This window comes from Onychomys torridus, chromosome 2, assembly GCF_903995425.1.
Source record: "Onychomys torridus chromosome 2, mOncTor1.1, whole genome shotgun sequence".
Classification (NCBI taxonomy): domain Eukaryota; kingdom Metazoa; phylum Chordata; class Mammalia; order Rodentia; family Cricetidae; genus Onychomys; species Onychomys torridus.
Window position 1 is genome coordinate 147,284,024 of NC_050444.1, and position 71,591 is coordinate 147,355,614.

The 71,591-nt window shown below is 45.6% G+C and overlaps 1 protein-coding gene across 1 annotated transcript; it reads left to right on the forward strand.

Annotated features, from left to right (window-relative positions):
• Positions 1-17,723: 17,723 nt before the first annotated feature.
• Positions 17,724-57,810, forward strand: LOC118578001 (60S ribosomal protein L35a-like). The gene is made up of 3 exons (XM_036178614.1): positions 17,724-17,774; positions 47,458-47,776; positions 57,626-57,810. The coding sequence occupies exons 1-3, from the start codon at positions 17,724-17,726 to the stop codon at positions 57,808-57,810; spliced, it is 555 nt and encodes a 184-aa protein (XP_036034507.1).
• The last annotated feature ends 13,781 nt before the right edge of the window (positions 57,811-71,591 follow it).

Genomic DNA, 71,591 nt, shown 5'->3' on the forward strand with positions numbered 1-71,591 from the left:
ATCTTATTGATTGTTATTATTGTTAGTGGTGGAGGTGGTAGTGGTGTGTGTGTGATATACGGGATGGGGCATGTATGGAGGTCAGAGACAACTTTGTGGAGTTGTATGAGTGAATGTGTGTGAGTGTGTATGAAGGTGTGTGTATGAGTGTGAGTGTGTAAGTATGTGTTTGTGTATGAGTATGGAGTCCTTCCACCATATGAGTTCCAGGGATTGAACTCAGGACTGACAGGCTTGGTAGCTTTGCCGGCTCACTGAGTTATGCTGTAGACCATGTAGACCATGTGGAGAATGTTCAAGGCAGGGCCTGCTGTCTCTGCCCTGACTGTCATCTTCCCTGAGGAAGCCGCTTCACCCCGGCACCTGCTCATCTTTAGCTCTAGAGCTGTGTTAGTTCTGCCAACCCAGTTCCGCCAACACCAGTCTACTTGGGTCAGAAACCTCGTGTGGCATCCTCTCACCCCGTCTACACACTGTACACTTGCTGACATTAAGGACATCCCAAGGCAGTATTTACAAACTTCATTAAGTGCCTCGTCCCTCACTTGGCTTTAACTATCTCTTAGACTCCTGATAAATGCTACAGAAATCTCGTTTATTGCTACTTCTTGGCTGTAGAAATTTCCAAAGTTCTACAGTGAAAGTCACCAGAGAGGGGCTAGAGAGACGAATCAGCAGTTAAGAGTAGACTAACCAAGCTTAGATCCCAGCACATTGATGGGGGAGGAAGGGATGACTCAAAACCGCCTGGAACTCCAGCTCCAGGGGATGCTATGCCTTCTGGCCTCTTCAAGCATTCACACGCATGTGCACATGCACACAAATAAAGATAATAAAAAGAAATCTTGCAAAAGCAAAGAAAGAAATCCCCCTGAAAGCCCTGGAATACAGTGGAACCGGGAGTAAATGCAGTAGCAGACACAGGCAGGCTGAGCCACAAGGATTCCTGGCTATCACCTTCCCACTGCCTGTGGGCGCTTCACATCTCAGTGACCTGCTAAATGAAGAACAATTAATTCAGGGATGTCTTCACCATTCCGCTCAGTAGTCTATCTGGCTGAGTCTCTCTGCTGATCAACTCTACCACACACGTGCACACACGCAAACTTCTGATGTTATAGTTTGATGTGTGTCGGCAAAAGACAGACACTTAAGAGGAACAGCAGGAGAAATGTTTCCCAACAGCCCCTGGATAGTAAGAGACCCTGGTGCTCTGCTTAATTTAATGTAGATACTTCTATATAATTTGTTGTTGCTTTTTCGAGACAGGGTTTCTCTGTAGCTTTGGAGCCTGTCTTGGACCTCGCTCTGTAGATCAGGCTAGCCTCGAACTTTCAGAGATCCACCTGCCTCTGCCTCCTGAATGCTGGGATTAAAGGCGTGAACCACAGCCCAGCTTACTTCTATATTTTTTTAACTCCATACCCAGGTTTGTACCCGTGTATTGGGGATCCAAACACATGTCCTCTTGCTTACACAGCAAACACTCTACCCCTAGACTCCAGAAAAAAAATTATATTTATTCTATGCATATGAGTATTTTGCCTGCACGTGTGTAAAGGCGTTGCCTGCGTGTCTGGTACCCTCAGAGGCCAGAGGATTCTGAGTCCCCCTAGAACTACCAACAGCTATAAACTGCCATGTGGGTGCTGGGAACTGAACCCAGGTCCTATGCAAGAGCAATAAATGTTCTGAACCACTGAGCCAAGTCTACCACCCAGCCCCAGACTTTCATTCAAAGGTTCCCAAATGGTTATGCCCATTTATAAGCAGCAATATCCAGGATTTCAAATAGACTCACAAGCTAATCACAAGGACTATGTACACCCAGAAACATCAGATCAGAAGTTCCCTGGGAGTCTAATGAATGTTTACTTTCTTTTTAAGATTCCTTGGTTTCAGTGTACAGTGGTGGCCTATGCCTTTAATCCCAGAATTTAGGAGACAGGGGAAGGTGAATCTATGTGAGTTCAAGGCCAGTCTTTGCTACAGAGAGAGTTCCAGGACAGCCAGAGCTACACAGGAAAACCTGTCCCTGAAAACCCCCCAAAAATAAAAAGATTCATTGCTTTTAAGGGTTTTGTTGCTCTTGCTTTTTGGTTTGTTTTTGTTTTGAGACAGAGTTTCTCTGTGTAGTCCTGGTTGTCCTAAAACTTGCTCTGTAGACCTGGCTGGCCTCAAACTCACAGAGATCCACCCTCCTGCCCCTGCCTCCAGAGTACATGTGGTGGAATATGCCTTTAATCCCAGCATTCAGGAGACAGATGCAGATAGATCTCTCTGAGTTCCAGGCCAGCCTGGTCTGTAGAGCTAGTTCCAGGACAGCCAGGGCTACACACACACACACACACACACACACACACACACACACAAAGATACATTTTTTGTGTGTGTTTTTTTGCTGTGTTGCCATCTTTTTTTTTCCCAGCTGAATCACACTCGCTTCCCAGTCTTACCAGGTCTGGCCCCTCCCCAGTCCTTATACCTTCCCCCTCCCCCGCAAAAAAAGAAGAAAGAAATAAAAAAAAAAACAAACAATAACATGCTGGGCATTGGTAGTACTTAGCACTTGGGAGGCAGACACAAGCAGATCTTTGTGAGTTTGAGACCAGCCTGGTCTAGGTCTACATAGTGAGTTCTGAGATAGCAGAAAAACCTTGTCTCAAAAAACAAAAAACAAAAAAAAAAAAAAAGAAAGAAAACAAACAAAAAACAAAAAACAAGTCCTATTTTGTTGCCCATATACTCACTGGACCATGGTCAAACTCCCAGTAGCTTCCCTGGAGTTGGAGTTAGAGGCAGTAGTGAGCCCTCGGATTTGAAACTGGGAACAGAACTCTCCTCCTCAAAAGCAGCAAGTTCTCATCACTGAGCTGTCCCCACCTCTTCTTTTTGAGGTCAGAAGCTCATGGAACTCAGTCTGGTATTGAACTTGGTAGGTAGCCAATGATGGCTTTGAACTCCTGATCTTCCTGACTCTATCTCCCAAGTGCTGGGAATTCAGACATATGCCACCACCTCTAGTTGAATGTTTTTTTTCTTCACTGAAACCAGTCAGGGACTTTTTTCTACTTTTTGATTTTGGATGCCAATCCTCTCATTCAATTCACTGTAAATTGATGTCTATTTAAAAAGAAGCAACATATCTCCAAATTAGAATAGGCTTTTTTCTTTTTTTCTTCTTTTTTTTTTTTTTTTGCCGGAGCTGAGGACCGAACCCAGGGCCTACCACTGAGCTAAATCCCCAACCATGATGTTTTTGTTTTTGTTTTCTTTTCTTTTTCTTGGTTTTTTCAAGACAGGGTTCTCTGTGTAGTTTTTGGTGACTGTCCTGGAACTCACTCTGTAGACCAAGCTGGTCTCGAACTCACAGAGATCCGCCTGGCTCTGCCTCCTGAGTGCTGGGATTAAAGGTGTGCGCCACCACCAATGCCCAGCAGAATAGGCTTTTTTCATTCAAAATATATTTATAGATTGGTGACATAGATCAGTGGGAGAACACTGAGGTCCTGAGTTCAATCCCCAGTATGGATGGAGAGAGAGAGAGAAAGAAAGAGGATGTTATTTAGAACTTGGGGGTATAGCTCAGTTGGTCCAGTGCTCCCCATCATGCACAAAAGCCTGGGTTCTAGGTTCAATCTCCAGCCCCACTAAACCAGGGGTAGTACTGCATGCCAGCATTCCCAACACTTGGGAGGTGGACACAGGAGGATCAGAAGTTCAAAGTCATCCTTAACTACATAGCCAGCCTGAGGAACATTTGACCTTGTCTCAAAAACAAACAAGCCACATTATAAGTTCCCAGTGGGCCGGGCAATGGTGGTGCACACCTTTAGTCCCAGCACTTGGGAGGCAGAGCCAGGCAGATCTCTGTGAGTTGGAGGCCAGCCTGGGCTACAGAGGGAGTTCCAGGATAGGCACCAAAACTACACAGAGAACCCCTGTGTGTGTGTTTGGGGGGGGGGGGGTTCTCAGTGTTCTGTCTTATTTTCTAGAAAACTTACGAACAAATAGAAAAGAAAAACAAGTAGCAGTTAAAGCTACAGGGTTTGTTGTTGTTGTTGTTGTTGTTGTTGTTGTTTTGGTTTTTGGAGACAGGGTTTCTCTGTGTAGCTTTGCACCTTTCCTGGAACTCACTCTGTAGACCAGGCTGGCCTCGAACTCACAGAGATCCACCTGCCTCTGCCTCTCTAGTGCTGGGACTAAAGGCGAGCACCACCACCACCACCGCCCGGTGCTACAGTATTTCTTAGGTAGGGCAGTGGTTGTGCTGCATGCCTTTAGTTGCAGAGCTCGGGAGGCAGAGGCAAGAGGATCTCTGTGAGTTCGAGACCAGCCTCCGCTACAAAGAGTTCCAGGACAGCCCAGGCTACACAGAGAACCCCTGTCTCACAGGGAACAAACAAAACAAAAGTGACAGAGGTTCTCATAGTCCGAGACCTTCAGGACGGTTTGGTGAGTAGATTTGTACTGTGAGGTCACGGGCATAATTAGGAAAGGTGTTATTGTTGCCTTCAGGGTTTATAGTTTAGTCTTTACTTCCCCTTAGAGGAGAAGAGAATCACGGGAACCCCTCCCAGGCCTCACATTCACATCCCAAAAGCCATTTTTCCTGTTCTTCGTCTCTTTTTGTCTCAGGGTCTCTAATGCCTGAGTGGCTGTTCAAGGACCTAATGGCATCAAAATGTTCCCCTTGTGCTGCTGTTCATGCCAAACGGTCTGCTCCTAGGCTCAGGCTTCTGCACGGAGCAGTGCCCTGGCATGCTAGGGATTCCTGCTCAGCCTGAAAGCTCACACTCCCAGGGCAGCTGTGTGGGAATTATGGGATATTTGCTCTACTTTTTTGGCTGACTGGGTTTTGAATGGTCTTTGGTCTTTGTAACAAGAGAAACAACTGTCCACCGAAATGAATGGCTAGGATGCACCAAATGAAATAATGCCCTTAATTGGACAGAGGCGGACAGAAAGAGCAAGCCTGCCTTGGAGTCCACTCGACCGCCAGAGAAAGAGCCTGGTGCTAGAGAGAGAAATAGAATATAGTCTCCCAACCTTTTAAGCCCTTCTATTGAGAGATGAAAATTTAGGGGTGGGTTTCAAAATTAGTGACCTGGGAAGTCCCAGACCAACGCTCCGCACTTCCTCACTCTGTGTCTCTGTGGCTGCCCCCCTCCAGCATCTGGTTCCTCAGGTCAGCCTTTTGGACACCTTCCTTAGCATCCACACAAAACAGAAGAGTTAATCAAAGAAATCCCATTTAAGGGTCTGATAAATAGATTATAAAGAGACGAATGTGCACAACCTTTTTTTTCCTTCTTCAATTTGCAAATACCTGTTTAACCAAATTCTCTACTCAAAATTTTTCCCTTAAAAACCATGTCAGTAAAGCCAATTGTCCATTACAGTATTTATAAAGATTGGAATGATGTTTACCTTAAACGCTAACCATTTGCCAGTTGGTAGCATCACACTCATCTATAGCTTAAGAAAACAAATACAGTGCTGGGCATGATAGCACACATCTGTTATCCCAGCACTCAGAAGGTAGATAATCCTGAAAGCTCCAGGCCAGCCTGGTCTCTGTAGTAAATTCCAGGCCCCCTGGGGTGGCATATCTACACTCCTGTCTTGAAACCAAACAAAGCCATGTCTGGGAAGATGACTCCATCAGTAAATTGAGGAACTGGGTTCAGGTCCCCAGCCCCTGCACAAAAAGCTGTGTTGTTGTAATCCAGCCAGGGAGGTCAAGGCACGAGGGGACTGGTGGCCAGCCAGTCTAGCTGAGTCAGTGAGCTCCAAGTGTAGTGGGAGACCCTGTCTCAAAGAGAAAGATGGAGCCAGAAAGATGGCGCAGTGGTCCAGAGCACGTGTTGCTTTTGCACAGGACCCAGGTTTGGTTCTTAGCACCCACCTGGTGACTCACAGCCATGTATATAGAGCTCCAGTTCCAGGGGATCTGATCTCTGCTCTAACCTCCATGGCACCAGGCATGTGGTGCACATACATATATGTAGGCAAAACATATGTAACATACATAAAAAAAAAAATATTTTTTTTAAGCCAGGCGGTGGTGGCACATGCATGCCTTTAATCCCAGCACTCAGGAGGCAGAAGCCAGCTTAGTCTACAGAGTGAGGTCCAGGATAGCCAAGGCCAGACAGAGAAATCCTTTCTTTAAAAACAAACAAAAAAAGAACTTTAAGAAAAACTATGTCTTACAAAAGGATAAAGAGTAGAGGAAGGAGGGCTGGAGAGATGGCTCAGCGGTTAAGAGCACTGGCTGCTCTTCCAGAGGTCCTGGGTTCAATTTCCAGTACCCACATGACAGACAGCTCACACAACTGTCTGTAACTCCAGTTCCAGGGGATCTGACACCCTCACACAGACATAACGCAGGCAAAAACACCAATGCACATTAAATAATAAATATTTTTTAAAAAGAGAAGTAGAGAAAGTAATCTGACCCAGACCACCTTTGGCCTACACACGCCACCCCACCCCCCCAACACACACAATACACACATAGAAGAAAACTAACCCTTCAGTCTCCATACCTGCATATAGGGAATGCTGAGCTCATGGTGATAGGCGTGGGGAAGAGGCTAAATTTGCAAAAGTAAGTTTTTTTGTTTTGGGGTTTCTTTTAGATTCATTTTATTAGATTATTATATTTATAGTGTTTTGTCTGCATGTCTGCCTATGTACTAGAAGAGGCCATCAGATCTCATTATAGAGGCTGTGAGCCACCATGTGGATGCTGGGAATTGAACTCATGACCTCTAAAGAAGAACAGCCAGTGTTCTTAACCTCTGAGCCATCTCTCCAGCCCGTTTTGGGTTTTCTGGTTTTTTTAGAGATTCAGAACAGGGTAGAAAGACGTCCCTGTTGCTCCTCCCCACCTCGTGCTAGTGACAATTAGCATTTGCTGCATTTTCTTCCAGAGACTAGAGAAGACAGCCAAAAGTGGAAAGGGAAAAAAGAATATAAAACCCAAAAGAAAAGGAACAAGTTGAGTGGCCTCTCCCATCTGTCGCTATCACTGTGGAGACTAGGCCAGGCAGTTGAGAGAGGACAGGACGCACGTAGGCACATGCCTCTCAGTGCTGCGGTTGGGGTGCCTGGGGTGGGAAGCAGCAGTGCCAGTGTCCCCTGGCCAGCCATGTGCTTGTGATGCCATTTCGGGTGTCAACAATGCCTCTGCTGCAGGAAAGGGACCCAGCCAGGGAGGGCCTCCTGAGTTCAGTCTAAAGCTGGCTTTTCCAAACTGCTTCGCCCCCTTATCATGGAGGAGAAGCAAAGCAAAGAGACCCTAAACACAATGAGGAATGCTGTGAAAAAAATATTTCACCCCTGAACTTAAGAGGCAGAGGTAGGGGGAGTCTCTGTGAGTTCAAGGCCAGCCTGGTCTACATCATGAGTTTCAGGACAGCCAGGACTACATAAAGAGACCCTGCCTCAAGTGAATAAATAGATAATAGCTTTTAGGCAGGGCCTGGTGGCACACACCCACAATTCTAGCACCTGGAAAGCAGAGGACAGAGGTCAGCAGGGCCATACAAAAAGACCCTTCCTGAAACCCAACCTTCTGTCAGCAGTCACTAGGTTGAGGCGGGAGGATTGCCATGAGTTTGACACCAGCCTGGGCTACCTAGTGAGTTTTAAGTCATCCTGAGCTGTAATGTAAGACCTGGTTTCAAATAAAACAAAACAGAAACCAGAAAAGGACTGGGGAGATGGTGCAATGGGCAAAAGGCTTGCCAAGCAACTGTGAGGACCTGAGTTTGGATCCCTGGAACACATTGAAGCTGGACATGGTGGCACACATCTACAATGCCTGCAGGCCTGTGAAGAAGTGAGAGGCAGAGGCAGGACAGTCTCCAGAAGCTCAAGAGACCCCTTTGAGCTATCTCAAAAGAGGGGATAGGGCAGGATCTACCCCAACGCTTCTTCTGTTTTGATCTCTATACATGCACCATGGTATACACAAAATATATACACATGAACACACATACAAACACTAGGATTCAAAAACAAACAAATAAAACCAGGAAAATAGCCTTTCTTTTTTTTTAATGTTTTTTTTTTTTTCAAGACAGGGTTTCTCTGTTTACCTAGCTCTGGCTGTTCGGGAACTGGATTTGTAGACCAGGCTGGCCTCAAACTCAGAGATCTGTCTGCAGAGTGCTAGGACTAAAAGCATATGTCACTATGCCCAGAAGGAAAAATATTTATGGGTTTCTCTAGAGCTCTAGACAGCAAAGCCTTCTTCAAATGGATTAAAAAAAAAAAAAATGAGTGTTTTGCTGGGGATCAAACCCAGGGCCTCCTGCATACTAGGTGAACACTCTACTATGAAATTACATGCTCATCCCTCCGTACAAAGGAAGCATCCATACCACAAAAACATCAAGATGGAGAAGATAGAAAAGAAAATATGCTCAGCTCGAGTCGTGGCGCACACCTTTGATCCCAGCACTCGGGAGGCAGAGGCAGGCGGATCTCTGAGTTCCAGGCCAGTCTGGTCTATGGAGCAAATTCCAGGATAGCCAAGGCTACACAGAGAAACTCTGTCTTGAAAAACTAAAAAAAAAAAAAAAAAAAAAAAAGAAGAAGAAGAAGGAGGAGAGGAGGAGGAGGAGGAGGAGGAAGGGAAGAAGAAGAGGAGGAGAGAGAAGAAGAGAGAGAGAGAGAGAGAGAGAGAGAGAGAGAGAAAGAAAGAAAGAAAGAAAGAAAGAAAGAAAGAAAGAAAGAAAGAAAGAAAGAAAGAAACTCTCTAAAAAATAACAATAGTCCTACCCTGTGTTACGGAACATCTCATCACCCTGCGAAGAAATGCCATATTTTCATCAGGTTTAGCCTTCGTTCTGCACAGCTCAAGGCCCTAGGCAACAGTTGATCTACTTCCTGTCTATAGCGTTGCTTAGTGCAGACATGTCATACAAACAGGAACACACATGTGTGTTGGACAGTCTCCCCTTCCACTTCTATCCCGGCTGGTGAGACTTCGTGGAGTTTCCTTTTCCCTCTCCTCTCCCAGCAGCCACAGCTCAAGTGCAGCTGGCCCTGGGCCAAGCTTCCCTCAGACACCTTGCAGGCTCTGCCGGTGCTGCCACCTCATGCCCGTTTCTTGAAGTAGTGGACAGTGGGTCAAGCTCCCTCTTCATCCAAGACCCCTGCTCTTGGCTGGGTCTCTGACAGTCAAGGCTGTTGCTCATGACAGTGTCACCAGGAGAGGTCAAGGGTGTACTGTGCTGGGACTACACCCCGTACCTTCGGAGGGCCGTGTAAAGGCACTGGGGCCTGGGGGAACTCCGCCCTCCACTCTCTTCCTGATTCTCTTGGGTCCATTTCTCTCCTCGCCTCACTTTCAGTTCCCCATCCTCGCTCTTCACAGACCAGGGAACCCAACCACCTCTCAAAGCTCCTTTCTGCTGGGCCGACTCCTTTCTTCGCTTCCAGGGATCACAGTAATCGTGTATTTGGACGTCAGGAATGCTTAACTTACCTGGGTTTAAAAAGAAGGAAAAAGGCAGTCTAAATCATCCACCCACAATTCGGAGCAGAATTAACAAGACTTTCTGTTCCCCCCAATCAAGGTGATCCTTCCTCATAGAGGAAGCTCCGCAAGGCCAAGCTGTTGTCATGAAGCGTGTTTGAACGGAATGTCATTCCCAAAGAGCATAGTGACATGACACTTTCCCTGGGTGCCAGAGCTGCTTCTGAGACCTGCTGGTAGTGACTGGGGGCTTCTAATTACTTTACCATCCACTGCAGTGCACTTCCCGAGTCACCTGTGTCTCCCTCTCCTTCACATCCTCCCTCCTGGGAAGGGCAGTTCAAACCCAAGCTCTCCTCGCTGTCCTTTCACATTCGTTAGAGAAACACCAGTGTGAGGTGGCTCAGCAGCCTGAGGGCCTGAGTTCCAAACCGAGGACCCACAGAGTGGAGAGAGAGCTGACTCCTTCAAGTTGTCCTTTGACCTCCACACACACACTACGTAAGTTTTTTGTTTCTTGGTTTCTTGGTTTTTTTGTGTTTTTTTTTGTTTGTTTTTTGTTTTTGAGTCAGGGTCTCCACATAGCTCTGACTGTCCTGAAACTCACCATGTAGACCAGGCTGGCCTCAGACTCACAGAGATCTGCCTGCCTCTGCCTCCCAAGTGCTGGGATTAAAGGTGTGTGCCGCCACACCCAACTTAGTTTGAAATTTAGTTTGGAAAGGAATGTTTGGATTCTAATTCATGACAGTTGTCTGCAGGCTCTGACTTCCCTGGAGCTCCGCCCATTACAGATGACAGTCCTTGTAGGCCCGCCACATGCTTGGTGTGATCTCTCACATCTCTCCTTTTAACACTGTGAAGCATACTCTTCTTTGGAGAACATCAATAGTTTTGTAAGAACTAACAGACTTCAAAACAAACAAAAAGAATTAGCAGGTTTCCCAAGTACACCGACCAGCTCCTTGACATTCAAGTAAGGGCTAAAAAGTGCCCAAATCTTTGCCATATGTAAAAGTTGAACATTACTGTCCCCCAGCTAAGGTCATGTCTGGGCTTTTTTTTTTTTTTTTTCTTTTAATGATTTATTTATTTGCATTGGTGCATTTGTGTAAGGGTGTTGGATCCCCTGGAATTGGAATTACAAACAGTTGTGAGCCACCTTGTGGGTGCTGGAAATTGAACCCAGGTCCTCTGGAAGAACAGCCAGTGAGTGCTCTTAACCACTGAGCCATCTCTCTAGTCCCATGTCTGGGTTTTTAATCATCCCTAATTTTCATCCTTATGATCCTATTAACAGTCTCAGTTTTCATAGTTGTGAAATTGATTCAACTAATCTGAAATTCAAGAATCATCCAGTTCCCGTTTCCAAAGACCAAAGAGAATGCACAGCGACCAACACCCCCTCCCGCCCCCCCCCCCAATTTATTTTCTTGAGACTGGGACTCACTGTGTAGCCATGCCTGGCCTGGAACTCATTCTGTGGACCAGGCTGGTCTTGACCTCACAGAGATCTGCCTCCTCTGCCCAGCTAAATTCTTCTGTTTTTTTGAGGCAGAGCCTCTCTATACATATAATACACATAATAAAAAATTTAAAAATTTTAATAGAAATTTGTTTTATATATCATTCTTATTTATTTTATTTTATTTTAATTTTTTTTCCCGAGACAGGGTTTCTCCGTGTAATAGCCCTACTTGTCCTGGAACTTGCTTTGTAGACCAGGCTGGCTTAGATCTCACAGAGATCTGCCTGCTTCTGCCTCCCAAATGCTGGGATCAAAGGTGTGCGCCACCACTGACGGCTTTCTTTCTTTTATTTTCTTCTTTTTGGTTTTTGAGGACAGCGTTTCTCTGTGTAGTTTTGGTACCTGTCCTAGATCTCGCTCTGTAGACCAGATTGGCCTCGAACTCACAGATTTCCGCCTGGCTCTGCCTCCTCCCAAGTGCTGGGATTAAAAGTGTGCATCACTGCCTGTTGGTTTAGGGGTAACTTTTAGAGTAATTTTTCTCCTTCCAGGGGTTCCGGGAATCAGTCTCTGGCAATTATCTTGTACCACAAACTCCTTCATATGCTAAGCCATCTTGCTGATCCATGAAAGCTATTTCTAAAAACATTTACTGTATATAGAAACTTTAGTTTAAGGACTCACCTGGAATCCTCAGCACTCAGGAGGCAGAGGCAAGTGGATCTTGGTGATTTCAACAACAGCCCGGTCTGCAAGTGAGTTCCAGGACAGCCAGAGCTCTAACACAGAGAAAACCTGTCTCATAAAACCAAACCAACCAAACAAACAAACAAACAAAAAAAAAAAACATCAAAGCAAAAAACCAAAAACACTCCTCTGGTGTGATGGCACACACCTTTAATTTCAGTATTTTGGAGGCAGAGGCAGGGAGATCTAAGTGAGTTTGAGGCCAGGCTGCTCTACATAGTGAATACCAACACAGCCAGAGCAGTGTAGGGAGAGCCTGTCTCAAACAAACAATAAAATGGGAATGGAAGCTATGGAACATCACATTAAATTTTACACTTTTGGTGTCAAATATATTTTATGCACTTATCTCTCCCCCCAAAAGGATCCATTACAGAATTGGAACTAAAAAAAAAAAAATTTAAATTTAAATTAAATTAAAATAATGTTTTGGGTTTTTCTTTTTGTTTCTTCTTCTTCTTCTTCTTCTTCTTCTTCTTCTTCTTCTTCTTCTCCTTCTTCTTCTTCTCCTTCTTCTTCTTATTTGGTTTTTCGAGACAGGGTTTCTCTGTGTAGCTTTAGCGCCTGTCCTGGGTCTGCCTCCGAGTGCTGGGATTAAAGGTTTGTGTCACCACCTCCGGGCCTTGTTCGTTTTTCAAGACAGCTTTGACTGTGTAGCTTTGACTGTCCTGGAACTCACTGTGTAGCCCAGGCTGGCCTCGAACTCACAGAGATCCGCCTGCCTCTGCCTCCCGGGTGCTGAGATTAAAGACACCACAACACGCTGGGTGGTGGTGTTGCATACCTTTAATCCCAGCACTCGGGAAGCAGAGGCAGGCAGATCTCTGTGAGTTCAAGGCCAGCCTGGTCTACAGAGTGAGTTCCAAGACAGCCAAAGCTACACAGAGAAACCCTGTCTGGAGAAACCAAAAAAAAATAAATTTTTTTTAATGATTAAATCTAGGCACTAACATATGTATGTCTGTAAACAAAGTGCACATGGGTATGGTGTAACTAAAGGAGAACATAAAGGCTAACTATAAGGGAGTGAGGAAGGACTGAACACCTGGGATCCACAGGGTTTTCGTTTGTCCTGGAACCTGGAGTTATGGGAGAGAATGTAAAGATGGAGGCCTTTTTACTATCGTTGTTTGGTTTTCAAGACAGAGTCTCTCTGTGTGGCCCTGGCTGTCCTTGAAGTCGCTCTGTAGACCAGGCTGGCCTCGAACTCAGAGAGTCATCTGCCTCTGCCTTCTGAGTGCTGGAACTAACCACCACCACTGGCCTAGCTTGCTCCTGTGCTGTCCAGGAAAGCTGATGCCGACACCATAGAGTGCTGGAGAGCTCACTGAGCCTGAGGGGAAAGTGTGGTCACCATCATGCAGAACCTATGGCAATCAGAACCTAGACTGCTTCCCAAATGGGCAGACAGATTGAAAAGATGGAAAACAGAGTGGTCTGGACAACACACACTGTGAGAACCTGGGGTGACAGCATTACAGCTCACAGAGGCTATACCACCTCTGGGACATTCTCTTTGAAGGCCAGAACACCAAGACCACAGGCTTGCATGGCTGTCCTAGGGGTGTGTCTCAGAAGAAATGAATCTGGAGGCCTTTTCTGTAACAAATATTATATATACATTTAAAAGAATTTTTTTTTTCAAGCTGAAAAAAAACCTCAAATCTTTATTGTATAGAAATACATATGCCGCACAGTGGTGGTACACGCCTGTAATCCCAGCACTCAGGAGGCAGAGCCAGGAGGATCTCTGTGAGTTCGAGGCTATCCTGGTCTACAGAGCGTGATCCGTGACAGGCTACAAAGCTACACAGAGAAACCCTGTCTCAAAAAAAAAAAAAAGAAAGAAAGAAAGAAAAGAAAAGGGGGTTGGGAATTTAGCTCAGTGGCAGAGCGCTTGCCTAGCAAGCGCAAGGCCCTGGATTCGGTCCTCAGCTCTGGCAAAAAAGAAAAAGAAAAAAAGAAAAGAAAAGAAAAATGAGGTGTGTGTTCGTGTGTGTGTGTGTGTGTGTGTGTGTGTGTGTGTGTGTGTATAAAACCCCTCAGAGATGCTATTCTCAGATTTCGACATCTTCCTCCTCTTCTACAATGCCTGTAATATAAAGGGCATTATTATGCCTTATTAGAACTTCACCCAGACGTCCAGACAACATACCAGCTATGTATTTGCAAGCTGCATATTTCTGAACGCTGCACCCACCAGCTGCTGACCCCTTGCCAGCCCCTCATGACTGGAGCAGTTGTTGCTGCCGACCAACATTAAGAGAAAAAATCCACTTAAAAGGATTTTAGCCGGGCGGTGGTAGTGCACGCCTTTAATCCCAGCACTCAGGAGGCAGAGGCAGGCTGATCTCTGTGAGTTTGAGGCCAGCCTGGGCTACAGACTGAGTTCCAGGATAGGCACCAAAACTACACAGAGAAACCCTGTCTCGAAAAACTAAAAAATATAATAATAATAATAATAATAATAATAATAATAATAATAATTTTAAAGTTAGATATAATTTTGTTAACAAGGGATGATAATACTTATCTGTAATTCCAGCACTTGTGAGATGGAGGCAGGAGGATGAAGATTTAAAGATCCCTCTTACTTAGAGGCCAACCTGGGCTCCTGTCTGAAAACAAAACAAAATGACAAGATTCTAAAGGAAACAATACAAATATATAAACCTGACCATTGGAGAAGCCGCAATAGGCTGACCAACAGCTTAAGGTCATCCTCAGAAACATGGCAGGTTTGAGGCCAGTGTGGGAGAGATGACGCCTTGTCTCAAAAGAAGAAAACAGAATTTAGTATTTGGATGTAGAGTAGGATGGTAGATGCAATCCCCAGAATAATAAATAGATGGGTAGATGGAGGATGGTTACAGAGATGGATGGATGGATGGATGGATAGATGGATGGATGGATGGATGGATGGATGGACGGACCAACACATTATCCATTATGCCAGATATACACAGTTCCTTGACAATAAGTGAGTACTACAAAGTATATAATGGCCCCACTTTAGATTTGTAAAAATTCAGACAAATAGACATTAAATAACATAACCAAACTCAGCAGAATAGGTAAAACTCAATCAAATGTTGACTCCAAAATCCCTATTCTATTAATTTCATTTATTTATTTATTTATTTGGGGGGGGGTGTTTTTGAGACAGGGTTTCTCTGTGTAGTTTTGGTGCCTGTCCTGGATCTCACTCTGTAGCCCAGGCTGGCCTCGAACTCACAGAGATCCACCTCCCTCTGCCTCCTAAATGCTGGACCATGACCTGGCCCTACCTCCCCCTTTCTAGTTCTCAGACCTAGACAGCTAGTCTCAAAATCTGTATTCTTGTTAAACTGGGCTGCTTCTTTATACTATTGCTGATAGATCTCAGACTACTTTTCGTATGTGTTATTGTAATGGTGACCAACTTGACCATTACCCAGTGGTAATAAATGTCAACTAGCTATATCAATAATCAGCAATTCATGTTGGAAGAAAAAATAGAAGTGGTTCCTCCCAGGGGCTAGAATTTCCCTAAAGAAAGGTCGGAGTGTCTCAAGCTAGCCCAGCAGGGACCAAAGGCTGAATGGTAAAGACTACTATTTGCCAGACCTAGCAACTGTGAGTGCAGCTACTAGAGAGACTGAGGACGTAGGATCACAGGGATTCAAGGTCAGGTTGAGATTTAAAGCTAGACCTTGTCCCCAAACCCAAGGCTGGAGAGATGGCTCAATAGGGTCAGAACATTTGTTGCACAAGCGTGAGAACCCAGGGGCGGTCCAATAACAAGCATGCCTGCAACGGCAGTGCCTTGGGGTGCAGAGGCGGGAGGATTGCTGAGCTTGATGGCTAGCCAGAAAAACACAAGCTCCAGGTTCAAAGAGAGACCGAGCCTCAAAGGATGCTTTCCTCGGGCTTTTGTGTATGTTCTCAGGAGTGCATACCCACACAAACGTGCACATACAGCACAGGCACACATCCCCAAACCCAATTAAAGTAGAAAAGAACCACGAAAGGCCAGGGCCAGGGATGGTAACAGATGCCAGTAATCCAGTACTCAGGAGGCTGAAAGGTTATGATCCTGAGTTAAGGGCCAACCTGGGTTACACACTGTCAGAGACAGACAGACAAGAATTGAGGACTGTAAGATCATCTCTGGGGTTGGAGAGATGGCTCAGAGGTTAAGAGCACTGACTGCTCTTCCAGAGGACCTGGGTTCAATTCCCAGCACACACACAAGGCAGCTCAAAACTGTCTGTAACTCCAATTCCAGGAGCTCTGATGCCAATGCACATAAAATAAAATAAATTTTAAAAAGATCATCTCTATTGGTTGCTTTAATAAAAAGCAAATGGCCAAATATTAGGCCATAAAGTACATGGAAAAACATACCTAGGATACAGACAACAGTGCCAAGTTGATAAACTCAGAGTTAAGACTTCAGTGAGAACAAACGTGGTCCTTCAATCAGACATCTTAGGCTGGATGGGCGGTAGTGGCACACGCCTGTAATCCCAGCACTCAGGAGGCAGAGGCAGGCAGATCTCTGTGAGTTCGAGGCCAGCCTTGTCTACAGAGCTAGTTCCAGAACAGCTAGGGCTGTTACACAGAGAAATCCTGCCTCAAAAAAACAAAAACAACAACAAACAAAAAATAAAAGAAAGAAAGAAAGAAAAAAGAAATTTATGGATCAGGGAGAGGGCCTCATGGGTAAAAGGAACCTGTTGCCAAGTCTGGTGACTTGTTCTAAGTTGGATCACTTGGACCCAACAAGTTGTCCTCTGAACTCCAAATTTTGTTCTGGGTGCCCACAAAAGTGCACACACACACACACACACACACACACACACACACAATCAATCATCTTCGATTTAATTTAAAAATTGTTATTGTGTATGCTGTGTGTGTTGGGGTGTATGTGAAATTGTGGAGGGAGGGGGTCAGAGGACAGCTTTTTGGAATTAGTTCTAGGTACTGAATTCAGGTCCTCAGGCTTGTGTGGCAGGAACGACACTCAGGCCCTCCTCCGTACCTCCAATGCTCCTCTCTCTACCACAAAAGACCTTATAGCGCTCCTCATCCCATCTCCAGACTTTCTTGGCTTTTTAAAAATTGTTTGTTATTGCTTTGTTTGGAGTCAGGGTCTTACTATGCAGTCTGGACTGGCCTTCAGAAGTCCAGCCCCTTCAGCTTCAGTCTCCTGTGTGTTCAGGATTACAGAACACTTGCCATTTCGTGTCGGAAGCAAAGCTTAGATTAGCTGGCATTTTCTAAAGAGGAATCAGAAGGTAAATGCTGCAGACTGAAATGAAATTGTCACATGAGGTCTCTACTGCTCATTTCCACTGTCACACATCAGATAACCGGAGCTGGGGAACAGCAGAACGTATTCACAAAAGCAGATCAGTGGTAGGCTAAATCCAATCTTCACACCTCCATTGCCATATTTGTTCTTGAAGTTTGCTCCCACCAGGATATGAGCATCTGGAGGGCAGGTGTGCTCTCTGAACCAAGCAAAGCTGAATTTTGTTTGTTTGTTTGTTTTGTTTTGTTTTTCGAGACAGGGTTTCTCTGTGTAGCTTTGTGCCTTTCCTGGAACTCGCTTTGGAGACCAGGCTGGCCTCGAACTCACAGAGATCAGACTGCCTCTGCCTCCCGAGTGCTGGGATTAAAGGCATGTGCCACTACCACCCGGTAGCAAAGCTGAATTGATGAATACTTTGTGAACATTTCTGGAAGAACGTCAGAACTGGGATGCTAATGAAGCAGGAGATGCTAACACACATGGAATCTGATTCTCCTCAATCATGTGACATATATAAAATGACTCCACTCGGCTCTTCTGAAAGTCTGAAGTCAGTCAGCATGCAAAAGATTCAAATATCTGGGCTGGGTGTGGTGGCACATGACTTGAATCCCATTATTCAGGAGAATCTCTAGGAGTTTGGAGCCAGCCTGGTCTCTATAGAGTGTGCAGGCCAGCCTCAAAACAAACAGATTCATTGGGTACCTGACTCCAATATGGAGGCCCCCAGTGATCCTTACTCCTATGCATACTGCCCCCGACACCAGGTAGGATACTGTGGAGACAAAAGTGGGTAACAGCTGAGGCAAGTCACAAAAGATACTGCGGTCTCCCCTTGCTCTTTCTTGGATCACAATTTGTTCCCTTTTACCAAAAACTAGCTTGCCTTTGTCAGGCCAAGCTATGTAGAGGCTCATGGGTAAACTAGTGAGGCCTCCCACTGTGCCCTTGGGATGGGTTTTTTGGGCACTGAATCTTCTTGCTTCAACTAGTCCCTTAGATGGTTGACGCTGCCTATCAAGATTTTGCCTGTAACCTTATGGATTGAATACAAAATGCACCACAAACATAGTAAAGGCTTGGTCCTCAAAGCCAGCAGCATTCAGAAGTGGAGCTTTTAGAAGTGATAGACTAGACTCATGAAAGCGCTAACTTCATTATTGCTGAAGATGACTTTGAACTCCTGATCCAGGGTTTCCTGGATATGAGGCAGTTTACCAACTGAGTTACATCTCAGTGTCAAAGTGTCCCCTGAAGGGCCAATGGTGTTCCCAGTCTTTTGATTTTTCTCTTTCTCTCCCTCTTGGCTGCCATGAGGTAAGCAGCTTTGTTCTTCACCATGACACCCTGCCCCACACACTAGAAACAAAGGAGCCAATGGCCATGGGCTGACACCCCTGATACCGTGAGCCAAAATAAACTCTTCCTCCTTGCCAACTGTTTTCTTTGGTATTTGTCACATGACAAAGAGCTCACAAACCTCACGAAGAAGTCTGAGCTACATCACCATCAACCCCTGACTCATAGAAAATATGGGAGATAATGTATTAAGTTGCTAAATGTGGGAAACTTGTTTTTTGTGGGTTTTGTTTCCCCAAGAGAGGGTTTTTCTGTATAGCCCTGGCTGACCTCAGATTCGCCTGCCTCTGCCTTTCAAGTGCTGGCATTAAAAGTGTGTGCTATCACTGCCCTACAGGAAAAAAAAATTTTTTTAAACCAGACCTTAGGTAGCTGAACATGCTCTTGAACTTCCTGATGCTCTTGTCTCTACCACCTGAGTGCTGGGATTAAAGGCATTGACCACTCCACCAGGTTCCCTGTGACTCTGGGGGTGACACACACCTTTAATCCCAGCACTCAGGAGGCAGAGGCAGGAGGATCTCTGGTAGTCCAAGGCCAGCCTGGTCTACAGAGTGAGTTCCAGGACAGCCAGGGCTACACAGATCAACCCTGTCTGGAAACAAAACCAACCAGACAAAATAACCTAAAACTTCTCAGGAATAACTAGACACAAAGCAGCATGTGAGATAATGTGTGGACTCCGGTGGAAAGGATTTTTGTTCCTTTTTTGAGACAAAGTCTTGTTACATAGACTAGCCTGGCCTCAAACTCATAACTTTTCTCTGCCTCTCAAGCACCGAGATGACAGGCACATGCTACCATCCTGGGCCTAATTCTATATCATTTCACATGTCTCTGTGCTGGTTAGATTTTTGTCAACTCGATACAAGCTAGAGTCATCTAGAAAGTGGGAACTTCAGCTGGGAAAATGCTTCCATTAGGTTAACCCATAGGCAAGTCTATGGGAGGTTTTCTTGACTAATATTGCTCTGGGTTGGCCAGGCCCATTGTGAGAGGTAGCACTCCCAGGCAGGTGGTCCCGAGTTGTGTGAGATAGCTGAGGGGTTGGGGATTTAGCTCAGTGGTAAAGTGCTTGCCTAGCAAGCGCAAGGCCCTGGGTGTGGTCTTCAGCTCCACAAAAAAAAAAAAAAAAAAAAAAAAGATAGCTGGACGAGCCAGGAGGAGCCAGCCAGCAAGCATCGGTTCTCCAGGCCTCCACTTCAGTTCCTGCATGAAATTCCTGCCCTAACTTCCTTCTTGATGTACTGTAAACGATAAAATGAAATAAACCCTTTCTTCCCCAAGTTTCTATTAGTCAATGGGTTTTTGTTGTTGTTGTTTTGTTTGTTTTGGTTTGTCGAGGCAGGGTTTCTCTGTGAAACAGTCCTGGCTGTCCTGGATCTCACTCTGTATAGACCAGGCTGGCCTCGAACTCGCAGAGATCTGCCTGGCTCTGTCTCCCAAGTGCTGGGATTAAAGGCATGCGCCACAACCACCTGGTTCTCTTCGAGATTTAAACGCATGCCCCACTCCCAAAATATGTAAGGGCAGGTGTAGTGGTGCAAGTCTTTAATTCTAGTACTCAGGAGGCAGAGGCAGATAGATCTCTGTTAGTTCCAGGCTAGCCTGGGCTACTTAGTGCAGTTAAGACCCTGTCTTTAAAAAAAAAAAATCAGGGTTGGGGGGCTGGAGAGATGGCTCAGAGGTTAAGAACACTGACTGCTCTTCCAGAGGTCCTGAGTTAAATTCCCAGCAACCACATGGTGGCTCACAACCATCTGTAATGAGATCTGGTGCCTTCTTCAGAATAAAAATAAATAGATAGATAGATTAATTAATTAATTAATTAATTAATTAATTAATTAAAAAACCAGGGTTGAAGCCTCGCAGTGGTTGTACACAGCTTTATTCCCAGCACTCATGAGGCAGAGGCAGGTTGATTTCTGTGAGTTCCAGGCCAGCCTGTTCTACAGAACAAGATCCAGGACAGCCACAGCAACACAGAGAAACCCTTTCTAGAACAACAAAACAAGTCAGTGGTGGTGCATGCCTTTAATCCCAGCACTCGGGAGGCAGAGCCAAGCAGATCTCTCTGAGTTCGAGGCCAACCTGGTCTACAGAAGGAGATCCAGGACAGGCACCAAAACAACACAGAGAAACCCTGTCTCAAAAAACAAAAAAAAAACAAAAAAAAAACAAAAAAAAAAAAAAAAAGAGAGAGAGAGAGAAATAAAAAAAAAGAAAGAAAGAAAAAAGAAAAAGAAAAGAAAGCCAGGCATGAACCAGGCAGCAGTGGTGCACGCCTTTGATCCTAGCACTCAGCCAGAGGCATGAGGATCTCTGAGTTCGAGGCCAGCCTGGTCTACAGTGGGAGTTTCAGGATGTCCAGGGCCACCAGGGCTACACAGAGACACCCTGTCTCGAAAATAACAACAAAAAAAAGCCAAGCTTGGTAGCATGAGTTTGTAATCCACTGCTGGGGAGGTGACCACAGGTATGAAGGGATTAAATTAATGCATGTTGTTAACGTGGGCACAGCCTGTCAAGGATGACATTGCCTCAGACTCCCCAGAGGGACATAGTTTTCTAAGGGTGAAGCTCCCAGGGATGGGGAAGCCTTCCTCTGGCCTGGGTGCATATGCTGACATCGTGTGCTTTCCCTCCAGATGTTTACAGACTGAAGACTGCTCCCCGGCAGGGTGCTCCTACCAGGACTAACTTAGTCTGCCTCCTAGCTCAGGTATATGCACTAATCCTCCTTTCCACTGCACATAGAAACTTGCTGAGTTCCCAGGGTGCTGCAGCTTCTGTCCAAGAGCCCGGTCGGCCTGGGTCCAGTTGTTTTGGACATTATGTCTGTGTGTCTGTCCATTTTTCATTCCCTTGACACCCCAGTTAAGTCAGCCCCTGGAACTGTGCCAGGACATGGCATAGGTACATCACTAAGGTTTGCTGACCCTTTTGTAAAAACAACAATGAGAGCCAGGCAGTGGTGGCTCACGCCTTTAGTCCCAGCACTTAGGACACAGAGGCTGGAGGATCCGGGTGAGTTCCAGGCCAGCCTGGTCTGTAAAAGTGAGTACCAGGACAGCTAGGGCTGTTACCCAAAGAAACAGAGAAACTCTGTCTCAAAAAAACAAACCCCCCCCCAAAAAAAAAGAAAGAAGCAAAGAAACAAAAACCAACCAACCAATCAAACAAACAAACAAAAAAAGAGGCAGGAGCCTGGGAAGATAACTCAGTCAGAGAATTGTTTGCTAGGCAAAGAAATATGAGTTCAATCCCCAGAACCCACATGCAGAAGCCAAGCATAGTAGTGGCACATGTTTATAATCCCAAGTCTGGGGAGGTAGTGTATGAATATTCCTTTACACTGTGTGAATATATGTCATTGTGATTGGTTTAATAAAGAATCTGACTGGCCAATAGCTGGACGGGTAGAGGTTAGGCGGGACTGGCAGACAAAAAGAGAGGACAAAGAAGAGAAGTCTCAGGAGTTGGAGGAGATGGAGAGGAAACAGGAGATGAACTTGCTGTACTGAGAAAAGGTACCAAGCCATGTGACAGAGTGTAGATGAGAAATTCGCATTAATTTAAAATGTGAGAGTTAGCTAGTAATAAGCCTGAGTTATTGGCCGAACATTTATAATTAATAATAAGTCTCTGTGTGGTTACCTAGGAGCTGGCAGGTGGGAAAGGAAAGACCATCTACAAGGCAGAGACAATAGATCCTTGGCTTTTACTGGCCAGTCAGCTTGGTCTCAGGTCACAGTGAGGCCTTTCTCAAAAAACAAAGTGTGTGTGGGGTTGCACAAGCCTTCAACCTCAGCACTTAGGAAGTAGAGGCAGGCTGATCTTTGTGACTTTGAGGCCAGCCTGATCTATAGAGTGAATTCGAGGACAGCCAGAGCTACATAAAGAGATTATCTCAAAATAGAACAAAACCAAGGTGGATTGCTCCTGAGGAATGATGGCTGAAGCTGACCTCTGACCTCTGACCTCCATTAGCATCCTTACACACATGCACACTCATGAACAATTGTCATATGAGCTGGAACACACACACACACTTCCTTTTTTTCAGTATCTTTTTATTTTAATGGAATGCCACTTCTCTAAATACTGCAGTTTTGGGGTGTCTTTGGCACACTGACCTGTTAATGAAATAAAAGTGGGGTCATCTGGGGTGGTGGTGGAACATATTACAGTACTACTCCCAGGAAGCAGAGGATTTTGAAGCCAACCTAAGATTAGAGTTAAACTCTGTCTCAAAAATGAGTGAGTCATGCATGGTGGAATACGTCCAAAATCTTAGCACTTGGGAAGCTGAAGCAGGAGGATTGCTATGTCTCATTATTAAACCATTTGAGGTTTGTTTTTGTTTTTGTTTTTCAAGATAAGGTTTCTCTGTGTAACAGCTCTGGCTGTCCTGGGACTCGCTCTGTAGACCAGGCTGGCCTCAAACTCAAAGAGATCCACTTGCCTCTGCCTCCCAAGTACTGAGATTAAAGGTGTGCATTACTACAGCCTGGATAAACCATTTGTTTTATTTATTTATTTATTTATTTATTTATTGGAGACAGTGAGTCTTTGTGTAGTCCTAGAACTCACTCTGTAGCCCAAACTGGGAGATCTGCCTGCCTCTGCCTCCTGAGAGCTTCGAGGAAAGGTGTGTACCACCACTGCCAGCAAAACCATTGTTGTTGTTGTTGTTGTTATTATTATTATTATTATTATTATTATTATTATTATTATTATTTCGGAGGCAGAGGTTCACTCTGTACTCAGTCTGGAATGACATTTGTTATGTAGCCCACATTAGCCTTAAACTTGTGGCAATCCTTCCTCCTCAGCCTCTAACTCCTAGGATTAAATGGAGGTCGACTGTAGAAGCGGAAAGCTTCTCTGAGGCGTACTGCACTTCCAGTTTGCAGCCGGAGGACACAGGATATGCACAAGTGCGCAAGACACTCAGATACCAAGCAACCCCATTCCTAACAAACTAGCAAATCAAGTGCTGCCAAATCCAGGTGCTTCAAGTTAGCAGGGCTCCCCAGAGTGAGAATCCCTCTTAAGACATACAGAAAGCTCAAGGACCGACAAATGATCAGGATGATTGACACATAAGAGTAAAGTGGAAAGCATAATGCCTCGGGAAGGATGGGATACTGCGGCACAGGCCTGGCTAAGACAAAAGCACCATTGCTATTTATCAACAAGTCAACAAACAGCAGATTTTTTTAAGATTTTATTTATTTATTATGTACACAGAAGAGGGCGCCAGATCTCATTACAGATGGTTGTGAGCCACCATGTGGTTGCTGGGAATTGAACTCAGGACCTCTGGAAGAGCAGTCAGTGCTCTTAACCTCTGAGCCATCTCTCCAGCCCAATTTTTTTTTTTTAAAGAGAGAACCTCAGGTAGCCTAGGTGGACCTCAAACTATGAAGCCAAGAAAACCTGATCTCCCCATGTCTCACGCTGAGTGCTGAGATTACAGGAGCCTCATTTATACAGTGCTGGGACAGAGCCCAGGGCTTCATGAATGCTGGGCAGGCACTCTCCCTACTGAACTACATTGCCAGCCCTGTGGAAACAGTTTTGTGGAGCATGGAGGCACACGCCTTTAAACCCAGCACTCAGGAGGTAGAGGCAGGTAGATCTCTGATTTCAAGGCCAGCCTGGTCTACAGAGAGTATCCCAGGTCAGCTAGGGCTACACAGGAAAACCCTGTCTTGAATACCTGGGAAAAAAGAAAAAGAAACCATTGAGAACTCTTAAGGAGAGCTTAGATGCTTTCCTAGAAATAGCCCATTTTGTTATACCTAAATTAACATATTCAATGTTATTTAACATATCCAATAATTAACATTTTCAATGATGACAATCATTCCTTCAACATAAATGGCCTGTGGCTTTCCTGGCATTATTCTAGTGTTAGAGATACAGTGACAGAGAACATTAAGGGAACTTAACTTTTATGGCTGGAGGTTGTACTTGGACCTTTTTGTCAGACTTTTTTCCTTTGGGACTGCCAACCTCCAGATAATGACATGGAGACTTCTTATTAATTATGAAAGCTTGATCTTAGCTTAGGCTTGCTCCTAACTAGCTCTTATAACTTAAATTAACCTGTTTCTATTCATCTACTTTCCACAACATGACTAGTTACACGTAGCCACCATAGTGTACATCCAACTTCTTCAGTGTCTCCCTGGCATCTTCCTGCTTGCCTAGGTTCTTCTCAAATCCCTCTTTCCTGGGAAGTCCCGCCTATTCTCTCCTGTCTAGTTATTGACCGGTCAGCTCTTTACTAAACCAGTCAGAATGACAATGACATACCTTCACACAGTGTAAACAAATATCCCACAACAGGAGGTTATTTATATGTATTATATATGTCACATATAGATCATATAAAATATATACCATATCATCAGCTTGGGTTCTGGAGGGGTGTGTGTGTGTGTGTGTGTGTGTGTGTGTGTGTGTGTGTGTGTATACAGTCTTATATATTCCAGGCTGGCCTTAAACTCTCTCTGTAACCAAAGCTGACCATGAGCTCCCTCCCGTTCCTCCTCCTGTGATCACGTGAGTGCTAATGAGGATAGAGGCGGAGTCTTGACATTCTGATTAACACCACGAAGGTCCCTTGTAACACAAATTCCTAAATGGTCTTAATAAAAAACCCAGAGCCTAATACTGTGGTGAATCCTGAAAGATCAGAGAGACAAAGGAACAAGCCACCTCTTCCCTCTAGGACTACTCAGCCTGAAAAGGCTTTCCTTTGGTTCCTGTCTCCTCTGGCCTTACATACCTTTCTCTGCCCAGCCATGTCATTTCCTGTCCCAACCTTCCTAGTTCTGGAAATAAAGTTGTGTGACTCCCAAATACTGGGATTAAGGCTGTGTGCCACCACTGCCTGGCCTTTTTTCTCTCCTAGACTGAGTCAATCTCATGTAGTCCAGGGTGGCTTTGAACTAACAGAGATCCTGATGGATCACTGCCTCCTGAGTGCTAGGATTAAAGGTGTGTGCCATCATTGCCTGGCCTGTATGTTTCATCTAGTGGCTTATTCTGTTCTCTGATCTTCAGGCAAATTTTATTAAGGTGCACAGTATATCACCACAGTCCCTGGTGATTTGACCAGAGAAATTTTAGTTGAGTGGTACGAACAAAACATATTTAGGCTAGGTTCAAGAGATTGCCAGGAAAAGAATTCCAAACACAGAGCTGACAAGTAAGAAAGGCAAAAATAAGATAAATTAGCTACATCATTCACAAATGATACCATCAGGAAAATAAGGAGTGTTGAGTATACATCTGTAATCCTAGCATTCAGGAGGCAGAGGCAGAAGGATTGCCACAAGTTGAGGGCTAGCCTGAACTACATAATGAGTTCTAGGCTGACCTGGGCTGTAAAGTAAACATCTGTCTTTAAAACAAAGAAAGAAGAAGAAAAGTGAATTAAACCAGGGCAGAAGGGAAAGAAGGATGGATAGAGGAAGGAACTGAGGCCAGGCTTGGTGACATGTGCCTGCAGTCCCAACTACTTAAGAAGGAATGCACAAAGTCAGGAGTTTGAGGCCAGCCTGGGTAACACAGTGAGACCCTGTCGCAAAAAGACAGAATAAACAATACAGCAGAAAATGTTTTCACATGGGCAAAGGATTGGAATTAACATTTCTGGAAAGAGCTTATTGTCTAAAGCCAGAAGTGTTGGTGGTTCATGCCTTTTACTCCAGCCCTCCAGAGGCTGAGGCTGGAGGATCACATGTTTCCCGCTAGCTTGGATATCTTAGCTTTCTATTGCTGTAATAAAAATACTGATCAGGTTGGGGATTTAGCTCAGTGGTAGAGCGCTTGCCTAGCAAGGCTCTGGGTTTGATCCTCAGCTCCAAAACAGAAGAAGAAGAAGAAGAAGAAGAAGAAGAAGAAGAAGAAGAAGAAGAAGAAGAAATAATGATCAAAAGGAACGGGGAATAAAGGGTTTATTTCATCTTGGAGCTGCTAGTCCATCAAGACAGGACAAGAACTCAAGGCAGGATCTTAGAGGCAGGAACGGAAGCAGACGACAAGGAGGAATGATGTTTAATGGCTTGCAACTCAGGCTTGCTCGGCCTGTGTTCTTTCTTCCTTTGTTTCTTCCTTTCTTTTTTTTTTTTTAGACAGGGTTTCTCTGTGTAGCTTTGGAGCCCTTCCTGGGGCTTGCTCTTTAGCCCAGGCTAGCCTTGAACTCACATAGATCTGCCTGCCTCTGTTTCCCGAGTGCCTCTATTAAAGTCATGAGTTACCACTGCCCGGCTTTCAGCCTGCTTTCTTATAACAACCCAGAACTAACTAGCCAGTTTTGCCCACCGTGAGTGGTGCCATTAATCTTCAATTATCAACCATCAATCAAGAAAATGCCCCACAGGCCAGTCTGATGGAGGCAATTTCTCAACTGATGTTCCCTCTTCCCAGAAGTGTCTAGATTTATATCAAACTGACAAAAACCAACCAGCATACGGGGCTACATAGTAAATTCTAAGTTAGTATGAAATACATATCAAGACCTTGTTTCAAAAACAAATAAAAAGGGAAATAGGAAACTGGGTGGTGGGGAGACAGATCTCTGTGAGTTCGAGGCCAGCCTGGTCTACAGAGCGAGTTCCAGGACAGCCGGGGCTACACAGAGAAACCCTGTATGGAAAAAACAAAAGAAAAAGAAAATATGTAGATAGCCAGAAGAAAAGGCCCAACGCTATCAGTCAATTGAGAAAGTAAAATCAGTAACACTGAGAGCCAGGCTTGGTAGCACATGATTATAATCCCAATTCTCAGGAGACAGTGATAGGAACTTCAGGAGTTCAAGGCCATCCCCTGTTGTTACATAGCAACTTGAAGGCTGGCCTGGGCTGCTGAAGGACCTTGTCTCAATGAAACAAAAGAAACCACCCACAAATAGACACTATGGTACACTTCACACCCATTCATATGGCTATAAAATGAAAACCAGGGCCAGAAGGGTAGCTGAGCAGCAAAAGCTCCTGGGGCCAAGCCTGATAACCTGGGTTCCATCTCTGAGGCCCACATGGTGAAAGGTAAAAACCAGCTCCCACAAATTATTCTCTGACTTCCACATGTATCCTGTGTTACCTGTGTGCTCTCGAGAGAGAATAAATGTGAAAACAGAGAGAAAATCTTAAGTCAGGGATGTTGTGGGGTAATCTTTTTGTACACTGAAGATGTGTCTTTGCCAAGGCGCCTTCTGGGTTGAATGGCCAATAGCTAGGCAGGAAGAGGTTAGATGGGACTTCTGGGCAGAGAGAGAGGAAAAGGACATGAATCAAGCTGCAGAGGAAGCCGGAGGGGACAGAGAGGAAACAGGAGGTGCAAGATGGAAGAAAGGTAAAAAGCCATGAGGCAAAACATAGATTAATATTAATGGATTAAATTAAGTTATAAGAACTAGTGGGACAAGCCTAAGCTATAGGCCGAGTTTCCGTAATTAATACTAAGTCTCCATGTCGTTTTTTGTGAGCTAGTAGCCCAAGGAAAAATTATCTACATGGGGCTGGAAATCAGGCTCAGATGTTACAGGCACTTGCTGCTTTTGTGGAGGACCCAGTTTCAGTTCCCAGCACTCATATCAGGCTGATCACAATCACCTGTAACTCCAGCGCCACCAGATTCAATGCTCTTTTCTGATCTTTGCAGGTATCTTACCTATGTGCATATACCCATACATTGTGGTAATATTTTGTTTGTGTTCTAACAAATAAAGCTTTCCTGGAGATCAGAGTGAGGAGCTAGCCACTAGTTAACCATAAGAAGCCAGGCAGTGGTGGCACACACCTTTAATCTCAGCACTTGGGAGGAAGAAACAGGAAGTGATAATGCTGGCCAGAGAGAGGAATGTAAGGTGGGAGGCGGAGTCAGGTTTGCCAGACTCAGAGGAAGTAAGATGAGGACGTCACACTGAGAAAAGGCACCAAAACAGGTGGCTAAACATAGATGAGAATTATGGGTTAATTTAAATATAAGAGCTAGTTAGTGACAAGCCCAAGCTACTGGCTGAGCATTTATAAGTAATATTAAGCCTCCGAGTCAATTATTTGGGAAGTGGCTGCTGGGTATTTGGGACAGAAACTTCCACCTACAAAACACGAACGTACAGATTACATAAAGAAAACATAAATTTGCTGGGCGGTGGTGGTGCATGCTTTAATCCCAGCACTTGGGAGGCAGAGGCCAGCCTGGGCTGCAGAGTAAATTCCAGGAAAGGCGCAAAGCTACACAGAGAAACCCTGTCTCAAAAAACAAAACAAAAAACATAAAAGTAAATCTTAAGAAACAAAGCAAGTATTGTGGGAGTGGAAAGTGGTATAGTATTTTGGAGCTGGGGTAACAGCTCAGTGAGTACAGTGCTTGTTGGACATCAGGACCTGAGCTCAGATGCCGAGTAACTACAGAAAAACTGAGCCTGGCTGAGTATGTCTGGAACCAGAGGGTTGAGGGGGAGGACAAGGCAACCTAGGCATTCACAGGCCAGCCAGTATCTCAAAAAATAACGTGGGGCGCAAGAGAGAAAGACACCCATATCAACCTGGAACATACAAGCAAACCGGCATGTATCACATGCACACACACTTATATATGCACACACACACACACACACACACACACACACACACACAAATGAGTTAAATAAAAATAAAATGTGCACTGTTTTGGAAAGTTTCATAGTTTCTCAGAAATAGAAGTTGTTTGGTTTTTTTTTAGGGCTGCAGATTAAACCTAGGGTTTTACATACACTACTAGCTAAATGCTCTATCATTGAGCTATATCTCCAACTAATTATTTATTTGGAGAGAAGACCTCACATACTCCAGCATGACCTTGAACTCCTGATGTCCTGTCTCCACCTCCCATGTATGTGTCAGTATGCCTAGTTTATGTGATAGTGGGGATGGGACCCAGGGTCTCCTGCATGTAAGGGCAAGCACTGAACAAACTGAGCTACATTCCAAGTTTCCACCTCCACCCCGAACTTTTTTTCTGAGACAAGGTCTTTCTGTGTAGCCCTAACTGTCCTGGAACTTGCTCTGTAAACCAGACAGGCCTGGAACTCAGAGATCTGCCTGCCTCTGCCTCCTCCAGAGTGCTGAGACTAAAGGTAGACACCACCACCTGTGAGCCTTATGTTTTTATTTTGAGAAAGAGTCTCAATAAGCTAAATAGCCTGGCCTAGCCTGGCCTGGAGTTCACTCTGTAGTTCAGGCAAGTCTTTTTTTCTTTTCTTGATTTTGTATTTGTTTTTTCGGGACAGAGTTTCTCTGTGTAGCCCTGGCTATACTGGAACTCTCTCTGTAGGCCAGGCCAGCCTCCAACTCACAGCCATCCACCTGCCTCTGCCTCCTGAATGCCAACACAACTTGCTCCTAGTCAAGTCTTGAATTCAGAGTCCTTGGACCTCTGCTTTTTGAGTAGGAAGATGAGCCATGTGTGTCCTATAACACAACCCAAATGACACAAACTTGATTTCAAACTCACAGGAACTCTATGCAGGCTAGCCAAAACCACCGTGAGCCAACAGGAATAGCTTTTGTGTTCAAGGGCAGCACTCAGTACTGAGTATGACAAATCAATCCAATCAACAGATCTCTTTGGGGACCTGCAAATGCCAGGTGAACAAAGAGAAGGTAAGTAACACAAGCCAGGGAATCCGGCTTTTAGCAGGTGTGTAGTAAATGTAGGAAATGAATTATTTATAGAGAAGCTGTCATCTGCTGTCCAAAGAGTCAACTCAGATACCCGTTAAAAAACCAGTTCAAGGACAGGTGAGATGGCTCAGTGGGCAAAAGTGCTTGCCATCAAGGCTAAAGATCTGAGTTCAATCCCCATAAAAGGAAGGAGAGAACCCACTCCCACAGATTGTCGTTGACCTCTGCACATGCACTATTGCACTGGGGCACTGCCCTCCCCCTCCCCATATAAAATAAATAAATAAATGTAAGAAAAAAAGATGGCCACAGGCGGGGGGGGGGGGGGGGGGTGTAGTTCAGTTTTGTCCAGCATCCAGCATATGGCCGGCCCTGGGTTCAATCCCCAGTACTAGAAACAAAGTTAAACTGTGTGTGGTGACTCATTCTTGTAATCTCAGCTCTTGAGGAGAGGGACAAAAGAGAGAGGGAGAGGAAATGAAAGACACACCAGGCTTAACCCACAAGGCAGTTATCAAACACTGAGACAAGTCACTGATACTATTACAAAATATAATTACAGCCCAACCTCATGGTGCCAGCTTGCAAGATGAGGGAGGCTGAGGCTGGAGGTTTGAAAGCTGAAGTCCTGCCTGGGCTACAGAATTAGTTCAAGGACATCTTGAGGTAAATGAGTGAGATCTTATCTCAAAAACATGGTTTTAAGTGGGAAAAAAAAAGGCCTGCTCTACAAGGCCAGTGCCAGGACTGTTACACAGAGAAACCCTGTCTTGAAAAGTCAAAAAAAAATTATATTTTCAATTAAAAACTTTCAATATACTAACTTTTGTTCCAATGAGTTAAAAACAATACCTAGTCCAACAAGGTCTTGAGAATTCCTAGACCAATCATGAAGGTGGGCCGGGTGGCATGCTCCTGTGATAGCAGCACTCGGGAGACTAAGCCAGGAGAACTGCCGTGAGTTTGAAGCAATCCTGGGCTACATAGCAAGTGCCAGGCTAGCCAGAATTATATATCAAAGTACAAGGCAAGTGGTAGATTACATGTAATCTAGTACTTGGGAGGCAGAGGCAGGAGGATAGCCTCATCTACATGGATTCCTGGAGCCGGAGTCAGAGGTGGTTGGGAACCACCAAGTATGGGTGTTGAGAAGAGAATGTGGGTCCTCTAAAAGAGCAGTGTTCTCAACTGCTAAACCATCTCTCCAGTACCTTCAAGTTTTTGTTCTTGTTTTGTTTTGAGGTTTGGTCTCGCTCAGTTGTTCTGCCTTAACTATGGTCTACCGATTCTATTCCAGGCTGGCCTAGAACTCACAAAGCTCCAAAGCTCTGCCTGCCTCTGTCTCTGACATGCTACCATAGATTTTGTTTCTTTGTTTGTTTAGACAGGGTTTCTCAGTGTAGCTTTGGCTGTCCTGGAACTCTCTCTGTAGACCAGGATGGCCTCGAACTCACAGAGATCCACTTGCCTCTGCCTCCTGAGTGCTGGGATTACAGGTGTGCGCCACCACTGCCCGGCAGCTGCCATAGATTTTCAATTGTTCTTGATACCAGTAGTTAGGACAATTTAATACAAGGTCTTGCCTTGAGATTTTTCTGTGAGACTTGCATGACTTGGAGTTGACCTGTTGTCTGTGTGAGATGAATTCATTTCTGTCTCCCTTATACCCACTCTAAGACATTTTAAACTTGGACCAAAACAGAGTGATTTGTCAAGGTTATTACCCTTTATGAGTCCTGAACTCCCTTTATGGGTCCTAGATTCCAACTTTTGTCCCTTTGGGCTCTTGTGACTGCCAAAATTACCTTGTAGGTTCCTAGTTATCTCTCCTAAATCAGCGCATTGCCTCAGACAAAATGGGCAGGAGTGCTGGGCTCATCACTTCAAAGTCCTTAAAACAGAAGCCTAGTTCATCCTTCAGGGTCTTTAGAGTGTGGCTTCTTAAACATTCTGTTTAGGGTGTTGGAGAGATGGCTCAGCTCAATTCCCAGCATCCACATGGCAGCTCACAACTGTCTGTAACTCCAGTTCCAGGGGATTTGACACCCTTACACAGACATAATTCAGGCAAAACACTAATACATATAAAATAAAATAAAGTTATTTTTATTTTATATGTATGCTCAGTAGAAGGGTGACCTGAATCACGGTCACTGACACCCACCAGAAAAGACCTTCTACTTTAATTCTGCAAGAGAAGCTGTTAGATCCAGCCAAGGACTCATTCCTCATGTCTTACAGGAAGGTGGGGGAGGGTCATTTACCATGATTGGTTGTGGTAAGGGTAGGTTCCAAAAATGAGGACATTAGGGCCTGCAAGATGGCTCAGCAGGTAAGGTGCCTATTGAGGAAGTCTAGTGACCTGAGTTTAAGCCCCAGAACTGATGTGGGATGTCTTTCTATACACTCTAAATATGTGTTACTCCTATTGGTTAATAAATAAAGCTGTGTTGGCCTATGGCAAGGCAGGATAAGAGCTAGGCAGGAAATCCAACCAGAAATACAGAAGAAGGGCAGAGTCAGGGGCAGATTGCATATGGCTGCCCAAGGAGCGAGGTGCCAGCACACAGGTAATGCCACAGCCATGTGGCAAAATATAGATGAATAGAAATGGGTTAATTTATTTGATTTTTTTTAAGACTTTTTTTTTTTTTTTTTTGAGCTGAGGATCGAACCCAGGACCTTGCGCTTGCTAGGTGAGCACTCTACCACTGAGCTAAATCCCCAACCTGAAATGGGTTAATTTAAATGTAAAAGCTAGTTAATAATAAGACTGAGCCATTGGCCAAACATTTATTATATAAGCCTCTGAGTAAGCCTCCAATTATATGGAAGAACTGACATTTCAAAGTTATCCTCTGAGGTCCACATGCACACCATAACACAGTGTGCACCTGCATCCCCCCTCCACATTCACACCATAGCATAGTGTGCGCCTGCATCCCCCCTCCACATTCACACCATAGCACAGTGTGTGCCTGCATCCCCCCTCCACATTCACACCATAGCACAGTGTGTGCCTGCATCCCCCCCCCACATGCACACCATAACACAGTGTGCGCCTGCACTGCCCCCTCACATGCACACCATAGCACAGTGTGTGCCTGCATCTCCCCCCATCACATGCACACCATAGCACAGTGTGCACCTGCATCCCCCCTCCACATTCACACCATAGCACAGTGTGTGCCTGCACCGCGCCCCCACACAGAATACAATAAAACTTAATTAACTAGGGACACTAATATGGAAGAAATGGCTGAGACCTTGAATCCACCAAACTACTGTCCGCTCTCCAAACACAGCCACCTGTAGCTAGATTCTGTGATACAAACCTTCACTTCCAGCATCCCAGGGGCTGAAGCAGAAGAGTTCTTGTGAATTTCAAGGTCAACCTAAATTATACAATGAGACCTTATCTCAAAAAGGAAAAAAAAAGAACACACCTTGCTGTGTCCTGTTGCCTGCTCTGTTTCACATGTGACACTTAGACTCTCCCTGTTCTAGTCACTAGGTAAGTGCCTTTTCTTTTTTCACTGTGGCTCAAGTATTACTACCTCAGCTCAAAAACAAACTGAGCAGCCGGGGGGTGGTGGTGCACGCCTTTAATCCCAGCACTCTGGAGGCAGAGGCAGGTGGATCTCTGTGAGTTCGAGGCCAGCCTGGGCTACAGAGTGAGTTCCAGGAAAGGCGGAAAGCTACACAGAAAAACCCTGTCTCAAAAAACCAAAAACCAAAAAAAAAAAAAAAAAAACCCAAAAAAACCTGACCTGTCATGTGGCACCACCTTTAATCCTAGCACTGGGAAGACAGAGGTTGGTGAATCTCTGTGAGTTCTAGGCCAGCCATGAGTTCTTACTCCAAATAAACAAATAAACAAAGAGGTCCAAATTCAATTATTTATTTAAGACAGCTTGAGATGTTTTCTGTCTCCTGCAATCAAAATATTATGTCCAGAGATAAACAGAAAGTAGCATTTTACAGCACTAATAATGTAACTCTGAGCTACAGGAATTCAGTGGCAGGCACACGGATTCTGCCCCAGGGAGTTATGAAAAAGCTTCATGTGGAAAATGACATTTGAATTACAACCTTCTATTTACAAAGTATTGATGAAGCACAGGACCAAACCAAATTAATCCGATTTCTCCACCACAGGCTTTCTAGAAGCCATTACTAATGTAAATTATGACTGTGTCCGAGAGGTATAGTGTTTAGTAAATTTAACTTCTAGGAATATCTCTAGGAATCCAGTTGGTCCGGAGACAGCATATGGTGCTAGCGGCTACCAAAAGCAAAGAACAAGACCATTCTGGCCAATTTAGTAGTCAGCCTTATGAAAACAGTGAAGGGCACTTGAAACATTGATTGGGTTTTTTGTTGTTGTTGTATATTTTCGAAACAAGGTTTCAGGTTTCTCTGTGTAGTTTTGGTGCCTGTCCTGGATCTCACTCTGTAGACCAGGCTGGCCTCGAACTCACAGAGATCCACCTGCCTCTGCCTCCCCAGTGCTGCGATTAAAGGCGTGCACCACCACTGCCCGGCTTGTGCGTGTGTGTGTGTGTGTGTGTGTGTGTGTGTGTGTGTGTGTGTGTGTGTTGTTTTGTTTTTGAGGCAGGGTTTCTCTGTGTAGCTTTGGAGCCTATCCTTGAACTCTGTAGACCAGGCTGGCCTCCAACTCACAGATATCCACCTGCCCCTGCCTCCCGAGTGCTGGGATTAAAGGATTGTGGCAAAATATTGATTGTTTAAGAGAAAAGCTAACTTAGTTGCCTAGCCAGGATTTAAATTAGGATCAAGTGATACTCCTGCCTCTCAGCCTTCTAGGCAATTTGGACTGAGGACCGAACCCAGGGCCTTGTGCTTACTAGGCAAGCGCTCTACCACTGAGCTAAATCCCCAACCCAACAATTTTTAAAAGAATGATAAATCCTGAACAAGTTCTAGTAGCTGTCTTTTCTGATATTCAAGTATTTCTTTTACTTTATTAAATGTATTTTATGTGTGCTCATGCCATGGCACATATGTGGGAGTCATTTCTTCTAAGCTTGGCAGCAAGCACCTTTACCCCGTGGTGGTTAAACAAAAAAAGGCCCCCATAGGCCCATAGGGAGTGGCACTATTAGGGGATGTGGCCTTGTTGGAGCAGGTGTGGCCTTGCTGGAAGAAGTGTGTCACTGTAGGGGCAGGCTCTGGGGGTCTCATGACATACAGTCTCCTGCTGTGAATCCAGATGTAGAATGCTCAGCTCCTTCTCTAGCACCATGTCTGCCTGCACGTTGAGATGCTTTCCATTACAATAATAGACTCTGAAAATGTAAGCCAGCCCCAGTTAAATGTTTATTTTATAAGAGCTACTGTGGTCTGGGAGAGCTGGTCTTGCCCATCACCTGGCCAGGCCTTGCATGAGAGCTGGTACCAGAGGCCAGGGCATGGAAGAGGCAGAGAGTTGGTCTCTCCCCTCACCTAGCCAGAGGAGGAACTGGTTCTGGTGGGGTGAATACAGGAGAGCTGGCAGACTGACCAACTCAGCTACCACCCAGGCCCAGATGCACGTCTTGGAGTTGGCCCACCCAACATCTTCCCCATCTGTGAGCTGCTGGAGCATGTGAAGGGGCTGGCCCTACAGAGCCACAGCTGCAGGATTCCCCACAACTCAGGGAAATAGCAGGGTATCTGAGAGTCTCTACGAGGGTCCAGTATTGACATTGTGGCAGAAGACAGAGGCCTTGAACTAGGCTAATGACTTATTACAATGAACATTTGCAAATAAATGTTTGGGCTGATTGGGCAAAAGGGTATACTGCATGACACACTGTAACTTCCAGTGCCACTAATACGAATGAATATGTGATGGGGAGTTGGAAAAGATGGAGGAGGGAAATGGTACATGCTCAGAATGCTGAAGTTGACAGAGGAGCAGGTTGTTGCTGCCCAGAGGGGACCATAAGATTTTTGTTTTGTTTTCTTCCTTTGTTTGTTGAGACAGGGTTTCTCTGTGTAACAGTCCTGGCTGTCCTGGAACTCACTCTGTAGCCCAGGCTGGCCTCGAACTCACAGAGATCCGCCTGCCTCTGCCTCCTGAGTCTGGGACTAAAGGTGTGCGCCACCACCGCCCGGCTTATAACATAATTTTTAAAATTGAATCTTTAGGAATTTCACATCATGTATCCCAATCCCACTCATTTCCCTGTCCTTCCATATCTGCCTTCCACCCTTGAGGCCTCCCTCTCCCAAAGAGAAACCCTGTCTCAAAAAACAAAACAAAACAAAAAAAATTATATTATGAGAGAGAGAAAGGGCTGGGTGGTGGTAGTACACGCCTTTAATCCCAGCACTCGGGAGGTGGAGGCAGGTGGATCTCTGTGAGTTCGAGGCCAGCCTGGTCTACAGAGTGAGATCCAGGACAGCCAGAGCTTCACAGAGAAACCCTGTCTTGAAAAAAAAAAAAAATTTAAAAAGAGAGTGAGAAAGAATGACCTGCCATGGTCATGGTGTCTCTTCACAGCAATAGAAACCCACCTAAGACACCCACTGAGACATTTCTGACCCTAAAATATCACTGAAATTTACAAGGAGAAATGCATGCTGTGCAAGCATGAGGACCTGAGTTCAGGGCCCCAGCACCCATGAAGTGTGAGTGTGGGGTGGAGCTTTCGGGCCAGGCAGCCAAGGCAGCAGGTGAGTGAGTGCTGGGTTCACTGAGAGAAGCTGCCTCAGACAAAACAGGGCAAAAAGGCGAAGGGGGTGTGGTTAAAAAAGACCCGACATCAGCTCCTAGCCTCATGCACATGCCTGGACACCTGGACACGCAAAGAAACCACAGTTGAAGGTCTTATCTGGTGTAAATTCTCGGCAGCTTCTTGACTAAGTCAAGTCCATCAGCCAAGCTCTCCAGTCAAGAAGAACCCAGAAAAGGCTGTCACTGGCGGTGAGTTACTCTTTTTTTTTTTTTTTTTTTTCCTGGTTTTTTGAGACTGGGTTTCTCTGCCTAGCCTTGGCTGTACTGGATCTCGCTCTGTAGACCAGGCTGGCCTCGAACTCACAGAGATCTGCCTGGCTCTGCCTCCCCAGTGCTGGGATTAAAGGTGTGCACCACCGCTGCCTTGCTTGGTGAGTCACTCTTTAAAGCTGATTAATAAGGACCTTTTTCTGGGATCCTAGAGCAAGTTCAACAAATAAAAGGTAACTATGAGAAAAATGTGCAAAATAATAATAAAATGTTTTGAAGTATTGCCCACTGTATTTATAGAGAATACTTGAAGACACACATGATGAGTCAATGATTCACTTTTATTTGATAAAGCACTTAATCATGCTTTCTACCTCCCAGCACCCCTCTATTCTAGGAATATACCCTGAAAGAGACACTTCTTCCAGCTCTGACTCTCACAGGAGCAACTGACAATCATTCTGCAAGTGATAGAACTAAAGAGGTAAGCCTTGCTGCTTCATTAAGACAGACTCAAGTCTCTCCAACCCATTTACAGTTACTGACAGTATAGCTCCACATGCCCTCAATAAAGAAGTCTCTTGTTTCCAAATTAGGTCTATTAATAACGGGGCAATTAAAACTTGAAAGAAAGGCGGGCGCTGGTGGCGCACGCCTGTAATCCCAGCACTCGGAAGGCAGAGCCAGGCGGATCTCTGTGAGTTCGAGGCCAGCCTGGGCTACCAAGTGAGTTCCAGGAAAGGCTCAAAGCTACACAGAGAAACCCTGTCTCACAAAAAAAAAAAAAAAAAGTAAAAACTTGAAAGAAAAAGAGACCAGAAATAATCACATACACACACATCCTTTAGTCTCCAAAGAAAAATATGGAACTTTGCCATGAGTGGTTTTCAACAGAGCCTTAGTTTCCATATAAGATAACAGGAGTAAAAGGTTAGTAAAGGGGGTCGGGGAGATGGCTCCATGGATAAGCACTTGCCACACAGCCATGAAGACAGTAGTGCACATCTCCAGCACCCCCAAATAATCTGGTCAGGGATGGACAGCCCATAATCCTGATACTCTGGAGGCAGAGACAGGATCCCCAGGAAATCTGGCTAGGTAGACTAGCCAGACTCCACAAGAGTTCAGTGAGAAATTCAATAAAAAGTAGAGAGCAAGCCGGGTGCTGGTGGCGTACACCTGTAATCCCAGCACTCTGGAGGCAGAGCCAGGCGGATCTCTGTGAGTTCGAGGCCAGCCTGGTCTACAGAGATAGTCCAGGACAGGCTCCAAAGCTACAGAGAAACCCTGTCTCAAAAAACCAAAAAAAAAAAAAGTAGAGAGCAATAGAAGCTACGCTTTGCCAATTCCAGGCCTCCAAACGCACACATACGTGCATATGCACACACATACATTCAACCACACACACACACACATATCCCTCTTCAAAAGATTAATAACGGAAATCCAAACACTGTTCAGAGAAGGGAGAAAATTTTAAAGTCTTCCTCTTTAAGAGTAAACTGTAAGCCCAATGTGATAGTCCACATCTGGAAGGGCTGATACAGCAGGACCCTAAGTGTCTTACTTAAAGTTACTCTTGCCGTGGTGAAACACCATAACCCAAAGCAACTTGGGGAGGAAAGGGTTGATTTGGCTTACACTTCCACAGCACTGTTCATCACTAAAAGTAAGCCAGGACAGGAACTCAAGCAGGGCAGGAACCCGAGGCAGGAGCTGATGCACAGGCCCTGGAGGGAAGCTGTTTATTAGCTTGCTCAGCCTTTTCTTTTCTTCTCTCTCTCTCTTTTTCTTGACAGGGTTTCTCTCTGTGTAACTGCTCTGGTGTCCTGGAACTCACTCTGTAGACCAGGCTGGCCTCCAGCTCACACAGATCTAACTCCTTTGCCTCCCGAGTGCTGGGATGAAAGGCTTGTGCCACCACCGCCCGGCTCAGCCAGCTTTCTTATAGAACCCAGACCCACCAGCCCTGGACTCGGCCCTCCACCGCCGCCAGTCACTAATGAAGAGAATGCTCTACAGCTCGCCTGCAGCCTGATCGTCGGGAGGCATTTTCTCTGTTGAGGTTCCTCCTCTCAGGTGACTCCAGCTTGTGTCAAGTTGACATGAAATAGCCTGAACACAAAGCTTGAGGCCAGCTTGGGATACACAGCAAGATCCTATCTCCAAACAAAAGGAACCAAAACAAAGCCTGAACTCCTGATTCCACGGGCTTCTTATGTCAGTCAGTCATTTTTCCCCCTTCATTTTCTTTTCAGTGCTGGAGACAAGACTCAATGCTGGCACATGCTAGGTACCCGATCCATCCCTGAGCCATACCCTTAAATCCTTATTCCTGTTTCCTTTGTTTGGGGGTTGGGGTTTTTTGGTTGCTGTTCCTTTGAGTTTCTGGTGCCCCACCCCCACCAAGACCCTGTGGTTCTGGCTGGCCTTATACTCATGGTAATCCTCCTCCTCAGTCTTCCAGTTCCAGGTGTGACTCTGGTTACACTTTGTATTTGTGTGTGTGTGAGAGTGCATGGGGTATGGGTGTGCACACATTCCTGGACCTAGGCACACGGCGGGTATGTGGTACTTAGATGACAATTTACAGGAAGTTCTTTCTTCCCACCTTGTAGTTCCCAGGTTTGGTGGCAAGCATCTTTACCTGTTGAACAATTTTGTAGGCTCCACTGTTTGGGTGGGTTTTTTTGTTTATTTGTTTTGTTGGTTTTTCAAGACAGGGTTTCTCTATGTAGTCCTGGCTGTCCTGGAACTAGCTCTGTAGACCAGGCTGGCCTTAAATTCACAGGTATCGACCTGCCTCTGCCTCCCAAGAGCTGGGATTAAAGGTGTGTGAAAAGTACATCAGACTCCACTGTTAATTTAAAATAAAACAATCCAGCTACTCCCCATTGTATCAACCCAGGTAGTAAAAAATATTTCAGGCCAGCCGGTGGTGGCGCAGGCCTTTAGTCCTGGCACTGGGCGTTGGGGGAGGGAGGCAGAGGCAGGCAGATCTCTGTGAGTTCAAGACCAGCCTTGGCTACAGAGCGAGTTTCAGGAAAGGCTCCAAAGCTACACAGAGAAACTTTGTCTCAAAAAAAAAAAAAAAAAAAAAAAAAAAAACAGAAAGAAAGAAGGAAAAAAAAGAAAATTCAGGCTGGCCTGGCACTCACTATTAGCCAAGGCTGGCCCTAAACTCCTGATCCTCCCGTCACCTCCCAAATGCTGGTATTACAGGAATATACCATCACACCCTGGTTAAGGCTGTTCTTAGGAAAATAAGGCTGAGAAAATAAGGAAGATTCCAGGGACCAACAGGAAGTGAGAGTAAGAAAAAGACAAGACACGTGTAGAAAGGTGAGATTGACCCCAGTGTTGTATAGAAAATCTAGGTCTCCCGGGGCGTGCTCAGTAGTAAAGTGCAGTGCTCTCTTGGCAGGGCATGCACATAACCCTGGGAGCAGCCTCCAGCACTGAAGAAAGGAAAGGAAAAGGCTAAGAAGCAGACGTATGCGTGGGCGTGGGCGTGGGCGTGTGTGTGTGTGTGTGTGTGTGTGTGTGTGTGTGTGTGTGTGTTCATGTAGGGCAGAATTTTTCATAGGAACCAACAGATCCCAAATAACCATGTAGAGTCTTTAGTTATAAACGCTTGGCCAATAGCTTAGACTTGTTTTTAACTAGCGCTTACAACTTAAATGAACCCATTTCTATTTATTTACTTGCTGTCACGTGGCTCATGGACTATTACCTCATTTTGTACATGTCCTGCTCCCTCTTCATCTGGCTGTGCCTCTCTCTCTGCCTTCTTCTTGCCAGCATTCTCTCTGCTCCCAAAATCCTGTCTACCTACTGGCTGTTCCAGCCTGATCTACATAGCAAGTTCCAGGCTAAGACCATCTCAAAAATTAAACAAAGGAATTTGACTTGTTTCCGGCTGAAGCAAGGCTCTAGAACAGATGGGTGGGAACTTTAGGCACATATTTTAGCTTAGAATATGGAAGAGGTCCTGTAAATATCAATTAGGCCATCTTAGAATGGATCAAATTCTGTATGTCTAGTGGCACTGGAAATGTACATTATTGTGGACCTGTGTGATGCTGTACCATTTTTCTGGGATACTGTAGAAAGTGGGAAAATAAAACCTGTCTCATTGGGTTGTTGGAAAGCATAGGATTAGCACTGTTTTGTTTTTCCAGACAGGGTTTCCCTCTGTAGCCCTGGCTGTCCTGAAACTTGCTTTTGTAGACCAGGCTAGCCTTGAACTCACAGAAATCGGCCTGCCTCTGTCTCCCGAGTGCTGGGATTACCAGCACGCTGAACCACTACCCAGTGATTAGCACTGTTTTAAAATCCACAGATAATACATTCTTGAAATTCTAGGGCTCAATTTGTTCTTCTTGGTGCTCTTGGGCTGGTGGAGATGAAGCCAGGACCTTGCATATGATGGGCAAGCACTCTGCCAGGGAGCTGCATCCCCAGTTCTTGGCATTTTGAAACAGAGTCTCAGCTGGGCGATGGCACATGCTTTGATCCCAGCACTTGAGGGAGGCAGGTCTTTTTTATTATTTTTTGTTGTAGTTGTTTGTTTTGTTTTTTTGAGACAGGGTTTCTCTGTGTAGTTTGGTGCCCGTCCTGGATTTCACTCTGTAGACCAGGCTGGCCTCGAACTCACAGAGATCCGCCCGGCTCTGGAGGGAGGCAGGTCTTTAATCCTAGCAGACAAGCAGCTGGATCTCTGTGAGTTCCGGGACAGCTAAGGCTGATACATAGAGAAACATTGTCTCCAAAAACCAGAAAAAAGAAAGAAACAAAAAAAAGAGAGCCTCAGTATATATACCATAACCACCTCTAAGGTTTAGTAACACATCAGCAATTGTTTAAAATTTTTTTTTTTTTTGAGACAGGGTTTCTTTGTGTAGCCCTGGCTGTGCTGGAACTCACTCTGTAGACCAGGCTGGCCTTGAACTCAGAAATCTGCCTGCCTCTGCCTCCTGAGTGCTGGGAGTAAGACATGTGCCATCACTACCCGGCTTAGCAATTATTTGATCTTGTGTTTGTAAATTTATTTATTATGTTTTGAGGCAGGCTTTGCTGTATAGTCCCACTGTCTTGGAACTTGAGATCATCTTGAGACCTATGCTAGGCAAGCATTCTACCATTCATGTGTGTCTCAAGTTATTTTACTTCTGGGAAAAGGCAAACAAAATTAGGCATGGCTGGGCTGGAGAAATAGCTCAGTCGTTAAGAGCACTTGCAGAGAACGTGGGTTCATTTCTTTTTTTTTTTTTTTTTTTTTTTTTTTTTTTTTTTTTTTTTTTTGCTTTTTGAGACAGGGTTTCTCTGTGTAGCTTTGGAGCCTGTCCTGGAACTGGCACAAACTCCCAGAGAGTGGCTGCCTCTGCCTCCCGAGTGCTGGGATTAAAGGCTGCGGCGCCGCCGCCACCACCACCACCACCACCACCACCACCACCACCCAGCTAATGAGTTCATTTCTTAGCACCCACACAGTATTGAGCCAGCGGTGGCGGCGGCGGCGGCGGCGGCGGCGGCGGCGGCGGCGGCGGCGGCGCACACCTTTAATCCTAGTACTTGGGAGACAGAGGCAGGTGGATCTCTATGAGTTCAAGGCCAGCCTGGTCTACAGAGTCAGATCCAGGATAGCCAAGGCTATACTGAGAAACCTTTTCTTGAAAAACAAAAAAAACCACCTGTAGCTTTAGTTCCAGGTGATCTAATGCTGCTTCTGTCCTCCTTGGACACCCAGCATGAATCTGATTCACATACCTATGTGCGGGTACTCAAATGTATACATAAAATAAAAATAATAAATATTAAAACAAACAAACAAAGGTATAGCGGTCCTAAAAAAAAAAAAAAAGGTAAAAACTGGATCCAAATGTTTCTGAAGTATGTACTCTAGGTTGTTTTGTTGACATTAGCAATATTGTGAGCACAACATCTGGGTTTGGTTTCATCCCTCAGGAAGCAGAGGCAGGCAGATCTATTTGTGTTTGAAGCTAGTCTGGTTTACATGGAGTTCCAGGCCAGCCAGGGATACACACTGAGACCCTTATTTTTTTAATATTTAAATATTTCCAGACAGGGTTTCTCTGTGTACCTTTGCACCTTTCCTGGAACTCACTTGGTAGTCCAGGCTGGCCTCGAACTCACAGACATCTGCCTGGCTCTGCCTCCCGAGTGCTGGGATTAAAGGTGTGCGCCACCACCGCCCGGCTTGTTTGATTTTTGAGACAGGGTTTCTCTTTGTAGCTTTGGAGCCTGCCCTGGAACTGGAACAAACTCAGAGATCTGCCTGCCTCTGTCTCCCAAGTGTTGGGATTAAAGGCATGTGCCACCCAACCTTCCATATAATTATTATTGTTATTAATTTTGTGTGTGTTTACTTGCACGAAGATGCTTGTGGAGTGCAAAAAGATCACCAGCTCTCCTAGAGCTCTGCACCTCTCTTTGAGGAAGGGACTCATATAGCCCTCACTAGCCTCAAACCCGCTCTGTAGCTGAGGCTAGCCCTGAACCCCTGATCCTCCTGCCTGCATCTTCTGAATGCTAGGCTTGTGGGCATGCACCACCATGCCCAGGGCTAACTTGACTTACTCAAGTCTCAGTTCTTCCACCTGTGGTGAGATGAGGGTAAGAGCAGCCCTCATATCACAGCGTCATTGTGGGGCTTACACTGTGTTTGGTTCCCCAGTAATCTCAGCCTTCATATGCTAGGCACGCAAAGTTATATCTTGGCATTCCTTGCTATTTTAAATGTAAGCTATACTTAGCGTAAGAGTCCAGTTTATGATCAGAAAAAGGTCTTATTGGGGATGACAACGTGTTCATTCATGTTCAGCTTTTTTATTAAACCAATCACAGTGACACATATTTACACAATGTAAAGGAATATTCCACATTTCCTCCTTTTTGTCTAAATAAAACAGAAAGGATTTAACTCTAACGTAATAAAACTATAGACAATAAGAACAATTATCAGGGGGCTGGAGAGATGGCTCAGAGGTTAAGAGCACTAGCTGTTCTTCCAGAGGTCCTGAGTTCAATTCCCAGCAACCTCATGGTGGTTCACAACCATCTGTAATGAGATCTAGTTCCCTCTTCTGACCTGCAGGCATACATGCAGGCACACACTGTATACTTAATAAATAAATAAATCTTAAAAAAAAAAAAAAAACAATTATCAGGTAAGAACTACATTTACAATATCCAGTCCATTTGTACTTGGCATATTTGGAGAAAATACTCCATTATTATCTTTTTGAGTTTAAAGTTTTATACCTAATTTGCTTTCTATCATAACTAAGGAAAACTGGAAGTTTAACTATTTAGTCTTTAACTCCATCAAAGCCCCCAGAAAGGTGTAATGTTACCTAATGACAGGGACATCTAGTTGCCTGGACAGTCACCCGAAGTTCTTCTGTAATATTGGAGCATCTATCCTTGCCCTACAGGCCTAGTATACCTGACAGACTTTTCTGAAAAGCAGGAATTTTGAAGGACTGTCCTCCCTTGTCCTGGCAAAGTTTGGCAGTCATTTTCTTTTGCATCCTGCTGGTCCAGTTTGGACAGCATATTGCCAACAACTGAGGCAAGGGCAGTTTCTTTGTCCAAATGGCTAGCTCCTGCCCTATAGGTTCTTCGAGGCCAATCGTCCTTGTGTGAAGTACATTGGTGCTGTCAGGAGCAGACGTGTCTCACTGTCATGAGAAACCTTAAGTTAACAGGTGTCTCCATGACGGGTAAGGTGACCTGTGGACGTCCCACACAACCTAAGTCAGAAGCTCGTTTTTTAGTAAAAGGGGGAACTTGTAGGGCCCTGGCCCCTGTTTTGGGTAACTGTTGCCTTGCTTGCCGACCTTGACCTTGATATCCTCCCTATGCTAATTCCCTTCGAGATTCCACCCTCCTGAATGCTTAAGGGAAGCTCCTTGTCTGTGTATCCAGCATATTGGGCGTTAACAGCTTAGATGCAAAACTGTAAAACATCAGAAGCAGGGTTGGGGATTTAGCTCAGTGGTAGAGCGCTTGCCTAGCAAGACCCTGGGTTCGATCCTCAGCTCAAAAAAAAAAAAAAAAAAAAATCAGAAGTGAACTTCTGCCCTCAGGGGTTCTCCAATTATGCTGTAAGCCTGTATTTAAGACCTCCTCCCTCCTTCAATAAATGGCATTTGGCATTCAAAAAAAAAATAAAAAAGGGAAAGAAGTAAATTAAAGACAGCGATGTTCTAAAAAAGGAAGTGGTGATGGTGTCATGGGCCTATGAGGATGCTGACTAAAGTCTATCAAATTGTGCAAACAGGAAAACTGTATACTATGTGAATTATCTGTCAATAAAGATCATATATATATATATATATATCTGAAAAACCTTAAGTTATTAAACAACTTAAATGCCATATTCTTTAGGTCTTTGGGTGACACTACACTCAGCTAATTCTGAGATGCTTTAGTTTTTTTTTTTCCTTATTTAAATAAAAAATTGTGTGTGTGTATGTGTGTGTGTCTGTGTCCCTGACACTGCGGACATCAGAATCAAGAGAGACCTCTCCTCTCCATCCTGGGTCTTCAGCTTCCTCCCTCAGCCCCGCCTTGTGGGCGTGACCATTACCGAAGCCTCAATGGGGGTTGGAACTTCCAGGCCAAGGCTGGGATGGCTACCCACTACAGACAACTTCCAAGAGTTGGTTCTCATTTTCTACCTTGTGACTTCTAGGAACCAAACTTAGGTCACTAGTCCGCAGACTTAGTGGCAAGTGCCTTTATCCAGTGAGTCCATCTTACCAGACACTTTTTGTATGTCTGTGTGTTGCCCACATGCTGAGGCAGGAGGAGAACATTGGGAATCTTCCATTGTTGACCTCTGCTTTAGTCCCTTAAAACAGGTCCTTGCTGGACAGTGGTGGCGCATGCCTTTAATCCCAGCACTCGGGAGGCAGAGCCAGGCAGATTTCTGTGAGTTCGAGGCCAGCCTCGGCTACAGAGTGAGTTTCAGGAAAGGCACAAAGCTACACAGAGAAACCTTGTCTTGAAAAACAAAAGCAACAACAACAATAAAACAAACAAACAAACAAACAGGTCCTTTCAATCAACTAGGTCCTTTTTCATCTAGGTTGGTTGGCCAGAATGCCTCGGGATCCTCTTGGCAGCACTGATCTTACAGGTCACCTGGATGGCTACAGCCAGCTTCATTCTCTTTTTTTGTTTAATATGTTTTTGCTATAATTTTCCACCAATTGAAGAAAATAAGTCATTGAGTCACAGATGTGAAACTACACAATTGTCTTGAGGGTTACCTTCAGGGTAGATGATATTGAAGACATGAAGTTGAGTTACTAAGCCTGTGTGGTGTCTTTTTTTTTAAAAGATTTATTTATTTATTATGTATACAGAAGAGAGCACCAGATCTCATTGCAGATGGTTGTGAGCCACCATGTGGGTGCTGGGAATTGAGCTCAGGACCTCTGGAAGAGCATTCAGTGCTCCTAACCTCTGAGCCATCTCTCCAGCTCCGTGTGTGGTGTCTTATACCCACAATCCCAGCACTTGGGCGTTGAAGCCAGAAAGGTAAAGAGTTCAAATCCATGCGTTATTGTCTCAAAGCTGGCAAGATGGTTTATGGGGTGAAAGTGGTTGCCACCAAGCCTCAAGTGCTGGAGCCTGGGTTTGATCTCCAAGACCCACATATGAATGATGAGAGCTGATGAATGTCCTCTGACCTGCCTGCACGCTTGTGCCCTAGCAGAAACATTCCCATACAAACACACACTAAATAAATAAACAAAATGCAATTAAAAAACAACAAAGGCAGGGTGGTGGTGGCGCAGGCCTTTAGTCCATGCTAATGCACTGGGGAAGCAGAGGCAGGCAGATCTCTGAGTTTGAGGCCAGCAGGGCTACACAGAGAAACCCTGTCTCAAACAAACAAACACACAAACAACAATAACAAGAGCATCTGGGCTATGGAAGTAAGGATTATGTCCTCAATTACACGTCATCAGCCTGTGAAGGCGCCCCAGCCCAAAGAGCGAGTGGGCCCTCCCAAGGGCCTCTCTTTCCATATTCCCTCTGTCCTTCATGGTCTCCCTCTGTCTTCCACGTGGTTTCTCTGTCTGTCTGTCTGTCTCTCTCCTTCCTCCTAATAAAGCTCTAGAAAGGTAACCATGGCTCATGATTCTTCTGCCACCGAAACATCCAGTGTTCTCTTCCATCGGCATGGCCGGCACTTAACCAATTAACCAACAATGGTGGCACACTCCTTTAATCCCAGTACTCAGAGGCACAGGCAGGTGGACCTCGGTGAGTTCGAGGCCAGCCTGATCTACAGAGCTAGTTCCAGGAAAAAGAAAAAAGAAAAAAAGGCTCTTTCTGCCATCTTGGCATCTGTGGAGGCCTGCTGGGAACAGGACTTCTAAAAGGCAAATATGTCTGGGAGGCTTTTGGTTCAAGGCCATTTTTGCTGGCTATAAGCAAGATCTCCGGAACCAGAGAGAGCACACATCTCTTCTTAAAATTGAAAGTGTTTATGCTCCAGATGAAACTGAATTCTACTTGGGCAAGAGATGTGCTCATGTGTATAAAGCAAAAAACAGGACAGTGACACCTGGAGGCAAACCAAACAAAACCAGAGTGATCTGGGGAAAAGTAACTCGGGCCCATGGAAACAGTGGCATGGTTCCTGCCGAATTCCGAAGCAAACTTCCTGCAAAGGCCATTGGACACAGAATCAGTGTGATTCTGTACCCTTCCCGGATGCTGGGTGGTGGTGGTGCATGCCTTTAATCCCAGCACTCGGGAGGCAGAGCCAGGCGGATCTCTGTGAGTTCTAGTCTACAGAGTGAGATCTAGGACAGCCTCCAAAGCTACACAGAGAAATCCTGTCTCAGGAAAAAAAAAGTGGAAAAAAAAAAAAAAAAGAAAAGAAAAGAAAAGGAAAAAAATGAATGAAAAAAGAAACAGAGTAGCCAGGCTGGGTGTGATGGAACTCTCCTTTAATCCCAACACAAGTAGGTATCTGTGAGTTCCAGGCCAACTTGATCTACATAGTGAGTTCCATGACAGCCAGGCCTGTTTTTAAAAAAAGGAATAGTGGACAAAAACCAGTTCAAACAACAGCAGCTCAGACACCATTCTGTGGAGGACAAACAATACCCCGGAGAATCCACCAACCATATGCAGGAAAGGCTGGTCCAGAGAGCAGTAATGAACAGTCCAGAGGAACAGGGCATCCCAAGTGCACAGCTCAGAAACTTCAAACCCACCCTTGCCTTGGTCCTCATGAGGGAACTGAAAGAGACGTTTAGTTACAGCACTCTGGGTTTCCAAGAGAAGGAACTAGCTCTAGGGAACTAAAAAACTGAAAAGAGAACTGGCGGGGTGATTCAACCTTTGCCATCCAAACCCTGAAGGATTCAGTTGGTGTAGTGGCTGACATCTGAGATCTGGAGCAAACCTCAGCTCTCAATCTGCAGTTTTCCATGTGTGAGGGAGATGAAGCCTCTGGGAGTTCAGGGGCACCCTCAGCTACTGAGTAAGTTCCAGGCCAGGCTGGGCCATATGAGACTGTCTAAACAGGAAAGAAAAAGTTCAAATTATACATCAAATTATACACCATTTCCATTTTGTTCCATTTGTTTTTCTCTCTCACTCTTTACAAATATAGTTACAAATATTTGCACATCTTTTTTTCTGAACTGTTTGACTAGCGGGACATCATAGTCTTTAACTTCTTTTTCTACCAAAAACATCATTCTTTCAAATTACCATAGCATTATACAACAACTAAAACCTCTAACAAAGATACACAGCAACTTAATCCATGGATAAAATCCTCTTCAATTTTTTCGGTTGTCCTAACATCATCATTAAGTTACTATTTTTCCTGGTCCAGAATCAAATCTAAGATCACACATCAATAATCAATTAATTTTACAGCCCGATCCAGTTTCCCCTCCCTCCTCTCCTCCCAGCAGTCCCCCCACCTCCCCAGTTTTTGTGATTCTTTTGCCTCCTTAAATCTTTTTTTTTTTTCTTTCTTAAGACAGGGTTTCTCTGTGTAGCTTTGTGCCTTTCCTGGATCTCACTTGGTAGCCCAGGCTGGCCTCGAACTCACAAAGATCCATCTGGTTCTGCTCCCGAGTGCTGGGATTAAAGGCGTGCGCCACCACCGCCCTGCGTCTCCTTAAATCTTGACCAGTCCCCCAGGCTTTTCTTTTGTTTCCTGACCGTCGAATGTGTCAACAGTACAGATCAGTTATTTTATAACATGTCTCTCAATTTGGGCTTTTTGGACATTTCCTTGTGGCTAGACTCAGTGTGTGTAATTCTGGTAGAATTATTACAGAACCGAAATCGTAGCCTTGTTGGGGATTTAGCTCAGCGGTAGAGTGCTTGCCTAGCAGGCGTAAGGCCCTGGGTTCGATCCTCAGCTCAAAAAAAAAAAAAAAAAAAAAAAAAAATCATAGCCTCATTGTTTTTTTGTTTTGTTTTGTGTCAGAGCTGAGGACCGAACCCAGGGCCTTGTGCTTGCTACAAGCGCTCCACCACTGAGCTAAATCCCCAGCCCTTGTTTTGTTTTTAATCATATGTATGTAGATGGGTGCATGTGCTGCAAAAGGCTGTCAGTCTTCAGATGCCTGGAGCTGGAGTTACAGGCTGATGGAGGCTGTGTGACCTGGGTGCTGGCAACCAAAGCCTGGGTCCTCCGGAAGAGCAGCAAGCACTTGGCTTTGTTGTTTGTTTGTTGTTTGAGACAGGGTCTCTCTATGTGGCCTGCCTCTGTCTCCCTAGATGCTGAGATTAAAGGCTTGCTCCACAACACCAGGTTGTCAGCAAGTGCTCTTTTTACTTTTTTCTTTTCTTTTTTTAGATAATTTATTTAACTTTACTTCATGTGCACTGGATCTCTCTCCCTCTGTTTTTCTCTTCATGCTTTAATCACTTTGACACCAGGCTGTACAAAAGTAATTTAAAATTAAAATGTCTGACACTTGGAGGCTGGCAGAACCTGATTCTGAACCCTGCCCCCTCTCTGGGGCAGCCAGAAACCATCTTTCATTGGCTACTGGTTCTGCAGCAGCTGATGAAGGGCCCAGGAAACACATCCAACAATTAATTTGCTAATTTAGTTTTCTGTCTAATTTGAAACCAGAAAACCCTCAATCACCCAGGAGCCTGGCTCTCTGGCTCCAGCCTTGGCTTCTGAAACTTCCTGTCCTGCAGCTCTCTGAGAGACAGAGAAGTGAGGAGAGATTTTCCCTCGTTAGGTACATAGCATTCTCCAGTGGCTTTCTATAGAGTCCCTTACCAGGAGAATTGGAAAACAAGATATTCAGGAAGGTGCTCAGAGTGGTCAGACTGCTTCCTGAATCCAGACCAGTCTGTTCAGGATCTAGAAAAGTCGGGTTTATAAGACTCAGCTGGGGGGCTGGAGAGATGGCTCAGTGGTTAAGAGCACTGGCTGCTCTTCCAGAGGTCCTGAGTTCAATTCCCAGCTACCACATGGTGGCTCACAACCATCTGTAATGAGATCTGACGCCCTCTTCTGTGCACATAATAAATAAATAAAATATAAAAAAAAAAAAAAAAAAAAAGACTCAGCTGGGTCCCCAGCATAGAGGCAAGCATGGCTCTAAACCTGGATGCCTCAGTCAGGGTCAACCTCCCTGGGAACTTCCCTGGGAACCTCAGTGGGAGGAGGCGCAGAGAACTTGTGTGAGCCTGGAGAAGGTGGCACTGGCATGAGATGGGAAGCCAGACAGAGGCAGCCTTCTGCAGACCCTCAGCCAGCCCTTTCCCTTCTGGAGAGCCCAGCCAAGAAGAAGTGCTGGTTTCCATCTCAGATGGGCTGCACAGTCTGCCCTGCTGCCACTTGCCATTTGTGCAGTTAGTGGCCTGTCCACTTCCGTGATTCCCACCTCAGGCAGGGCGGACTTCTTACACCTTATATATAACCTGGCTCCAGCAGTCCCTGATTAAAACCGCTCATTAGTATATAGTCAAATTTGGCAAGACTCCTTGTTCTGGGAACATGCTGCTCTGGCTCTGCCTCCAAATCCTTTTCCATTTCCCTAGTGACTTTTCCTCCGTGTGTCGTGGTGTCTTCAATTCTGAACCCTGAGTTCTACCAGTGTCTCGCTTCTTCCTCCTCATCTCCCCAGCTTTCAGGAGAGCAGAAATGGGCCAAAGGGGTTGACCACTTGGATAAAAGTCATTTTGTAACTTTTCTTTCTTTGCTTTTTTTCAACTTTTCTTTTTTGGTGTTTTGGGACAGGGTTTCTCTGTGTAATCCTGGATGTCCCAGAACTCGATCTGTAGATCAGGCTGGCCTCTAACTCATAGGATCCACCTGCCTCTGACTGCCAGTGCTGGGATTAGAGGGATCAAAGGCATGTGACATCGTTGCCCGGCCTTAAACTTTTAAAAAATGACTTGTTCTGTTTGATTTTATGTGCATTGATGTTTTTCGTGCATGTGTGTATGTCTGTGAGGGTGTTGGACAGCATGTCCACAGGGGTGAACTCCACCCTGGAGGTGGAGTTACAGACAGGTGTGAGCTGCCTGGTGGGTGGTGGGGATTGAACCTGGGTCCTCTGGAAGAACAGCTAGTGCTCTTAGCTGCTGAGCCATCTAGCCCCTATAATTTTTCTTTCTTAATTTTTTGTTTGTTTGTTTTTGAGACAGGGTCTCACTCTGTAGTTCCAACTGGAACTAAGTACACCAGGCTGGCCTTGAACTCACAGAGATCCACCTGCCTCTACCTCCCAAATGCTAAGATTTTTTTTTTCTTTTTTTTTTTTTTTTTGGTCAGAGCTGAGGATGGAACCCAGGGCCTTGTGCTTGCTAGGCAAGCGCTCTACCACTGAGCTAAATCCCCAACCCCCAAATGCTAAGATTTAAGATGTGCACCAGTGTGCCTAGCTAAGGATTTATTTTTATTCTTGTGTGTATGTCTGTGAGGGAGTATATAAACATGAGTCCAGGTGCCCACACCCACAGAGGCCAGAAGACGACACTGGATCCCCTGGAGCTGGAGTTAAAGGCAGTTGTGATGTGGGTTTCGGGAACTCCGAACTCAGGGGTTCTGTGAGAGCAATACATTCTCTCAACTGCACAGCCAGCTCTTTAGCCTCCATTTTGTTATTTCACATCTTAGTTCTACCCTCTCCAAATAGACTATAAAGTGCCTGTGGTCAGGTCAGCGTACATGCTCTACCAGTGATCACTCGTGAAGATTCCTGTGTCAATCAAGACAACCACTGGAAGTTGTTGTTAGATTAATTCTAAGGAGGCGGGGTGGAGGCTGGGGAGGGTGGAGGGATGTGAGCTCCACACTTGGCTATGTAGGGAGATCCAGTTTCAAAAACCAAAAGCACAGGACAGCAGATAGTACCTCCCTGAGATTGCATTTTGTAAAATTGTGTGTGTGTGTGTGTGTGTGTGTGTGTGTGTGTAGCAAAAATGAGGCACTAAAGCAGAGCATGGTGGCACACACCTTTAATCCCAGCACTCAAGAGGCAGAGACAGGAAGATTGCTATAAATTTGAGGTCATCCTGGTCTACGTAGAGAGCCCAGGACAGTCAGGACTATGTAGAGAGACCCTGTCTCAAAGAAGAGAAGAAAACAAAAAGAGGCATTGCCCCTACATTCTCCCAGGGGAGGAAGAGGAAGGACTTGTTTACACAAGAGTGACTTTACCAGAGCATTCCACAACCAAGCCTGCCCCTTTAGGTGCAGTCAGAAGGCTGGTATTCTGATTGCCCTCTGCAGTACACATGTGGTATGTGTGGACGTTCTTGGACTTGCACGCGCACAGGCCGGGGGGGATAGAGCTGTAGATGAAACAGGATCGTCCCTCTGCTCCTGCACCAGCTCCATTCTATGGCTTCTGTAGAATACTGTTTAGGAGCCAGAGGAGTTCAGTATGTGAAAGTGTTGGTCTGATTGTGTCCTAGGCACATCTACAGAATTAGCCCAACAACTCTTCACTCACATCCTGAACCTAGCGCAAGCATTAAGTCCTGATCCCTTCCTGGGCATTTTGTGCTTCAGAGTGATCCCCCAGACAGGAGAGGGTTACCTCAGTACTCCAACCTCATCCCACAGCAAGCGTCCCAGAGTCCAGGATTTGGGAGAGGGAGTGTGCCCTCAGATGGCACCTGAACCCAGCTCTGCATCTTCTCTGTGTCCTCAGGGAAGTGACAGGGGCCAGGAGGTCCCCACTTGCTCCAGTTGGAAGAAGGGTCACTTCCAGTTGTTTGGTGTTTTTCTTTGGTAGGCTAAGACAGCGGGAGTTTGAAGCACTGGGCTACAGAACCGCAGGCTAGCCTGCGCTACAGAACAAGTCCCTGCCTTAAAAAGGTGCAAATGGGCCAGGTGGTGGCTGTGTACACCTTTCATCCCAGCACTCTAGAGGCAGAGGCAGACGGATCACTGAGAGTTCAAGGCTAGCCTGGTGTACAGAACAGGAATTCCAGCACAGCTGGAACTGTTACACAGGGAAACTCTGTCTCAAAAAACCAAGGGGGGTGGGGGGTGGGTGGGGAGCTGAGGGGGGATGGGGGTGGGGAGGTGAGGGGGGATGGGGGTGGGGGGGTGGGGAGCTGAGGGGGGATGGGGGTGGGGGGGTGGGGAGCTGAGGGGGGATGGGGGTGGAGGGGTGGGGGTGGGCAGCTAGAAGGGGTTGGGTGGAAAGGTGGAAAGGACGCAGAGGTAAAAATCACTTGCTGCTCCTTCAGAGAACCCAAGTTCAGTTCCTAGCACCTACACTGAATGGCTCACAACTGCCTGTAACTCCAGCTTCCCGGGATCAGACCCACACATAAATACAAATTTTACTTTAAAAAAAAAAAAAGTAAGCCGGGCCATGGTGGCTCACGCCTTTAATCCCAGCACTTGGGAGGCAGAGCCAGGCTGATCTTTGTGAGTTTGAGGCCAGCCTGGGCTACAGAGTGAGTTCCAGGAAAGGCGCAAAAAGCTACACAGAGAAACCTTGTCTCAAAAAAACCAAAAAAATAAATAATAAAAGAATTAAGGGGCTGGAGAGATGGCTCATCAGTTAAGAGCACTGAGTCTTCTTCTGGAGGACCCGGGTTCAATTCCCAGCACACACATGGCAGTTTGCAACTGTCTGTAATTCCAATTCCAGGGGATCTGACCTTCACACAGACATGCATGTGGGCAAAACACCAATGCACATAAAATAAGAATAAATAATTAAAAAATGTTGCCAGGCAGTGGTAGAGCATGTTTTTAAACCCAGCACTTGGGAAGTAGAGACAGGTGAATCTCTATGAGTTTGAGGCCAGCCTGGTCTACAAAGCAAGTTCCAGGACAGCCAGGGCTACACAGAGGGACCCTGTCTCAAACAACAAACAAAAGTTAAAAAAAAAAAAAAGCAAAAAAAAAAAAAAAGCCGGGCAGTGATAGCACACAACTTTAATCCCAGTACTTAGCAGAGCTAGGCAGATCTCTGTAAGTTTGAGGCCAGCAGGGTCTACAGAGCAAGATCCAGGATAGACACCAAAACTACACAGAGAAAAACCCTGTATGAACAAAAAAAAAAAAACAAAAATAAAAATGTAAACTGATTAGGCAGAGAAAGTCTCACTGCAAAAGCAATAGGAGTAGTTTCTGAAAGAGGCAGGAAGCAGGCAGGCTGAGCTGTGCACTTATCTGGGACAAGAGAATTCCAGATAACTACTTTAGTGCCTCTCAGATCCTGGGCTGTGATGTGTAAACTGGGTGCCTAAATCTGTTGTAAATCTATTTGTAAATAGAGCCATCTCTCCAAATTCCCATCATAGTTACTCATTAAAGCCATAAAGCCCTTAAGCCTCTGCTGAAATGTTCATATCAAAAGGAAATGTTTGCCCAGCTCAGTGTCTCACCCTGTAATCCCAGCACTAGAGAGGCAGAAGCAGGAGGATCACTGTGAGTTCTGAGTTCCAGTCCAGCCTGACTCCACAGTAAATTGTCATACATAATAAGAGGTTGTTGCTCACTGAGAGAATGCTTGCATAGCATGCAGGAGGCCCTGGGTTTGATCCCTAGTATCGCCTAAAACCAGATGTGGTGGTACGGACCAGTTATCACAGGACTTAGGCAGTGGAGATAGGAGAATTGGCACAAGCTTGAGGCCAGCTTTCCATACAAGAGACTGTGTCTCCAAAAAAGAAGAAGGAGAAGGAGAAGGAGAGAAAGAGAGAGAGAGAGAGAGAGAGAGAAAGGAAGGAAGGAAGAAAGAAAAGCTGGACCTGGTGGCGCACACCTTTAATCGGGAGGCACTCGGGAGGCAGAGGCAGGCAGACCTCCGTGAGTTAGAAGCCAGCCTGGTCTACAGATTGAGTTCCAGGACAGCTAGGGCTACACAGAAAAACCCTATCTCGAAAAACTAAAATAAATAGATAGATAAATAAGGAAAACACAGAACAAGAACTCAGAGGTAAAGGTAGAGGCAGGAAAATTGCTGGTTCCGGACCAGCCTGAGCAACACAGTGAGACACTGTCTCAGAGAGAAGGAAGCAAAATTTGGGGACTGTTATGTGGGAATGTGCTTCCTCAGCATGTGTGAGTCTGTAGGCTCCCTCCCAGGCATTGAAGATGATATGAGTGAGTTTTACATTTCAAATCCAAATAGGATTGCCACTGCCACTTAGAATATGGAGGTTTATCGGAAGAAATTCATTGCAGAATCAGGTGTCACACAGAGCTGCGATCTCACCTCTCCTCCGGCTGAGGAGGGAAGATTGCTTCAGGTTCAAGGTCAACTGAGCCAGTATCCAAACAGCACTCTGGCCTGAGGAGAAGGCTCAGGCCACAGATGCTGCACAAGTGTGAGGACCTGAATTCAGCCCCAGAACCCACAAATACAAAGCCTGGCATGGCCCACACCTGCCACTCGGCACCAGGGAGGCTGACAGGCGGGTACCGAGGCTTAATTGGTCGTGAAGCCTAACCTGTGTTATGACCCCCAGCAATGAGAAAGCATATCAAAAGACTGGGTGAACGTGAACGGCTCCTCAGAAACACCACCTCTGGCCTCCCCCTGCATGGCACACATGAACACTCACACCTCTGCACACCCATGTACCCACAAACATGCACTCACACATTAGTCCACACATGCAAAACCAAACATGCGAAAGTTCACTAAATTTTCTGTGAAGAGGTTCTCATTTATGCTAATTAAAATTAATTCAGATGACACAGGGATAGATGTTTGTTTGTTTGTTTGTTTTGTTTTCCAAGACAGGGTTTCTCTGTGTAGTTTTGGTGCCTGTCTGGATCTCTCTCTGTAGACCAGGCTGGCCTCGAACTCACAGAGATCTGCTTGGCTCTGCCTCCCAAGTGCTGGGATTAAAGGCATGCGCCACCACCACCCGACGTTTGGGTTGTTTTTTGGTGGTGTTATTTGTTTGAGATAGGTCTTTTATAAGCCTGTAATTCACTATATAGCCAAGGATGACCTTGAATTTACCTCTTAAGTGCTAGGATTATAAGTGTGCACACCTGTAACGTGTGTGCACATTACATACCTGGGTTTTTGGGTTTTTTTTTTAGATTTATTTATATATTTTATGTATATGAGTGCTCGACTTTATGCCAGAATAGGGTACCATATCTCATTATAGATGGTAGTGAGCCACCATGTGACTGCTGAGCATTGAACTCAGGACCTCTGAAAGATCAGTCACTTAGCCATCCCTCCAGCCACCCCCGCCCCCATACCTGGATTTTTTGGGGACTGGATCTTTCTATGTTCCTCTGGCTGTCTAGGAACTTCCTGGGTAGACCAGGGTAGAGCAGGCTGGCCTTGAACTGACGGAGGATGCTGAGAGTAGAGTCATGCAGCACCAAGCCTGGTGTAGCATCCAGGTGTCGTGGGCTAGAATCCAGGGCTTCAGGCACGCCAGGCAAACGCTTGGCCAAATGAGTCGGATCTTAGTCCTGGGGTTTTTGTGTTTTACATTTGTTTATTTACTTTCTTGTTCTGTGTGTCTGTGAGTGTGGGGGTCAGAGGACAGCCTGAGGGAATTGATTCTCTCCTTTGTCCTCTGGGTCACTAGGCTTAGGAGATGAGCTATCTGGATACCCCCTGCCCCAAGGTTGGTTTTTATGTTTTGTTTTGTTTTGTTTGTTTTTTGTTTTGTTTTTTCAAGACAAGGTTTCTCTGTGTAGCCCTGGCTGTCCTAGAACTCACCCTGTAGACCAGGCTGGCCTCAAACCTGCTTCCTGGTTTTTTTTTTTTAATTTAGAAAACTTTAAAATTTTTTCTCTGGTTTGATCTCGGGCCCTACCTTGTGAAGTACCGCAAGTCATGCTCAATACTCACAGGTGGGGCGGGGGGGGTGCGTGCTTAGTACTCACAGTGGGGTGCTCAGTACACATAAGGATGCTAATTCCCAGAGAGATTAAATGTCTAGCTAGCCTTAAGTCACACAGCTAAAATGTGGTGAAGCCAAGTGTTAAAACTCAGGTCTTTTGACTCCAACCAGCTTATTTCTTCTATCAGGGTTGCCAGTTTCAGTGTCCAAATTAGAACAGCTACCCCCAGGATTCGCTCCAAATCTAAGCAACCTCCAGATGCCCTGTGAAACCACATCTGTCATGTAAAAGGGAGAAAAAGCCGCAGTGCCGTTGGAAAGGCTGCTTGGGAAGTTAAACTTAAAACCGAAGGCCAGGCAGCTGGCACAGGTTCCAAGGCATGGGTCCTGAAGGCTGGAAGCCTCAGTCGCTGCCGCCGCCGAAACAATATCTGCTTCTCCCCCTGGGCTCCCGGACAAGGAATTCGGAGACGCTGAACACCAAGTTATCAGTACCTGGATTCAAGCAACAGAGAGAGATAGAAAGGACGCTTATCTTTCTTGAATTTGAGACTTTCTCCCTAGTTCCAAAACCAGTCCAGTCCAGCAAGCCCCTCCTTGTCACTTACTGCTGGAATCTCTCTCAAAGTTGACTGTCTGGTTCTTTCTCCCTTGGCTCTCATCTCTTTCCTAAACTTTTTCTTTTTCTTTAAAGATAGGGTCTATTTTTTTAAAGTTTATTATTGCCGAGCGGTGGTGGCGCACACTTTTTTTTTTTTATTATGTATACACTGAGTGTTCAGCCTGCAGGCCAGAAGAGGGCGCCAGATCTCTCATTGTAGACGGTTGTGAGCCACCATGTGGTTGCTGGAAATTGAACTCAGGACCTCTGGAAGAACAGCCAGTGCTCTTAACCTCTGAGCCATCTCTCCAGCCCGGCACATGCCTTTAATCCCAGCACTCGGGAGCAGAGGCAGGAGGATCTTTGTGAGTTCGAGGCCAGCCTGGGCTACAGCGTGAGATCCAGGAAAGGCGCAAAGCTACACAGAGAAACACTGTCTCGAAAAAACAAAATAAATAAAAAGTTTATTATTATTATGTACACAGTGTACCACCTGCATATATGTCTGCCTGCCAGAAGAGGGCACCAGATCTTATTATAGATGGTTGTGAGCCACCATGTGGTTGCTGGAGATTGAACTGGGGTCCTCTGGAAGATCAGCCAGGGCTCTTAACCTCTGAGCCATCCATCTCTCCAGCACCTCAAAATAGGGTCTTTTATGTAGCACATGTTGGCCTTAAACTTTCTTTCCTTTTTTTTTTTTTTAAAGCATTTTTTTAACATTTATTTATTTTTTATTTGTGTGGGTGTTTTGCCTGCATGTATGTGTCTGTAATGTGTGTGAGGTGTCCCGTAGCCAGGAGACACCCCCCCCCAGGAACTGGGGTTGCAGATGGTTGTGAGTTGCCATGTGGGTGCTGGGAACTGAACCTTCATCTTCGAGAAGAACAGTCAGTGCTTGTAACCACTGAGCAAACTCTCCAGCCCTGGCTTTTTTTTTTTTTTTTTTTTTTTTTTTTACAGAATTTCTCTGTTGTAGCCCTGATTGTCCTGGAACTCACTTTGTAAACCAGGCTGGCCTCAAACTCACAGAAATCCACCTGATTCTGCCTCCCGGGTACAGAAGTGCTCTCCCTCTCCTGCACAGGTGTCCATCACCATGCCTGGCCTTAAAGACAAGTTTCAACCCTTAGAAAAGAACACACACACACAGCAGAACAAATCAGTTTTGACACCATACATAGACATAAGCCCAGTGTATTGTTCATAAGAGAAGAGTTGAGGGCCTTGAGTCAACACAGAAGTGTTTCCATCAGTGAAATAGACTCAGATTGTACAAAATAGAAAAACAGATTAAACTAGGTGGTGGTGGTGGTGCATGCCTTTAATCTCAAACAAACAAACAAACAAAAAAACATTAAAAAATCATGTTATTTATTGTATGTATGTACATATATATATATATATAGCATACATGTATGTTAAGGTCAGAGGACAATTTGTGGGTCTTCTTCCTTCCTTCCTTCCTTTCTTCCTTCCTTCCTTCCTTTCTCTTTCTTTCTTGACAGGGTTCTCTGTGTAACAGTCCTGGCTGTCTTAGAACTCACTTTGTAGACCAGGCTGGCCTCGAACTCACAGAGATCCGCCTAGCTCCGCCTCCCTAGTGCTGGGATTAAAAGTGTGCACCACCACCACTCAGCTTTAAGGTTTTTTTTTTTTTGAGACAGGGTTTCTCTGTGTAGTTTTGGTGCCTGTCCTGGATCTCACTCTGTAGACCAGGCTGGCCTCGAACTCACAAAGATCTGCCTGGCTCTGCCTCCCGAATGCTGGGATTAAAGGCGTGAGCCACTGCTACCCGGCTTCTTGTTTCTTCCTTTTCTTCCATTATGCAGAACCTGGGGATCTAACTCAGGTCAACGGACTTTATCCACTGAGCCATCTTGCTGGCCCCAGATATTTTTTTTTTTTTTTAAGCTGGGGACCCAACCCAGGTCCCTGCGCTTGCTAGGCAAGCGCTCTACTACTGAGCCAAATCCCCAACCCCCAGATTATTTTCTAGAGAGTAACAAATGGCTAAGTTAGACTGCCCAGGAAACTCTAGTGACCCTCCGGTCTCCGCCCACTTCAGAGCTGGGGTTACAGGCATGTACAGACACCTGACCTGCCACATGGGTTCTGGGGGCTGAGCTCTGCTTCTCATAACTGCGCAACCAACACCACTACTCTCCTTTTGAGAATTTGTTTATTTTTATTTCTTGGGTTTGAGGGTTGCCTGTATGTTGTATGTTGTATGTGTACCATGTGTACTTAGTGCACTCAAAGGCCAGAAGAGGGCATCAGGTGCCCTGGGACTAGAGTCACAGGGGGCTGTGAACTGCTGTGTGGGTGCTGGGAACCTAACCTGGTCCTTTGCAAGAGCAGCAGGTGCTCTTAACTGCTAAGTCATCTTTCCAGCCTCTCACTTTCGTTCATTTCATTGCTTTGCTTGGAGACAGGGTCTTGCACAATAGCCCAGGCTGGCCTTGAACTTGCAGCAATCCTCCTGCCTTAGCCTCTCACTCGGAGTACTATGATCACAGGGCATGAGCTACCACGACCACCATGATCTCTTTCTTCATCATGTCCATCAGTCACTACTGGTACCCTACCTAAAAAAATTCTGCCACCTCCACTGCTGCTGCCGGGACCCATCCTGCGATCTCCCTGGCTGATCTTCTTGCTTCTACCCCGGCATCGCTGACTCCTGTTCCTGCATAGTATCCGGGAACATAACAGAGCTTAGAACATAGATTAACATAGCTTAAAATGTATGCCATCGCTCTATAAAAAATAAAACCTCTCTGGTGGCTTCTCTTTCTCTGAATAAAGACCAAAGCTTCTCCCGGGCTTTACCGAGCCTTACAAAGCCTGCCCTCCACCCCCACTTTCCTGACCTGCTTCCCACATCTGTCCCTGCCTCATTCTCCTTTAACAAGCAAACTCCTGTCTCAGGTCCCTGCATCCACCTCCTTCCTCTGGAACACTCCTCCCTCTCAGATCTATGGCGTGCTCTCTCTTGTGATCTCAAATCAAAATTCCCTTCTAACCATGTCCCTGACCATGTTGTGTAAACTCACAAACTCTGCTCAAAGTATAACCCCACGTCCCTTAGCACTGTTTATGGTCTCCTCAGCAGCACACTGCAAACAGCTTCTTTCTACTCCCCTCCCGGCAAAGCTTCCTCCACCAGCTCCTGAGTTTGAACGTTCAGTTCCCAGCTCCTGGTGTGGAGCTGTTTTGGGAGTTGTGGAAGTTTCCCAAGATGGGGCCTCACTGGGGGAAGTGGGCCACTTTGAGTCTCATGGGTTGTAGCCCCCACCTGCCCCCAAGCTCTGCCGAAGGGACCGAACCCTACAAGCTCTGATCCAGACAAGACCTCCCTCCCTATTTATTGAGACAGGCTCTCACCTTACAGCCCTGGTTGGCCTGGAACTCTGTATGTAGACCAGGCTGGCCTCAGACTCAGAGATAAACCTGCCTCTGCCCCCGAATTCTGGGATTAAAGGCTTGAATCACAGCTGGGCAGTAGTGTTACATGTCTTTAATCCCAGCACTCAGGAGGCAGAGGCAAGCAGATCTCTGTGAGTTTGAGGCCAGCCTGGTCTACAGAGTGAGACCCAGGAAGGCCAGGACTACACAGAGAAACCCTGTGCTGGGGATGCTGTGAATGTGTTGCTCTGATTGATTGATAAATAAAACGCTAATTGGCCAGTAGCCAGGCAGGAAGTATAGTATAGGCAAAATAAGCCGAGAAAAGAATTCTGGGAGTGGAAGGCTGAGGTCAGGAGATGCTGCCAGCTGCTGCTGCCATGAGAAACAAGATGTAAAGTACTGGTAAGCCAAAAGCCATGTGGCAACTTATAGATTAATAGAAATGGGTTAATTTAAGATATAAGAACTAGATAGCAGGTTGGGGATTTAGCTCAGTGGTAGAACGCTTGCCTACCAAGCACAAGGTCCTGGGTTCGATACTCAGCTTAAAAAAAAAAAAAAAAAGAACTAGATAGCAAGAAGCCTGCCATGGCCATACAGTTTATAAGTCTCTGTGTGTTTGTTTGGGTCTGAGTGGCTGCAGGCCGGGCAGGACTGGAGAACACTCAGCTACAACCCTGTCTCAAAAAGAAGAAGAAGGCGTTGAGGATTTAGCTCAGTGGTAGAGCGTTTGCCTAGCAAGTGCAAGGCCTTGGGTTCGATCCTCAGCTCCACATTAAAAAAAAATCAAAAAGAAGAAGAAGAAGGAGGAGGAGGAGGGAAGGAGGTCTGGTTCTTTCAGGCATTCCGGTGTTTTATTTTAGTGATGCGAAGACTAATGCATCTCAAAATAGGAACTTACTTTATCTCTTTTCTGCTTTAAGGACACTGTTTTATCTTTATCTGTCTATCTATCTATCTATCTATCATCTGTCTGTCTGTCTACCTATCTGTCTATCTGTCTGTCTATCATCTATCTGTCTGTCTGTCTACCTATCTATCTATCTGTCTGTCTATCATCTATCATCTGTCTGTCTGTCTATCTGTCTATCATCTATCTATCTATCTACCTACCTATCTATTTGTCTATCATCTATCTGTCTATCTGTCTGTCTGTCTATCTATCTATCTATCTATCTATCTGCCTGCCTGCCTGTCTGTCTGTCTGTCTGTGATGTTTGTGGGGCATCCATTAGGCATAAGAGTTAGAATATAACTCAGTAGTCAGTTCTCTCGTCCACCCTTCTGTGGGTTACAGGGATCAAACTGAAGTTGGGGTTGTGCAGCAAATGCTTTTACTGGCTGCCATTCTGCCAGTTTTTTGGTTTTTTGTTTTGTTTTGTTTTGTTTTATTGACTGACAGGTGTGTGGTGCAAGCTTGTGATCCCAGCACCAGAGATAACAGAGGCAGGGGATGAGGAGACATCAGGGTCATCCTTGGCTACATAGACAGTTTGAGATCAGTCTGGACTACATGAAGGGAAACAAAATTCCAGCCAAACAAACTTAAGAATGGAAGAAAGGTCTGTTTTTTGTTTTTGTTTGTTGATTTTTTGAGGCAGGGTTTGTTTCTCTGTGTAGCCCTGGCTGTCCTGGAACTCATTCTGTAGGCCAGGCTGGCCTGAAAGGTCTGTTTTTAGCTCCTATAATACCGCCTGACATATGAACAATGCTGAGCATGAGATGGGTTACTCTAGAGTAGGGTCTGGCACTGGGGTGGCTCAGTTGGTAGGGTACTGGCCCAGTATGCACAAGGCCTGGGGTTTGATCCTTAGCACACACACTGGATGTAGATTACCAGTTCACACCTGTAACCTCAGCACTCAGGAGAGAACACAGAAGGACTAGTTCAAGACTATCCTCATCTCCGCAGGGAGTTCGAGGCCAGCTTGGGCTACAGGAGACCCTATTTGAAAACAAACAAAAAGGGGTCTACTTATTAAATGACCAGCGACAAAGCCATAGTTCTGAGGAATGGAAAGCCCTTTGTAAAGTAAGAAGTTTGGGTGGGGGTGGGGGTGGTGGCACAAGCCTTTAATCCCAGCACTTGGGAAGCAGAGGCAGGCGGATCTCTGTGAGTTTGAGGCCAGCCTGGGCTACAAAGCGAGTTCCAGGAAAGGCGCAAAGCTACAAGAGAAACCCTGTCTCGAAAAACAAAAAGCAATAACAAAAAAAGTTTGTTCTTCTAGTTAGGGCTTTGGTTTTTGAAGCCTCAAAACCCCACTGTAGGAAGCATATGTGATCTTGGTCTGTATTGCTGACTCCTGAGATGCCTAATACATAATCTAGTGTCTGTAGGGAGCTGGGGCTTTCTGTCTTCTCCTCACCTTTGCTGGCAAAGGCAACAGGACCCCTTGCTGTTTCCTAGGGTACTCTTTTGTTTGTTTGTTTGTTTGTTTTTTGGTTTTCCAAGACAGGGTTTCTCTGTGTAGCTTTGCGCTTTTCCTGGATCTCGCTCTGGCTGGCCTTGAACTCACAAAGATCCACCTGGCTTTGCCTCTGAGTGCTGGGATTATAGGCATGAGCTACCACCGCCCGGCTGTCTAGTGTACTCTTGATGCCTTGCTTGGGTTTTCATAGTTTTTATTCTTGGACAGTGGGAGAGGTGGCTGATGCTCTATCTGCCGCTAAGGTTCTATTCAGGGAAACTCATTCGATTAAATCAAGCAGTAGTGAATTCTTAATTGACACAAATGAGACAGGGGGAGGTGTGGGGGAGGGCTGGGAAGCACTTGTCCGTGTAAGGAGAAAAGAGAGGAGGGGTGGGGAGCACTTGTCTGTGTAAGGAGAAAAGAGAGAGGCAGTCTATAAACTCACAGTGGCGGTGGTCACTTGTGGGTCTGCATTGTTTTGTTTTGTTTTTCAAGACAAGTGTCTCTGCAGAGCCATGGCTGTCCTGGAACTCACTTTGTAGACCAGGCTGGCCTCGAACTCAGAGATTCGCCTGCCTGAGTGCTGGCTGGGAGTAAAGGTGTGCACCCCCATCTCTGGGCTGTTGGTGTTGTTTTTATTGTTTTGTTTTTGTTTCGGTGCTGGGGATCAAACCAGGGCCTTAAACATCCTAGGCAAACACTCTACCTATATACCTAGCCCTTGTTGCATGCACGCAGGGTTCGAAAGTCACAGATTTTGGACCGAGGACATTGCCTCCCAAGCTGTGGTGAATCTCATGGTCATTGGTCCTGGTAGCTTCCACGCTTAGCCAGGGCCTTTGAGTTAACCTGTGTGAAGGCAGCGGTGGTATCTTCCTGTGGCCCAGCTGCCCCAGCCTGGGCTGCCCCCCTGGTGCATCAAGGGACCCACCTTTGGACAAAAGACAGGAAGACGACAGTTCCATTGGGTCTGTAATGTGTAATCTCCATCAGCTGAGCATTCCTGCTCCACCAACATTAACCCCCCACTCAAAGGACAGGTGGCCTCTTAGCAGAGGCCAGCAGCCTCGCTCCTCCTGCATGGTCTCTGGTCTGTACTTGTGGGGTGACTTAGGCAGCTGGAGGCTGTCTGCCAGTCCAGGGCCTCGATGAACTGCTTAAATCTCAGGAGATACTTTCAGTGGCTTAGAGGGGACAGACATCCTTTTGCCACCACAGCCAGGTGTAATAAGGGCGTTTGACCAAGGCTAAACATGAGGTCTCTTGGTTAGATGTCCTAAGTTCTTTGGCTTTTTGTCTAACCAAATCCACTACCTTTTGGCTTCCTGCTTCTTTGGACAGTTGAGCCCAGGACCACCCTCTTCCCCTTGGCTGTCTTTCAGTTTCTAGCTCAAGTGGAGGAGAAAATCTTATTCTGAATCTTACAGCTTAGCTTCGAGATAATATTTGAATAAAACAAATTACTTTAAAATTTTTATCTATTGGGATTAGAGAGATAGTCGGAGGCTGGATTCTCTGTACCCACAAGGTAGCTCTGCTCTGTAACTCTAGTTTCAGGGGACTCTGACTCCCTCTTGTGGCCTCCAGCGGTACCTCACACACATGGTGTATAGACTTTCAGCAAACACTCATACACAAAGTAAGTAAATAAAAAAATAAAAAGTAAGTCAGTGGTGGTGTCATACGCCTTTAATCCCAGCACTCGGGAGGCAGAGGCAGGTGGATCTCTGCGAGTTTGTTCCAGTTCCAGGACAGGCTCCAAAGCTACACAGAGAAACCCCGTCTCGAAAAATCAATCAATCAATCAATCAATCAATACAATTTAAAAAAATTAAAAAATGAAAAGGTCTTTAAAGTTCTGTTTCTCAGAGACAAGAATGTGTAACTCCTGAGTTAGGATGTTGCTAGATCTTCAAATGCAGAGAGTAGTACTTCCTACAGAGAAGTCATGTCCCTGGAGGACACGGACAGTGTGGGGCCATTTCTCCCAACAGCCTCCTTTTTTTTTTTTCCAAGACAGGATTTCTCTGTGTAACAGCTCTGGCTGTCCTGGACTAGCTCTGTAGACCAGGCTGGCCTCAAAGTCACAGAGATCCGCCTGGCTCTGCCTCCCAAGTGCTGGGATTAAATGCGTGCACCACTGCCTGGCACAATTTAAAAAATAAAAATACTTACTTATTTTATTATTTTATGTGTACGAGTAGCTTTTTTTGTTTGTTTGTTTTGTTTTTTGATTTCTGAGACTGGATCTCTCTACTTAACCCTGGCTGTCCTGGAACTCGCCCTGCAGACAAGGCTGGCCTTGAACTCAGAGATCCACCTGCCTCTCTCTGCCTCCCAAGCATTGGAGTTACAGGTGTGCGCCACCACTCCCAGCTAGTTTGAATGTTTTGTCTACAGGTATGTATGTATACCATATGCATGCTGATGCCCACAGAGGTCAGAAGAGGGTGTCAGATTTCCTGGGTTAGTTGTGAGTCACCTTGTGGGTGCTGGGAATTGAACTCTGGTCCTCTGCCAGATCAACCAGTGTTAACCATTGAGCCAATTCACACCCTCAGCCCCCTCCTGATCAGGGCTTAGCTCGGCTCAGGCTCATTCTTCTCTGTATCCACGGGAATTGCTCCCATAATTAGCAACATCTCCTGCCTGGAACACAAAAAGCAAACTTCAAACCTGGCGCTGATGCCTGGAGGGTGAGCTGATTAGATCTTTCCTGTTGAGAAGCACCTTTTGGATTTGAATGTGGTACCCACATCCCCCACCTCCAGTTTAACTGAGGGAAGAAGTTTCACCCAGACCTTCAAGACTGAAAGTCTTGATGTATATATAAAAGACACACTTAAACTAGGCAGTGTCTCACGCCTTTAGTCCCAACACTCCAGAGGCAGAGGCAGGCGAATCTCTGTGAGTTTGAGTTCAGCCTGGGCCACAGAGCGAGATCCAGGACAGCCAGGGCTACACAAAGAACACTGTCTTGAAAAAACAAAAACAAACAACAACAAAAAAAGAGACACAATCCAGAAAGAGGTTCCTGACTCCCTGCTCTCCTATGATTAACAATTTAGGAAGAGGAGAGAGGCCTTTTCCTCTTCCTAGTCAACAGCTTGGAGGGTGGTGATGAAAGCTGGCGATTCATGGGTGTCATCAAGTGAGCAAATGCCGGACAGGTGTGTGTGTGTGTGTGTGTGTGTGTGTGTGTGTGTGTGTGTGTGAATGCAGTGTTTGTGTCTATGTGTGAATGTGTGTGTGTGTGTGTGTGAATGTGTGTGTGAGTATGTCTATGTGTGAATGTAGTATGTGTGTGAGTGTGTCTATGTGTGAATGTAGTGTGTGTGAGTGTGTGAATGTAGTGTCTATGTGTGAATGTAGTGTGTGTGAGTGTGTGTGAATGTAGTGTGTGTGTGTCTATGTGTGAATGTAGTGTGTGAGTGTGTGTGAATGTAGTGTGTGTGTGTCTATGTGTGAATGTAGTGTGTGTGAGTGAGTGTGTGTGAATGTAGTGTGTGTGTCTGTGTGAATGTAGTATGTGTGTGAGTGTGTGTGTGAGTGTGTGCGCGCACTTGCTCTTTGAGGAGTAAAGGGGGTGGGAATGTCACTAGTACACGGAAGTACACCTGCAGATGGAAGTGTAGAGAGCTGTTGAGGTATCCCTTTAGGTTTCAGAAGTTTGGGTAAGAGAGTCTGGAACGCTCCATCTGCCCCAGGAAACCTTTCTCTGGACGGGGCGTGTCCTTGTCTGGATATAGCTAGGATTATGCACTACCATCCAAACTCTATGGGAGAGACAATATCCATTTTCCTTCCAACGTCAGGGCAGCCTTTTAAGCTTATCCGGACTTATTTTGGTTTCTGCAATAGAAAGGCGAGGTGGGAGAGCTGTGGCTAACAAAAATAACGCCTTTGTGAGCTCCGAGTTTCCCACTGCAGGCTGCTTTTAAGGCACTTTGCTGTCACCTCCGCATCACAGCATTCAGGCAGGTTGGCCATGAACAAAGAAAACTCACTTCACATGTATCAGTCCTAACCCTCCACTCAGGACAAAAGTGTCCCTGGGCAATGTTTTCCACATGGCCCTGGTGAAGGGCCATTCACTCGCTTCCAACCTCTTTCTCTTGGGAGACAAAAGCACCTTTGGGCTGAACTGACACGGGAGAGTTAGAATCAGGCATCGCAGCCTTCGGTTTTAGCAAGAGGCTCGATCTGTCTGCTGTGACCACAGGAAGGCAGCCTTTATAGCCCGAGAGCACTGGGTCAATTATGCACCTGCAAATATACGTAGTACAAGACATTTCAGGTTCCAGGCGCTTTGAAAACCGATACTTAAACAGTCTCAAGGGACCTGATCCCCCACTTCGGGGGTAATAGCTGCTTTGGAATCTGTTATTGGCACCAGCAAAAGAGTCCTCTGACGTTTGCAAACAAAGAGCCGCACCAAAGGAACCTCTGTTACCAAATCAGGGAGGGAAGTCAGATTCATCCCCTGAAGAGTCAATTACCCTGGCAATTTTGTGGAGGGCTGGGGAGAGGGAGGGGTGCCGCAGGGGTCTGGCTTTGAAAAGTCCCCTGAGTGGGAAGTGTTCCACTGACTCTAAAACCCTAACAATTACGACAGAAGGGCCTCTGTCACTTCTGGTTATAAACTTTTTTATGATTATTAACTGGGGAAATCTAGATTATGTGGAATTTCAACACTTGATTTTTAAGCAATGTTGGCAGCTTTCTGAGGAACCTGTCTGCAGTGTTGTAACCTGAAGCTCAGAGTTGGCTACCCTCATGTCCCTCGACCACGAAGGGACCTTCTTATGTGGCTCACTTCCTTGATAAGCAGCAGATGCTGACTGCGCTGTTTATCTGGGAAAAGAAATACGTGTGGGAAAAGAAGCCGTTTTCTTCTCATTGCACTTAAAATCAAGGCCTGGCTACTTGCTGTGGGATTAGCCTGCCACCTGCTGTTCAAAAGAAGAACTGCAGGGAAAGGAAAGGAAACTCAGGTAGTGAAGGGTTTTGGTGTTCTCAAAGCCTTTTTCTCCCTCCCTCCCTGTCTGCCTGCCCCTCTTCCCCCGTCCTCCTATTCTTTGCCTCCCGTCTGTCTTTCTTTTAACAGTTTGCTGGTTCATTATATGAACAGATATAGTCATGGAACATGGGCCAGGAGATGGCTTGGTGCATAAAGGCACTTGCGGCCAAGACTGAAGAACTAAGTTCAGTCCCTGGGTCCTGACCCACCAGGGTAGCGTGCTCCGACTCCCACAGGTTGCCCTCTGACTTCTGTTGGCACACACACGCACAGATGTACTTGAACTTTTTGTTGTTGTTAGTCAGAAAAAGAAATTTAACCAATAGTTGAAAAAATACAATAAAACCGTGAAGTAAAATATCAAGCACGGAGAACTAACGTCCTGAGGCTTTCTGCACAGGGGATGAGGGGAAGTTGTTGAGGTTTACAATTCAGGGGCTAAGAAAGCAAGCTCTTCATCTCATGCAGCCCAGGCTAGCTCAAACTGAGGTCACTCTTTTTTTTTTTTTTTCTTTTCTTTTGGTTTTTCGAGACAGGGTTTCCCTGTGTAGCTTTGCGCCTTTCCTGGAACTCACTTGGTAGCCCAGGCTGGCCTCGAACTCACAGAGATCCGCCTGGCTCTGCCTCCAGAGTGCTGGGATTAAAGGCGTGCGCCACCACCGTCCAGCATGAGGTTACTCTTAAATCCCTGATTCCAGCTGAATCCCCAGGGGAGTCTTGGCCCTGGAGGAGCTGGGAATGGAGGGGGAGGGGCTGGGGGGAAGGTGGGGGCAGGGGCAGCACGGGGGAGGACAGGGGAACCCATGGCTGATGTGTAAAATTAAAACACAAATATCATTTTTAAAGAATTCCCTGATCCCTCTCATACTTTCAGGACCAATATCCTATCAGGACACCTGGCTGACTGGACTTGAGACTGAATTTCCTGCTCTTCCATAGACTTCAAGAAGAGAAGATCTTTTGTTTGTTTGTTTGAGATACAGTGAGACACAGTTCACTATGTAGGCCAGGTTGGCCTAGAATTTGAGTACTTACTGAGATGACAGGTGTATTACTGTGTCTGGCCAATACACTTTGGCAAGTCCCTATATCCAGACTATGTTAAGAATGAATCTGCTCAGGGCTGGAAAGTTTGTTTAGTAGTTAAGAGCACTGGCTGCTCTTCTGGAGGTCCTGAGTTCAATTCCCAGCAACCATTCGGTGGTTCACAACCATCTATAATGGGATCTGTGCCCTCTTCTGGCATAAAGGTGTACAAGCAGATAGAGCACTCATATACGTAAAATAAATGAATCTTAAAAATACAAAAAAAGAATGAACAGCTCCAGAGTTAGACGAGCCAACAAAAAACAGGCAGAAGGTTAATACAGATTCTTCTCCAAAAGAGACACACATAAAAGTCTATGAAGTCCCGTCCTGAGTCAGCAGGGAAATGTAAATTAAAACCACAATGAGCTCTCTGAGGGGTTAGCGCTGAGAAGGGAGCAGAGCAGAGAATGAGAAAAACACTGGGAACAGCTTGAATGGACTGGTTAGTGCCTGGTGAGGTGCTGAACAAAGGCACACTACTTCCGCTTGCTCCCTCTCTCCCTTCCTAGGATTGGCCCTATGGTTGATGACGTCATGACGGCGCCTTGCAAGCTAAGCCGGCGCTCTACCACTGCACTACATCCCCAAGTCCTCTTTTTTTTTTTTTTTTTTTCTTTTGAGACAGGGTTTCTCTGTGTTGCTTTCCTGTCCTGGAACTTGCTCTGTAGACCAGGCTAGGCTCAAACTCGCAGAGATCCACCTGCCTCTGCCTATCGAGTACTGAGATTAAAGGCGTGCACCACCACCACCCGGCCAAACTTTTTATTTTTGAGACAAGATTGCACTAAGTTGCTCAGGCTGGTCTTGAACTCAGGAAAGAGAAAATACCTGGAATTGCACATTCAAAGTACTGCTGACAGATTGCCTTGGCTCCCATCTCCTTGACTACAGCTCACTCACTCACCTTCACACTACAAGCAAAGACACAAGGAAAAGTGTTCTGCCTGTGCGTCCATCAACTCGGGGATCCTGTCCAAAGGACCTTGCTCATCTGTTTGGTGCCCCAAATGGGGCTATATATTTCATTAACTGCATTTATTCAGTCCTCCACACTATTGCTTATAATAAGAACATTATATGGAGATGAAGAGAAAAACTTGAGGTTCAGAAGGTTACTTTAGGGCTTGCAGCTGCCCTGCATTACCCACCCTAGGGAAGTGTGTGTGGTAAACAGGAGAAAGGAACTGTAATTGGTTGCTTTTACTCTTGGCTTTCTGCTATTTGTTCTTTGGGGACCCACTGCCCAGCTCCCAGATAATCATACAGAGACTTATTCTTATTTATAAATGTCCTGCCTTAGCTTGGCTTGTTTCTAGCCAGCTTTTCTTAACTTATCCCATCTACCTTTTTCTTATTTAGTGTCTTGCTGTGTTGCTGGTTGGCTGGCCCCTTGAGTCCTTCTTTTCTTTTCTCCCTCCTTTCTAGCTTGAATTTCTCCTATTATTTATCCTCTCTGCATGGCAGCCTCACCTATCCCTCTCCTGCCTAGCTATTGGCCATGCAGCTCTTTATTAGACCAATCAGATGTTTAGACAGGCAAAGTAACACAGTTTCACAGAGTTAAACAAATGCAGCATAAAAGAATGCACGATATCTTTGCATCATTAAACAAATATTCCACAGCATAAATGAATGTAACACATCTTTATCTAGTAGTTCACAACAAGGAACAGACTTGATCTTTTGACAAACAGCAAAGTTAGAATTTTTCCTAAGGGCTGGAGAG

Excerpts from the sequence above, each read along its gene's own strand:
- LOC118578001 (XM_036178614.1), top strand. The coding sequence starts at position 17,724 with ATGGAGGCCCCCAGTGATCCTTACTCCTATGCATACTGCCCCCGACAC. Across the intron at positions 17,775-47,457 it reads CATACTGCCCCCGACACCAG|GCCATTTTTGCTGGCTATAA; the intron begins GTAGGATACTGT and ends TTTTGGTTCAAG. Across the intron at positions 47,777-57,625 it reads CCGGATGCTGGGTGGTGGTG|GGAGAAAAAGCCGCAGTGCC; the intron begins GTGCATGCCTTT and ends GTCATGTAAAAG.